The sequence below is a fragment of the Eschscholzia californica genome, unplaced genomic scaffold, assembly GCF_041429995.1.
Source record: "Eschscholzia californica isolate CP2 unplaced genomic scaffold, dmEscCali1.0.p SCAF_1, whole genome shotgun sequence".
Classification (NCBI taxonomy): domain Eukaryota; kingdom Viridiplantae; phylum Streptophyta; class Magnoliopsida; order Ranunculales; family Papaveraceae; genus Eschscholzia; species Eschscholzia californica.
The window spans coordinates 7057606-7127164 of NW_028238198.1; the positions used below are offsets into that span (position 1 = coordinate 7057606).

Consider the following 69559-nt stretch of genomic DNA (forward strand, 5'->3'; position numbering starts at 1 on the left):
ACGGTTGAGAAATAGACAGATTTAATACGGTGTTGTTGGACCTTGTCAGCTAAGAAAAGGAGTTGGGGAAGTAAAGAGAATATATGCTAGATGGACGGAAGATGTGGTTATATGGACGTAATTCTAAATTCCCAACGAGAACCGACTGCATCAACTTTTGGTTTGTAGTTGGCCTCTATTTTTAGGCCAAATATCACTCTGTTATTTTATATGATTTATTTTCTTTAATAATTAGGTAAAAGTCAATAAGTCAGCCTCCTTTAGTAGATTACTAGATTAGGTTTTTTTGTCAACTAAGACGTTTCACAAATATGTTATAATCTCTGTACAAGTTATGCTCGCTCCAAATTTGGTAAACGTGCAAAACTCGATAAATTTGTTGGAAATTAAAAATACTTGCACAAACAAAGAAGAATAAAGAAGATATTAACTTGAATTGAATACTTGACTTGATTTGATTTAAAATAAACTACAAAGACTGGTCTATTTATAGACCCAAATTCTACCCACTAACTAAGACCACTAGTAACATGATTCCACTAATTCATCCATTAACCCACTAACTTAATCAACAAAAGAAATTAACTTCCCACTAACTTAATTCTCTAATTACTTAATTAAATAAATACCTTTTGAGTTTATAATTTTAACACTCTCCCTTAAACTCAAACATTATAACACCCATCATGATCTTCGACTTGAAAAATCAATGGACCTTCAATGACTTAATAAAAAATATTAGTCATTTAATCATCAACTTAAAAACTTCATATCAATCTGGCTTTTCATCATACCCTTTAACAACTAATTTGTCTACTTCATCATCTGGTTTGTACTTGGTTTTGAATGACCATTTCAATCCAATTGACTTCTTTTCTGCAGGAAAAGAATTTAGCTCCCAAGTATCACTTTTCTCAATTGGATAAATTTCGTCGTCCATAGCAGAAATACACCCCACATTTTTTACTGCTTCTTTAACAGTGATAGGTTTGGTGTGATTACAATCTGCAAAAGATATAACACTTGAAAAATATTCGTTAGACCCATTATTATCATTGCTTACAACGTAGTCATCAAACCTTGACAAAACTTGAATGTAAGTTGAACTGGGACATAATTCTAAATTTGAATTATCATCAATATTCAGAGAAATAGGTGTAATCTCAATTACTTGAGATTCTGAAGCTACTGTCTCATCATCCGTATCAATTTTTATTTGATGATCTTCTTTAACCGGACAGTCCCAAACTCCATCTTCATCACTTTCTACCGAATAATCATCTAAATCTTCGTCTAAAATTTCATCAGAATCTTCATCCGAATCGTCATCCATTCTGCAAGCCAATAAAAGAATTTCTCCCTCTTCTACATCATCTTCAGCAAAGTTAGCATGCTCTGAATATTTCTTGGAAACTCTACATTCTGACTTATAATGACCTAATTTTTTGCAACGAAAACATCTAACTTTAGATTTGTCATACCTTCCAAATTTTTTTGGTCCTTTACCATGACTCTCTTCACCATTAAAACCACCTTTTTCAAGCAGAGTCACTTTGCTTTGAAAAGCTTGTTCAATAGACCCTGCAGCAGCTCTCTGGTTCATCCTATGTTCATGAGAACATAATGAACTCATCAAACCTTCAACTGACATAGTTGAGAGGTCTTTTCCTTCCTCAATTGCAGCGACAACATAGTCAAAACGACCTGTCAATGATCTCATGATTTTCTCAATAACACGTAGATCAGTTAACTTTTCACCATTAACCCGCAATTGATTAACAATAGACTGAACTCTAGAAAAATAATCAGAAATATTTTCAGAGTTAATCATATTAAGAGATTCGAATTCACCTCGTAAAGTCTGCAACCTTACATTTTTTACCTTCTCATCACCCTTGTAGGATCTTTGCAACAAATCCCACACTTCTTTAGCTGTTTCAGCTCTTGAGATTTTCTCGAAGACAATCTCATCAACAGCTTGATAGAGAAAGAACAATGCCTTCTTATCCTTCTTTCTGTTCTCTCTCAAACTATCCTTTTGGACCTGAGAGAGAGCTTCATGTGCTACCTGATCAACTGGTTCTACATACCCAAATTCGACAACCTCCCAAATTTCCTGGAAGCCAAACAATGCTTTCATTTGGATACACCATTGATCAAAATTTTTCCCACAAAATCGCGGAAGCTGAGGTTGGATTGATCCATTCATTTTGTAATTCGGTTAGTAATCACAAAATAATTCTAGCTCGGATACCAAATGTTGGAAATTAAAAATACTTGCACAAACAAAGAAGAATAAAGAAGATATTAACTTGAATTGAATACTTGACTTGATTTGATTTAAAATAAACTACAAAGACTGGTCTATTTATAGACCCAAATTCTACCCACTAACTAAGACCACTAGTAACATGATTCCACTAATTCATCCATTAACCCACTAACTTAATCAACAAAAGAAATTAACTTCCCACTAACTTAATTCTCTAATTACTTAATTAAATAAATACCTTTTGAGTTTATAATTTTAACAAAATTCACTCAGAGCTAATTAGGGAGCTACAGTCAAAAAAACTACACAAAAACACAACATGTGTGGAGTTTACAATTTTACTCTGTAATCTGATGAGAATGATTGTGCTTAGAGATCCTTTGAACTTTGATAGAGTTTGGCACGAGACCTTTGGACTAATTTCCCAAAATCAATCTTGTGTCCATATAGCGCTGGCCTTACTAACTACTATTCGGCAGCCCGTTCAATGTAGGCTACTTTTGTCAGAAAATACTGGCCGACTTTTTCATACTTAAAACTTTTTTTTTTTGTATAAAGATACTTCTCTTAACTTGGAGGAGAAGAAAAGAATTTGGGGGAAGGCTTCCAGACAATCTCTCAATCTTCAAAATTGGGGTATCAAGTTTGTGACATATCTAGTGGTTTAAAATGATCCCAATAATAGCATGGTCTAAAACATCTTGAACCTTGTTGGGTGCGGCTAAAGGCCCCCAGCCAAACTGATGTAGGCCTCCAGTTTAAGTACAAATTGTGAGAAGTCTCATGTGTAATCCGGGGGCCACAACACTTTGACCGGGGGCCTTTAGCCCCTCCCAACCTTAAATCTTTGAGGAACTAAATCTAGTGGTTTAAAATGAACCCAATAATACCATATAAGTTTTTGATCCCACATAAATCTTTGAGGAACTAAAAGAGAGAGTGCAACAAGGCTGATGGATAGTTTCCAAGTTTAAGTTATAGCAAATGAAGAAAATAAAATCTCCCCCCTAAAAAGAAGTCCAAGAAGAACAAACACAATAACTAGATTAACTTTTGATCTACAGTCATATATATAGTTATTCAGATAGTGACTGTGTCGCCTGTGGGCGTTGCAATTATGAAATAACCAGCTAAAAGCCTAAAATATCTCAAAGTTGCTAAACAAAATTTTGATTTTCCACCCAAAAAATGTATCTCACAAACAACAATTTTAATCTACAAAATACTCTACAGCAAGTTTCCGTCATACATTACCCGTGCCTACTGCTTGAGACGCATTCAAACTCTTCCTCATCTTTGTTTGCCTTTCCCAATGGTGACTTCGACAACAATACTTCGAATCTACTCGATATTCTACTTCATGGAGATGATAGTTTACTTTCTATATCTATTGCTTTATTTGTCTGCTGATGCTGATATTCTCTCTGCATTCACGAACAAAAAGCTAAACTTGGGTCGGTGGTTCATTTTTTTGTTTATTAAGATTTAAGACGGTTAGTATGAGATGTGCGAGAAATACATTATACGAGTCTTAGGAAAATAAGCATCTGTTTTCCTCAGTGAGAATGATCGGGGAAAAAAACTCAAAATCGAAGAGAAGTGTACCTGGATGCATCTGACAGTTAACAATGTCTTGATGTGGCTTTTGCTGAATGCGATCATTCCTTTGTCTCAAAAACTGGAAATAGTTAATCCTACCCATCAAAGCACAAATACAAGATATAGCGAAAACCACAGAAAATGTAACCAGAAGTGTTTGATCTGGTTTGGTATAGTAGTTGCATGAAGATGCTGATGCTTCTAGACCAACTGTGGCAAACCTCGTCCGAGACTGCTTTTTCCTGTGTATAGACAGAAATAATATGCATCGAACATATAAGAACCAACCATAGTTCATGCTTAAGGAGGATCGACAGAAATAAAAATGACCGACTATTTTGTAGAGTTCTGATTTCATGACACCAAAACATACCCCAAAAAGTTTCTGATTGAATGAAACACTGATGTCGCCTTTTTGGCCCCCTTGCTTGATGTATTGTTTGGTTCAAATTTCACATTCTCTTCGTTAATATCGGCTTTAAAAGTTCCTGAAAAAATGAATGTACATTATAACAATTTGAATATGCAATTTCAGCTCCATATGGACCTTCATAAATACTCCTTTTCAATCAATTGTTTTACATAGTGTAAGAACGAATACCATTAGAGGGACGAGAATGAGCCTTGCGGAGTGCCTTTAATGTGCATAACTCTTGAACAAGAACACGTTCTTCATCACTGTTGTTCCAATGAAAATCAATTAGACACTTCCTTTAATTCTTTTATATCACATTGGAATGCAATGGTCGAAAATTAATTAGTAAAAACATCAATGCTCAGTTTGAAGGAGATAATAAATAAGTTCAAACTCCAAAGCTTGTCAAAGGACTTAGAAAAACTTGAACCTGATGGCCTTGGGGATCTCGACATTTACAACAAAGTGATGGTCACCCCGCACAGAAGGTTTCTTGATGTTCGGAATGCCCATAGAAGTCAACTTTATCGTATCTCCGGGCTGAGTACCTGGAGGAATTTGAAGATCTCTCAAGCCCTCAACTGTTTCCACCTGATTATATCTTATATGTCAAATAAACTGAAGTATGGGGGTGCATCTACCACACTTTTGACATAAAAAACTGTAAATGAGGTATAAAAGTAAATATCATGGACATCTATGGAAAAGCGTGAACACAGAGAGATGGAAGGGGGGAGGCATCTGGGGTGTGGTCCTGGGGTTGCTTTGCCCCCAAGTGGTCTTGGGCCTATCTCACCCCAAAAGCTAGCTCAAGACGCTAGGCTTTCGCTCACAATTTTCAAGTGACCACCACTCCCTCTCACAATCAATACGGGACTAACTCCAACAATCTTTCTTAACATGGTAGTACTATCGATTTTCTACTAACAGTTTTTGCTAACTTACTCTAACAATTATTTAACCCTGAATTGTCGAATCACAAAAATTTGTTAAACTAAAACTTTTCCATGTCGTTATCTTCCAAAACACTAGCTTTGAGCTATATATTCTTTTTGTTTTGACTATTTAATTTGCAAACAACCAACAACAGCAAACTGTTGCACTTGCAACTGCCAAATGGTTCAAAGAAAAAAAAAAATAATGTTACATCCACATGAAATCAAGTACAGGTCAGTCACAATGGTGCATATGACAGTGTAAGAATACTTAATATAATATTATTTACACAGTGTAGATTATATTTCAGTAGTAACCTGATTACCTTGACAATAGTACCCAGTATTGCCTCACTGTAATCAATGCTAATCCTTGAGTAAAGGTTAAGACCATCCCTTCGAACTCCAACTTTCTCCTCAATGTGAACGAATAAATAGAGATTGCCTGATATTCCCCTATGGAGAATCAAAAGGTTAATAAACATGGAAAAATTGCAAATCTTATGTTCTTTTAGGATTCACACAAAGTATGTATTTTATGACTCCAAAAGAATACCTTCTCTTATCCAAGTTCCCTTCTCCTTGAATCTGCATATTGGCTCCTTCATTAACACCTGGTGGGATAACTATTGAGATATTTCTTTTCATCTGCACTTTACCTTGGCCTCTACACCTTAGGCAATTGTCAGAGATTATCTTTCCATCACCACCACATCTTGAACAAGTAGATACCTAGAACATAAAGAGTGGAGTGTTCTTTATCGAAGTAAGAAAGTGCAAGCAATACATGTTTACAGACTACAGCAAGATTAAGTTCCCATCTATGCTTAATTATGAAGATAATCAATAATATAAATAAAATGAAGATGTATCATCAAGCCATATAAACAGAGTGACGAAGAGGAAATGGGTTCGCATAGGTTTTGTTTAAAGTGTAAGTTTCATAACGGAAAAATGATAATAGGAGTATGTGCCAAGTGCACGAATATTCAATGGGTTTTGTTACTGATAGTTAGATAGAGTTATAGAGTGATCCAAACAGATCCAGGTAGTGAATGAGTATGGAATCAGGCACTTTATGGCCATGACGTCCTACTTCACTTAGCATCATGAGGTACCTGAGACATTACGCCAAATGGTGTTCTCTGAGTTTTCATCACTCCTCCTCTCCCTCCACATTCAGTACACGATTTTATACAATTTGCAGACTTAGCACCAGTCCCTTCGCAATCATCACATGTTTCAAAGCAGGTAACTTGAATATCCTTCTTGCCTCCAAAAATTGATTCGTCAAAGCTCAAATACAGGTCATACCTGGAATGCAAAACGTATCAATTTCAACCAAGACTTCTGGGGTAAAATGAAAACATAGCAAAGTCCACACACAACTATGTCATTTGTACTCGTTGGGAGCATTACCTAGTATACTCGTATCTTTGAGTTGTATTAGTCAGGAATTCAGAATTCTATTACGATGTGGTTTGATCAAGGCATCAAGCATTATTAAAAGGTAAAGTAGAAGCATGATAAAATTACCGAATATCGAGACTTTGATTTCGCTTGTTTCTCAAGTTGCTGCTTCCAAAGAACCCTTCTGGTTCTCCAAAAATCGAATCAAATACATCAAAGGGATCCACCTAGAGGAATAATTATAGGTAATTAGGTACATAAGTGTGCATAATCAACAGCCCCCCCAATGATACTGAATTTCCTTGAACACTTCATCCATAATGAGAATGAAGAATACTAGCTTTGGTTAAACTCTTACCCCTTCTGAACCAAAACCTGGTCTGTCAAATTCTCCTTGTAAACCTGCCTCACCAAAGCGGTCATATAACGATCTTTTCTCGTCATCTGATAGGACCTACATAAAAGCTAAATTACAAAATGGAAAATAGAATGACAAAACAGTTGCTTTTCTAATGTGAATCTGTCCGCACATCCTATGCTTATAGAAACGACTACAGGTCTAATTTTGATAAGTATGCATCCTCAGCACATCGATTTTTCTATATAAAAAAATTTCGAGTCGATTCTCATCGGCTTAGAAGTTTCACTGGGTAAACAAATCAACATAACCAGATACCAACATTTGATTGATCCGCGTAATACTCTTTTTTCCTAAAATGTTTTTGTAATACTAGTTCCTAAAGACTATGCAATCACTCATTATCTCAAAATGCCCAGACGATATTTTTGAATATGTAAAATTAATAAGTTACTAGTGTTCAACTATTCGACATCAACAAAGCATTGTGGATGAAACAAAATCCCAAATACCCATAATCCAAAAGCACATTTAAAACATGTATAGAATATAGAATATCAAAATCAACAACAAGCTATGGTATCAAATAGCACCTCATATGCAGCACTGATCTCTTTGAACTTATCTTCTGAGCCAGGAGTCTTGTTCATATCTGGATGATACTATTTTTTCACAATATGAAATACCAATTGTTAATAATCACATCATAAACTAAAGATGACTTTTTAAATTAACCAAAACCATTACCTGACGAGCAAGTTTTCTATAGGAGTTTTTGATTTCTTGCAAAGTAGCATTTCTGGTGAGATTCAACTTTGAGTAATAATCTGAATTGCTTGAAGCTTTAATTTTGCTGGTGGGACGACGAAATGAATGGAAATTAGGGTTTCGAATGGGTTGATTTTTGAGACCGAAGAAAGTACTTTTGAGTGTGGGCGTTGAAAGTGGATTAGAGAAATTTAATGTGTTAAGTAAAGGAAGGGTTGAATTGGAAACGAAATGGGGAGGAGGGAGGTTGGAAGTGTTTAGGGTTGAATTGTTATAGTAAGAAGTATGATGATAATGGAGAATTGGCATCTCTCAAGAGCTTCTTCAATCTTCTTGAAGAGATGAAGAGAGGGAAAGAAAGCTTAAACACCTCTCCTGAGGGTTCAAAAACCTTGTTGATATGTTTTTGAAGGAGAAAGGTCAGCAGGACTGCCGGACACAACCCATTGAGAAGCAACGTTAAACAACACGCACCCTATGGCTGCGCCATTGGGGTTCCATCAAGGGGTTTCCATCCCATTTTGGAAGGAGAGGAAAATTATAAGGCCCGAAATTCGGGTCAAAATAGCAAATGAAGCCCAACCCGGAATAATAATGCAAAAAAAAATCCAAAATTTGAAATTACAAAACATTTATGAATATTTCTGAACAAAACACAATTTGCTTTCAACAATTTTGTATTTGCTCTTAACAATTTGTAAATGTATGAACAAATTTGTTTTTGTTCACACATAATTATATATGTTGTCACAGTTTCAAAAGTGTTGTAATAGTTTCAAAAGTGTTGCCAACAGTTTAAAAATTGGGTTCTGTAGGGAGTCCAACCCGGGTTTGCTATAAGAGATTAAGAGGTGAGCTTGCGGATTTGGTTGGATTAGCATGACACTCAATCCAAATCAAATATTGGCACTAACTCGTGGCAAATAAATTTTGGCAATTCTGGAATGTAAATTCACACAAGGACTTAAAAAAATCTCATATCATTAGTTTTCGTATAATTCGATTTGGTCTGATTTTTTTTTTTTTTGTAGAAAAGATAACATAGTATATGTGTCTTGAATCTGAGACGTAGAGGGTGAAAACTAACTTGGTAACACCTCCTACAAAAGATTATTGGGAGGGTCTAGAGTTTCATAAGCCTCTAAATCCAAATGGTGAATTTGCAAAACCTAGGATGAGTTGTCACGACCCACCACGACATGACCCATTCAAAACCTAGGATGAGTTGTCATGACCCACCGGCCACCGCGATATGACCCATGCATGCTTCTACTATACGTACTTTTGGTGTGTACATATTTGTGGTGTGCTCTACGAAGGAGTTCTTGGAGGGTCTGCTTCGACCTCAGGTGGCAACCCGCTTTCGGGCTCCTCAAATTAGATTATGGTCCTTGGAGTTAAAGCTCTCGGGTATTGCCCATCACAAACCTCAAAGTGCCTATAGAATTTATCTTGTGCTGGTTTCAACATTTCCCAAGAAAGTTTTACAGGCGCTACCTTAATAAACAATATGCCCATGTAGCTTGACTTAAAACTCATGATAGCCAATGTCGAAAAACATAAGACTTACTCAATACAACAATGCTACTTAGCTCGATAAAAACGGGCTAAGTGGTTCGAGAAGACAAATTTTGCATATTACATCAACATAACTCATATTTGCCTTGTTCGTACTATTAGCCCGAATAGCATTTAAGTCATATTCTATCAAATGCTAAGAAACATTAAACAACGAGTTACATCTACAGAAAGACTCTTATAACTAAAATTAACCATATCTTTACACAATAATATAACAATATAATATATTATATTCTGGCCAACTTACAAAAGTCCATTTCAGTGCGATGGCCAACCAAATGTCATATCATATCCAACACTTTTAAAATAGTTCACCCATTCCATACCAAATAGGAACTAGAACAAATATTCTCTACTTCTCTTTCCCATGCCTATGCCTTTGAATGGCTAAAAGTGTTTAACTTTCATGTCCCACCAAATACCTACAAATTGGATGAATAATTCAAATATATAGTGTGGTAAAATGAGACAAGCATGTCCTAACTCCTAATCATGCACTTGGGAATTTGTTTAATATTCTTTGAATTGCGACTAAACAAATTAATGTCCTAAGCATGTCCTAATCATGCATTTGGAATCCCTGTGAGTGGGGCAAATAATGCATCACCCTAGATAATTTTGATTAAAGCCCAGAACTTTATAAGCTATAATACTAAACAAATAATCTACTTTCATCAAAAAAAATAATCTACTTTTAAGATATGTCACACAAGAGGAGATGAGATCACTTACTTTACCCTACAGATCCTTGAAGATAAGGATGAGAGAGCTAGTTAAAGAGTTTTATGTGGGTGTTTCTTAGTTTTCATTCTTTAGTATTGAAAAAACATATCAGAATGCGAGTAGAATTTATTCAAGTTAATCCGGTAAATTTTTAAAATTGTTGAAAAAACTCTGTCAGCAAAATAATTAGGAAAATGTTGTTATTTATGTCCGGCCACTCTCCTGGGTGAATCCTGACCGGGTGAGGTGGTCCGACATTGTATCAGGGTTATAATAATTGATAGATGATCTAAAGAGCAGAAACAAAATTTTGGTTCAATCAACTTCCTAGCAACTAAAAGTCAAAAGATAAGATCTAATAGTAAAGCCTAACAATAGGGATTTTCTTTGGCCTCTTTTACTTGCCTACATATGAGGTAAGTTGATTATGGGCAGAGGTTGTTGTTGTGGGGGTGATTTTGAGTGATTAACATATATTCGAAATTATTCTAACCTTTTATGTCTTTGTAGGAAATGAACCATAAGTAAATTAATCGAGTGTGCCAACATGATTCAACTCCGAAATCGGATCTTAATGTCAGGGGAGGCCCGTGACCAAAGCCACCAAAGCAGTCGCTTTGGGGCCCAAATAATCAAGGGCCTCATCTTTCATATTTCGTACGTAACTTTCGAGAAACTAATTATACTTAAAACCAATTTCAAACATAATTTAAGGCGTAGCTTAGTGGTAAAAAGTTTAGATCTTGGATAAAAGGTCAAGGGTTTGATTCGTACCCTTTGTATTGTTTAATTTTTTTTTCTAATATCCATCTTATGGATCCCAATTTTTAATTTCGCTTGGGGCCTTCGATATACTTGGACCGCCCTGCTTAATGTACAATTAAATAAGAGATATTCAGATTAAATACTTTATCGGGTTATTTGAGCTTACCCCCTCACAATTAATTGGTAATTGAGTTTACTCCCTTCAGTAATTGGTAATTGAGCTTACCCCTTTGAATTTAGATTTTTTGTCAAAACTACTAAGGATATGTTTGGTATGTGATAATAAAATCAGAAAGTAAATAATATATATAAACAAAATCAATCTTTACTAATCATATTCTTGACCAAATCAAACAGTAAAATGAGATAGAATTCCTAATATGAATCATATTGAAGCATAGTTGTTCTTAGTAGTAGCAATTATTTCATGTACGCCAAACATAGCCTTTTTTTTTTGGTCACTGATAGTAAGTCCAAGGGGAGTAAGCTCAATCATCCATTATTGAGGGGAGTAAGCTCAATCATCCATTATTGAGGGGGGTAAACTCAATTACCAATTAGTGAGGAGGGCTAAGCCCAAAAAAACACAATACTTTATATTACACTTTTATCATTTTGAAAGAAATCAAAGGATTGAAAGTCCTCGTAACCTAACTTTATAATAGACCATAATAGGTGGAAAAAGGAAAAATTTGAAATCTTATAATGATGAATAATCTTATACAACAATAGGAAGGCAAATTATGTCAACACCTTCACAAAAGAATTTGAGATTAATTTCTCTGCATTTATGATTAGACAACAATTTTGTTCAAGTGATGGTGTGTATTGGTGGAATCTTGGTTTTCCTTTTCCCATTTCTTTCTTTAGCTTTCTCTTTTACTTGTTTCAAGAAAACCTGTCTCCACTAACCTTTCAATCTCTCTTTAAGTCATCTTGAATGGAAATATAAGGGAATTATTAAAAAAGTAAAAAAAGATAAAGAGGATGAAAAGTTGAACCAAGATACAAAAGGGGAATCAAAAGTTGGCATCTAGAAAAGTAAGTTACCATGGGATGGAGGGAGTGGGAAATTTCAAATTTCCACAAGTAAGATCTTATTTACCTGCAATGAGATTTGTAAAAGAATGTTAAAGTAAATATGTTATTGATCATTTTAATTTAAAGAAAGTATTTTAGTATCTTAATTTTATAATAGCGCGGAAGAGTACCCTTTCTAGTAAAATTAGTCAATGAGAAAGAAAGATTTAATGGGAAGGTATCGTACCTTTTCCTCCAAATGCTTTTCTTAAGAAAGCAAGAAAAACAATAAGTACCGCTACTCCAGCAAGTAAACCAACTGTAATTGCGAGTGCCTTCTGAGCATCATCATCGGAAGAATGGCCTACATACAAGTTCAAAGGAGCAAAAACGAAGTCATAATAGTATTCTTAATGAATTGTTCAAAATGTTATTGATGAAAAACGTACAAATCGAGATGTCTGCCTACTTGTTTCTATAATTATTTTAGAGAAATTGTTTCCATAATTATTATACTCGTACAAATAATTAAAAAAAGATGTACCCTGTATGAATAAAATTTCAAACACTATTGCATAGCGGCATAGCCTACACGAATAACTAGAGAAGAGATGGGCAAGAAGAATATTAATGTGATATAATTAGACGAAGCATAATAAACCTCTTAATCATCACTAGGATAGTAGGATACTTGGAGATAATGAGACAGTGAGGGTCCCAATTTCTTTTTACCCCACATTTAAAAATGCTATGAATTAGTGACTTATTGATGTAAACCTTCTCATGTTCTTAATCATATTTTTAGTTTCTTAACCAACCATTAATTTTCAAATTGAGTAGAATATTCATAATATCTTATATGTATTCTCATTTATAAAGCCCACCTTAACTTATTAGTGTTGGGTGATGAGTATAATCTCTAGTCCCAATAATGGGACGGCTAAGGTGAAAGTGTATGAATAAATCAAACGAAAATGATTTTGCAAAAAAAAAGAGTAGATAAAATACAGACGTAGGAAAAAAAAAGGAGGGTATCTTTGTAAATTCCTACCCACACTTCAGATAGTTAAGTTAATTAATCACATATTACATGCCACTTAATTTGGTAATTTTAACATTTAAGCTCCATAGGATTTTCAATTCTCCCCCTAATTCAAAACACACACACACAAATAAGAGAAAACAAAAAAAATAATTTTGAAATTAACAAAATAATCTTGGATTTCCCAAATTACCCATGGTAAATTCAGAAATTATTCAAGAGAAATTTTGGTAAAATTATTAAAAATCACCATTAACCAACTTAAATTGAAAAAGAAGAAAACCAGAAACCACCAACGAGGGTAATGAAAACCGCTTACCACTAGATGCCTTAGAATCAAAACCACTAGCTGAATACCTCGCATAACATTTCCCTAAAAACATATCACCAGAAGTTGCTGTACCACACTCACTTCTCAACCGTTGGATTGATTCATTCAAACAATCTTGACACTCCGATCCACTTAAATCACCAACACACTGAGCCAAACCTTGAACTCGACCCGACCCGCCAACTCTATAAGGTCCACCACCAGACCCTAATCCAGCCAACAAAGCATCTCGACGGCCCATTAAATCTGTATCATAACCAATCGACGGTCCACATTTCTTTAAAACAACTGTTTTATCTTCAACACCCAAGAAACTAGTATTATCATATTTAACAAAACACCCTTCAAGTTGTAAAGCGCCACCAGCTGAGTCAACACAGAGAACACCGAGTTGACTCACTGCTTTAGCAACACAACTAGTACAATCTGGCATGGCTAAATCACCTCTACATTGGTAAAGACCATAAACAATGTTTTGTTGAGGAGTACCCATTATGGTGAAGTTATTGTAGGTTGATAAAGTGGCTGAGTTAACCAGGGAAGTTAAGAGTGAGTTGATGTTTGACTCGTAAGGTGAACCAGGTGTGTATTTTAGTTGAGAACAACCACCATAGATAAAGGTATCAGTGGGGGAGACCGATTCAGATCGGTTTAAGAGAGATGTCATGATGATTATGGAAATTAGATAGAGAAGAGAAGGCAATGGAGTCATGTTTTGGTGGGTTCTACTTCTCTACCTGGTATGGATTGTTTGAGAGAGAGAGAGATTCAAGAGAGAGAGTTGTGAGTAGTGGGGATGAATGAATATTTGTTATGGTGGAGAGAGGAGGAGGAGCTTTTGGTAGTAAGTGGGGACTAAATATAGAGGAAAAAGCAATTAGTATTCATTCTTTTCTTTGTCAAAAGCTTTCTCACTAGCTCTACACTCTAGTTACCTTTTCTCAATAGTTGATGAATAAACACCAATGGTGACTCACAATTTACCTAGGCCACACTTTGGGGCATGCACTTTGGTCTCACGGGCAGTTCTGTCAATTGAAGTTGAGGATCTCCAATGGGACACTCTAACAAAAACTCCAAAACTCCTAGTTGTCAAGTGTTGATGAAGATTCTCCTTTCTAAGAGGTTATAGAGACACTCTATATTTTCTTGTCTCCAATGAAAATCTTTAAAATACCTATACTTAATACACATGTCACTCTTAAATTCAACAGGAAAAATAAGAGTTTCTATTGAGATAATCCTCTTCTTGAAACGAAGAGAGGGAGAAAGAAAATTGGTAACAGTAGTCGGAGGCGGTTATGGTCAAAGTGGTGGGTGGTGATGGTGGTCAGAGGTGAAAGTGAAGATGAAGATTAAGGGTAAAAAACAAATTAATTTACGTTATCTTGGAAGTCAATTGAAATCAACTGAGATCAAATCTAATTGACTAAAGTCTGTATACTCCATAACCAAATGTGGATACCCAGAGCATTGGCCTCTAGCTATTGTCTTATTGTAGTATTGTTGAGAGAGTTCGGATTTTTTTTCTTCCCGAAAGGTCAAAAGTTAGTTCAAGAGATGCAATTTTAGTTCGTGCCGAGAAACTGACTACCTATCATTTCAATAATCACTGTGCTATTATTTCAAATAACTACAGTTGTTACTTTAATCCACCCTCTATTTATTCCTAAATCAAGTCATTAAAAGTAGATACAAATATTTTATCTTTGCATAATGTTTACTAGGGTAGAATTAGGAGGTACAAATCTTTAGTTCTTCACGAGTCATTTCCTATTCGACTAGAAACATCATACAAAATTTGGAATCTTTCTACTTTTCTATTTGATCTTTCATCTTTTACTCTTATTTTTTGTTACAACATGTTTTATCTTTACTCTTTTAAGGAATAAAAGACTTTGAAGTCTATCTTTAAAAGAGTCTCCTAATGAAAAAGAAGGGTGCCACTAGTCACGGCCACCCACTCTATTGGTGGGTCCAAACATAGATTGGTTGTTTTGTGTGAAAAAAAGTATATCTTGAAGCACAAGTGCACAACCATGAAAGTTTGATGACCCACACAGAATAGATTGCATCCATTAGGCTAAAAAGTAGGTTTAGTCACTTAATCAAACACTTGTGATAGACCTAAATTAAGTTTAGGTTTAGTAGTGGTACTAGACTACTAGTGTGATGGTAATATGCATTTTAATTGTATTATATCTCATAATATTTTTGAATTTTAATGCTCATTCTATATTGGATAACCATCAAGAACAATAGAGACCACAATTTCAAAGAGTGGAAGAAACGCAACTTTGGGACCAAAAGAGCTCCAAAACAATGGCAACAACATAATAAGCATTCAAGAAAGTCTGTATTTTTATGAGTTGTATGTGTGGTTATTATTATCTTTCTATATATATTAATTGTTATTGTCATATTGTCTAAGTTGTGAAAGAACAAACTAGATAGCTTCAATTAGTGTTACATGCAACATGCAAGCTATAAAGCAAAAGGAAGAAGAGAGATCTAAAAGAGGTGTCAATTGTCATATTTAATTCAATAATGTCCTTATGATTTTAAGTAAATTAATGGTGGATTTTGTCTTTGCTTGATTGTGTGCCCACAATCCCATAGCTACATTACTTTCCTCATATCAAAACTACCCGACCAATCCAATTTTCATTTTCTTTTTCTAGATCTAGAAGATAAGGTCTCTCTCTTTCACTCCTCTCATGGGATCAACATCTACATACTATATCAACCAACATTGACACTGATTCCTATATTTCCAATTTCCACTTTAATTTTTGAAGGAGCCACCCATGAGAAACCACCACCCCCATACAAATGTGTCCCTATGTCCTCTTCTAGATATGTCCCACTTCTTCATTATTCATATTTGAGAAGGAAAATGTCCCAGCCACCGAAAAAGTTGGCGTCAATTTCAGTCTGACGGTTTGGATTCTCTCTTGATGAAACAGGATGAGTGTGAGTCGTTGGATCGTGATTCACGCCTTCTCTTTCAGCTGCCATATATCATCACTGATTTGCGAATGGTAAGTTTCAAAGCGCTCCGTAATTGTTAGAGGGCCTGCCCCTAAACAACATTTAGGGGGAGCGTATGAAAAACAAAGGCACCTCTAACACTTCGGGGGCAATTTTAACACTTCCCTTCGAGAATTTCTAAGGTGCGATCGGAATTGCTACAGGCACCCCACTCCACAACTTTTGAGTGCAGGAATACGTATAATGATTGCGCGGGGCCCCTTTCAAATGTATAGAAAAATGAGAAATAGGTCTGGGGTGATTTTGTCGCTTGGGCTCTATCATACGACGTAGCGGATTCACCTTTAATTGAGTCGAAATGGCAAAGATCATGTGCCCAAAATACATCTAGTTTGAAGAAGTTTGTGTTCTTGAATAATAAAAAATCATTCAAGAATGATATAAACCATTTGCTATTTTCTTTACTCTCAAACCACATTACCCCTCAAAATAAAAGTAACCTAATATCAATATCAAGATTTTATTTTTCACTAGTATAAGATAAAATAATCAATTTTTACTCATCTTGACTGATAAAGAATACAAAATAACATTGTTCTTCAGCTTGTAATATCAACTAGTTATGCATTTTTCTTATTCTTCTGCTCTAACTGCTCGAAAACACTTCCATCATAAGCAGCTCGAATAGTTTCCTTTTGTAGTAACCCGTTTTCGTCCTTGCCAAATGTGTACAAAAATCTCCATTCTGAAGTGGACGCCAACCTGAAATCATATTTAACATTTTCACTATAATAGTAGAATTTTACGTGATACAGCAGAACGTATAGAGTTTCATTCTACAGTATTTTATGAAAATCTATGTTCATTTAGCTCAAATTCACTATGCTTTGAATTTGGCTTCATTAAATCATAGTTCTTATCTAAAGATAGAGGAAACAAACCATCCAAGGGGATCATTAGGAGCTCGGTTTCCCTTCAACATCTCATACAACTCGTCTGATGTTAAATACGTCGCATTAGTATGTGCATACTTTTGGAATATCTCTTCAAATTTTTCTGGCACAAACCTACAAACATTAAAATATTAGGTTAAGAAAAGGTGAAATGATCAAAGCTGAAGGTTTGATCTATAGATGAGATAACGGGGCTAGACAAACTAGTTCTGATTCGGTGGAACCAAAAGTAGCCAGCGATAGACCGTTGTTCAAACCTAACAATTTCTTCAACATTCTACCACTACATCACAATTTTTCTATATATTTTTATGTCGTCGAGTTTAAACATATGTCGCAAATATCGAAGATTCCTTGTATAGTTATTGCTAATTATTGAAGATTTCTGTATTCTTGTTACCTAAGTCCCATCTTAACTACAGAATGAAGTGTTAAAGGCGCCTCTCAGAAGTGTTAAAAGGGTGTCTATAAAGGCATCCCATCCTTTTGCACTTAGTCCATTCCTCTCTTGGCACTCCTCGTAGGCTTCGATCTGCCGCAATCTATGAGGCGCGAAGATAGGAGGCCCAAGGGAAAAAGTGTGTTCCTCCGATCAAATTTTAGGAGAACCGAGTTAAGAATGCACCGTTAACAAGAGTTGGAGCGCTTTTAAAACATCTCTACACAACCTATTCTCTATTATTTTACTTAGTATAGAACAAGTAGGAGATCTAGTTTAGATGAATTATACCTTCCTTGAGTATCATAAACACCAGAGTCACTTGTATGTTTAGCTAGGTTAATGTTTTCTATCTCAATTGGAAAAAGAGGAGAAGGAAGTTTTCCCTGCAATAGGAACAAAATCTATCATTATCCCTCAAGTGCAACAAATAATGTTGATTAATCTTCTTTTTTTAACACGTAAATATTCGAATATATTGAGTGATTGTAACGATTTGATTCTTCCTTATTAATAACTATAAAGAGTTTACATCCTAGGATTTGCGAAAACAACAATAGTGAAGAAAATCCAACAAATTATAGCCACAAATTAAATTAATGAAACCAAATCCATTTGTGAAGAAAGTAATAACATCTAACTTAATATAGATATTGAACAATATTAAGGAGAAGAACAACTTGCCGGTCGAGTTTTAGAACTTAGTCCCATGTTGATGAAAGCAGAAGCTGCAGTTGCTACAGCCACATTAGCTCCGATTGCTCGAAAACCTAATACATAAATATAAAAACACAAGCTAAAAGTCAAAACCTATTCCAGACTCAAACGAGATCGGCTGTCCTCATTTTCTAGTCAACTCTCTCTCTCTTGATGGACTCTGAGCTAGATTTACTTTTTTTTTTTGTTGATAAGCTAGATTTACTATTGTTCCATATTCTATCATTTTTCTCAAAACACGTTTATTTAGATATTGATAAACTATATTAATAAAATCAATAGCAATAATATAAAATATAACACTAATAGAATGAAATAAAATGAATAAAAAATTCAAACCTTCAAAAGTTTCCTTTGGGTATACGATACCATCCTTGTTTCTATCAAAAAAAGAGACATGCTTTTTAAGAACGTTTAGATCATCACCATCCACATTGATTTCTTTATCACCTTCACCAAAAATTCAATAAAATAAGAAACTACCCATGAAATTATTCAATAAAATAAGAAAACCCAAGTTGTGTTTTGATTAAATAAAAAAAAAAGTTTGTATACCTTTAATTTGATTGTTGGTAGAAAAAGAAGAACCAACAAGAAGAAGAAGAGTAAGAGAGATAAGGAAGAGAGAAATTGAGGGTTGTTTGGAGAAGATAAACATGGTTAATGGTTGTAGTTTATCTCCTTAATTCAGATCAAATGTCATAGAGAGATGATATAGTACTTATAGTGAGATTTATACAAGATTGTTGTACAAAATGAAATTTAGGGCAGAAAGGAATACACAAAGAAAAGGAAACAAATATTAGCTAAAATGGAAACTAGATAAGGAAGATATTAGTAAAGCTAAGCGTCGAAGGATTTTTTTTGTGTTTTATTACAATACCTTTTCTAACTAATTTTTTGTTATTCTACTTTCTTTTTGTGGACAGGACAACCCCATGTTTGGCACACGCAAAATCAATGTGATATTATGGACTATATTGGGTAGATATTTGTGGTTGGTCAATTAATATATCAGTGTTTAGTCAAACGAAAACATCCACGTAGACATTGGTGTTTGGCAAATGAATATATCAGTATTTAGTCAAATGAATACATCACGAATCACGTAGATATTGGTGTTTGGCCAATGAATATATCAGTGTTTAGTCAAACGAATACATTAGGAACCGCATTCCTAACTTCATAGATAGATTTGCTAATTCACTTTCTTTTATTGACATTTTTTTCTCTAAAACTATGACAACTATGTAGGGAGAGAGAATGATGCAGGCGCATAACATGTGGGCCCACGTCCACACGTGCCCACATCCTATTCGGCCATAATAGTAGTCCTAGTTAGTATAGGATTAGGAAGTTACTTTAATTTGATATTTCTTTATTTTGAAGTTTCTATGTTTTGAGTATTTTATTATTTTAGGAATCCTAGTTTGAGTCTATCTAGGAAAGTTTGTTATCCTATAAAAGGAGGTCTAGTCTATTTTATTATTCAGATTGAAGAGAAAACCAAATAAAAGTTTATAGTTTATTAAGTTTATTCAGTTATTTTACCGTTCTTCGTTTACTTTATTTACCGTTTTTATATTTCCGCTGCGTCTACATCAGAGAAGTTTAGTAACCCATCAATTGTTAATTGTAAATATTTTTCTAATGACAAGGAAGAGAAAGAATTCAGTCAAACATTAAGGAATTGATATTTTTTGACTGAAAAAGAAAAAGAGAGTTTAAAAAGAGAAAAATACATTCCACCTTAAACAGTAATACCATCATTATCATTTTTTAATCTATCAAACATGACTTCACATAGAAGATGATATGATTATCAATTTCAACATCGTATCTAAATAATATTTTTCAACTTTTCGCTATGAGAAGATAGACATGTGCCCTACTTCATAGTAACTTTACCTTTGGGTTGTACACGTCCGACAACGTTTAAATGACCTACTCAATTCTGACCTTGTCTTGTCTAACTACAGGGGCGTGCTTGAGGGGGTGCGACCGGTGCCGTCGCACCGGGCCCCCCTCAAACCACATAATTTTCTTATAGAGATAGGGGCCCCTAAATTCCGATTAGTTATATTAATTTAGCAGTACACAATGAAACAAGATGGTGATGTAGCTGAATTGGTAAACCTCTTGAGTGTTAACAAAGAGGTCTCAAGTTCAATCCACCCAACAGTCACTTTTTTGTTTATTTTATGAACTCGTTATTATCTCCAACTGTTTCTAACAACAACTATTTTCTTCACAAAAAAATAACAACTATTAGTTATGGTATTAAGTTATGGATAAAGTGATAAACTATTAGTTTAGTTTGTATGTTTATGAAGTCGAATACTTATTGTTCTATCTTTTCGTGGAAGGAGTGTTGTCAAATGTGTATGGTTTTTGCATAGAAGTATTTGGGATGAAAAAATACACAACTTAGAATAAGTATTCAACTTCACGGAAGGAGTTAAACTTTTTTTTTATCGAACTTAGTTTCTTAAGAGATAATTACTAAACGTATAATGTGTGAAAAGAGTTTACGTTTTGATATCAGTGGAGAAAGGGCCCCAAATATTTTTTTCGCACCGGGCCCCCAAATTCTCGGCCACGCCACTGCTAACTAGTTGTTGAATTACTGGGTTCGATAGTAACTTTGCAGTTGATACACTTGCATATTTAAACAATATTGTCACACAATTCATCATTCGTCACCCTGCAAGCATCAAGATCAAATGAATCTTCGTTCTCTTTTTTCTGAACAAGGATATACGTTTAGCCTTTCCCTAACTAATGATCATGTGACTAATGATCAAACTGTTTAGTTCGGAGTCTTGTGGTAAAAGTGGGAGGAGAGTCCTCGATTATTTTGGGCTCGCTCAACTCATATGCAATGGTCATTGTAGTTTTATATTCTGTCATTCTCCTCGAGAATTCAAATTCTGGTTTACTGGCAAATAGGCGACGAAATAGATTCATCATTTCATTCCACTCCAATCAAGATCGAGATAAAAAAGCATTCTCCCAATTCAATAACTAGTTCAGGAGCTAGGGCTTTCACGAGCATCCTATAAACCATCAGATAAACCCACTTGGCCAATTGTGAATGTAGCGCCCAAACTTTCGAGTCCGAGAATCGGATGAGTTGGAATGTCGAATGGAGCTAGGCGTTTGTTTTGAGATTTGACTTTGAATAGTTATTTGGTTGAGCTAGACCGTTCATTGGATAGAGATCGAGAAATCAAGAATTTTGACTAGTCACATGTAAAGATCGGACATTGTCGGTCTATCGTTCCGTATTAGGTAGTTTTGTTCGTGATCGAATTAATAAGGGCGATATATTTTCTTCTTGGTTAGTGGTGGGATGAAGAATAAACGAAAGGCTAAACAGGGGTCAAAAAGTAATTAATAGGGGCTGAACTAGTTGGATATGAATATGGCGGCACTTGCGTGTGAAGTATGTATAAATTGAGGACCTAAAACTAAATTAAATTCATGGCCACTTTGTTTAACGACATGTGGCGCCCCACTTTCCCTTACTTCCCAACGCCTAACCCCACTTCCTATTTACACGTAGAATCAATTGCCACCAAACACCACACCTTTATATTCTTATTTTTTTTTATTTCTTTGTCAAACTTATTTACAAACCATCAGAGAAGGTAGTAACGACTGGAAATTAGGGCTTCGAGGGATATAAGTTTTGTTTGTCGATTATTTCGCGTTCGAAGGTCCAAATTTGATGAGATTTGTTTCAGGTAATTCTATTCGACTCGTTCTACATATTTACCGGTTCAGAATTTTCAATTTCGTCCGTATTTGGTGGTTATTTGATGGTTATTTCGATAACTGTATAGTTGGGTCTAATATCTTTTGGGTTCGTAATTTAGAGCTATTTGGGATAGTTATAGTTATATTTCTTCGAATGGTTTGTGTTCAGAAACATGTTTAGAAGATTGTAGACTATTTTGGGGTGTTCATATATAGACGGGTTGCTGCCGAATTATTTTACGGCTCAAATTTGATATTTGGATCAGTTTATATAATGAATTGGAATAGAGATGGTTACCCAAACCTTGCCATTAACATAAATGGATAGGTTGAGTTATGGATTCGTAACATTAGGTTCATTTTATGATTTGGTAGTTCAAGATTCATAGTATTTGGTTCGTTATAAAATTTGTCAGCTTATGAGATATCGGAAATGTAAAATAGAGTTTGTGGGAAGTTGGTTGGTTGATTTGTTTGTATTTCAGTTATTCGATGGGACGTCTCAGTGATCTCTTTAGTGCCGATAGGACATTTCTAGTATAGCTTCATTCATTTTATGCATTCGTGCTCTGCAAGAGGACTCTTGACAATTATGTAACTGTCAAATGACTGTTTTGCCCTTTCATATTTCAGTAGGGCTAATGAACTACAATAGGGAGTTCGAGGAGAAGTGGAGCTTAGTCAGAAGCACCATTGGAAGCGCAAGAAGAGGTAGGATCCTATGAATCTTACTTGGAGCACGGGTATTCCCCGTTTCACCATTATATATATAGTCATTTTCTTCTTTTTATAGTTCTCTAGTTCAATTTATGATATGATATGGTATGATATGTATGTATGTGGTGTACTCTATGTTATGAATGTTTCTCTTTTCAAAATAAATTGGTTTTTCTGAAAAATAATCACATGGAGGCGGAATCGCTTGATCTGTGTGATCGTTTTGTGTGAATTGTAAACACGTGGTGGCGGAATCGCTTGAGCTGCGTATATAACATGGAGGCGGAATCGCTTGATCTGTGTGATCGTTTTGTGTGAATTGTAAACACGTGGTGGCGGAATCGCTTGAGCTGCGTATATAACATGGAGGCGGAATCGCTTGATCTGTGTTACGTGTAATGGTTGTTTTACCACGGGCATTGGTTGGTCCCCTTGTTTATTTTATGTTATGGATTAGCCATGAATTATGTCAAGGGTTACACTCGGTGCGTGGCCAGCCGTTTGGTAACGACCATTCTAGTTTACCCGGAATGGGGTCCGGAGAGGATGGGAGTTGGGGTATTCCGACCCTTGGAGTGATTAGGGGACTGACCCAATGCCATGATTGTTTATTTATTCTGCTAAACCACTGGTGTGTGTGGTTTGAATTCTGTTGTGATTGATACTTACAATGTTTTCACCGAAATAAGAGAGGGCGTTTACCCGAGTTTTCTTAATAAGAAAATACTAATTCCCTGAAAGTGGACACTTGTAAAAGCTTGGCTTTAAACAGGGTTTACCCTACCTTGAGACATGAGAACGCTCTTCTCCTTTGGGTTGATGGGACCTTTAGGAGGGCTCTGTTCTTGTAGCTTTGGGAGCCTATCAAATCATTTAATACTATTATAGGTTCATGCATATGTTTGGGTATTCTTCGAATGGTCAATGAGTTACCTTGCGAGGAAGCGTCAGATCTGGCCGGAGATAGGACGCGTCTCAAGATGAGATAATTGTATCGCCGTGGGTATATGGCTCTGCTACACGACGATGCTCTTATAGTCGTCTGGGTAAGTCATGACATATTCTAAGCGTATCATTGTTTGGGTGAGATTTACTATTTGATGCGTATCGAGATCACAAGCCAGCCCGATGGGCGATGATGACGAAGGGAGAGTTACGGAAGCTCTTACCGGGGTATTACGTGGATCCATGTGTACACTGCAGTAGTCAAACGTTCGATAAGGCGCCGCCTGCCTACGCACTAACAAAGGCCTACCGGTTCTTCCTAGCCGAATAGTAGGTGACCCCGACTGAGGGCGTATTCAGTCGTGATCTTGGTAAGCTAGAAGAATTATCTTGCTATATTGTTTTGCTTCGTGTGCATATTGATATCTCTGTATATATATCTGTATATATGTAACACTTATAACTATTAATATATTAAAATGTTGATGTGTGTGGTGCGGGTAGGATGTCTAGGTATCCTACTGAGCTGACCTTCGGGTTATCTCATTCCTATTTGTTGTTGTTCAGTTGCAGGTATTGGTGACCCGGAGTGACATAGTTTACTTCGACGGTTCACATTATGTAAGATTATAATTTCTATTATATTTTCAACATAATCACAACGTTAATATTATATGTGTATCATCTATAATAGTTAGGATCGTTCTCTCACTTGTTTGTGATTGTACACATGTAAATAGTATGCACATTATCACTTTTTATTTGATGCTATTGTTATTTAGAAGTTTGTGAGATATGTATGAATGTTTGACAGGTTTTTCAGGTTTGATATGTTCAATTTATAGAGGAGACTCTGTCCAAATTCAGTCTCTTCTGTGAACTTTTTATAAACATGAATTCAAGTTGTTTTTTCTCTTTATGAAAACTATTTTGGGTTACATATTTTCGAGCATATTTTCAAAAGGTTTAAACTATTTTGATTTTCCGCTGTGTTTGTTCTTGATTTGTAACCCGTGATGAGAGTTTTGGCTTGGGTTTATATTTGAAACTGGTTTTAGTGAGTCTTAGACCGAGTTTCTTTTATAAACTGCCGGGCAAACCGTGATTTGGAACACGGGGCGTCACAGTTGGTATCAGAGCATGAGTACGTGCATTGGGCCGACTGGCATCAGAATATATTCTGTGCAATAATGGGTGAGGTAACTAAAAACACCAAGGCTTGATAAATTCGTAAAAGCTTAAAGATAAAATATGAAAAGATAATAATATTGTTGATTTTATTTTGTTTTATTTGAGATTTTAAGATTTTGATTTTATCTTTGCTGACTTTTATGTGCTCAGCACATCTGAGTCAGGCCTACGTGAAGGTCCCACTCAGATATCATAATGTGAGTAAGGTTCCTTTAACGGTAGGTCACTTACATTGTGATTTTGTTTGCCGAGTACATTGCCTGCAGAAGATAGTGATGACAATCAACCGAGCATTATTGAGGTACGAATTGCATTCATATTAGGCTTAGGTTCATATCATTGGTTGGTTGAGGATGGACTTCTGTGACTTCGAGTTACTCGCAAAAAGGAATACTTAGTGGAGGGTTTACGTTGGTTGGTCCTTTCCTTGATTGTTATGAAGGTGGTATAAGAGGACAATCAAGAATTGATAAGAGGTAGAAAATGTTGGGCAAGGGCGACATATTGATGCTGTGAAAGTACCGAAGGAAAAAGTGTGTGAGGAGTTAAGTGTAGTCGGCTCTTGACAGTATACAAGTCTCCAAAGATCGACAACCGGAATGTTAAGGAATTTACAAGACGAACATTGATATATCGGTTGATTTAGAACAAGGATAGGGAAAAGAGTAACCTAATCTCCATAGAAAGACAATTTGGAAATTTGCAACGGAAATTTTTCTGAACCAGAAAATATCTCTCTCTCTCTCACCAAACCGTCTCTCTCTCTAAATTTTTCTCTGATCTGCGTTTTGTGGATCCGGCGAAGGGTCCTCCCTTCGCCGGATCGACCTTTTTCTTTCGTATGTAGTCAGTCTTCCTTCCTTTAATAGTTTCTAGGGTATTATTGCATCATTGGAGGATGTGAAACAATGGTTTCTTGCTACAGGAAAGAGATGAGAGATAGAGATTTTCTAGCCCTTTCCTTTGATTCATGGAGGATCTGATTTATTTCATTACAACCCGACTTTCTACCCATAAATCAGAACAATTATTCCTAGATACTCTTGTCATCTTCCTCTTTAAGCCAACATTTTCAAGTTGCATTGACGACGGTTCTCCTGTGGTGGTGGTTCTCCGGCGATGGGGGCGGTTCTCCGACGATGAAGACGGTTTTCCGGTGATGAAAACGGTTTTTCCGGTGACGACGACGACTTTCCGGTGTAGCCTACGGTGGTGATTTTAGTATTAGTATTTGTATTATTATTTCTTTTTGTCGACCTTTAGGGTCTTTTTATTCGCGACCTTCAGGGTCTTCTCATTCTCGACCTTTAGGGTCTTTTGTTTGAGTCAGTGTCTAGTCCAATTTCTTTCTCTTCATGAGGCACTTTGCATTTAAAGGTATGTAACTCTCATGAAGTTTTCAGAGGAGAGAAATAAGAATGATGTATCATCCATGTAAACAATGTGATTTTATCACTTATTAATGGAAATGGTTCCCTTGGTTTCAAAAAAAAAAAAAAAAAAAAAAAAAAAGAAATTTGCAACAACTCAGAGGAACCGAAGCAACAAATTGTGTTAACGACAAGGTGTACGGCGACAATAACTTTGGGCAGCAAAATTATGGATTAATATGTGTGGTCAGCGTGTTCGATACAGATGGACTTGTGGTACAATTTATTTATTTTTTGAGCCTAAGTCACTCGAGCAGGTGATTCTCATATGAAGACAATGCCAGGAGTAGTTAACCTAGGTGAATCGGTAATATGAAAAATGCCATCGAGTAATGAAGAAGTGTTCTGATTATAATGGTATGACCACAACACTACGAAGGATTCACTAGACGAGAAGATGAGTCAGACCTTGTATTGTGGATATCGGGGTAGTTGTACATATTCCTTCATCTATGAGCTTCGAGCAGTTCATTCACAGAGTTGAGGTTTACCTTGATCGATTTGTTTCGAGCATGTATTGTTTCAGTTTGACTACAGGTAATATATGGTCTGGTTAAGAGAGAGTTATAAGGTAGAGGCACGTATCTTTTATTGACTATAGTTGTTGGTGGTGAGATTCAGGGGCATTAGACACAAATCTTTGTCAGTAGAGTCTACTTCACGGAATGGCAGTTAGTCACATACAAATTATAGATGTGTTGGTCTTTAGATTTATAGATGTGGCACAGATGTCAGTTATGTCGGGATTTCTAGTCAGTTGTCAGGGGATTATCAGTGAGAAGGATAGTTGTCTAGGTTCAGTTGTTATCTGGTACATCTTTTTATTCAGATGCACTATACGAAGTGTGATTCTCAAGTTATGTGTTGACTGCACGATATTGAGTTCGATTTTTCTGAAGGATATATATTTTTCATATGGTCTAGGAGGTTAATGTATGGGATTATATTAGTTCAACGAGATACTTCGATATTAGAGGTTATATGGATTGAGATAGTGTTGGGTGTCAGGAGTATCGGGAGTTCTAAGTTATTGCAGAATTTTTTTCAGGGTTGGTTTATTTATGACTTGTATAGATATTATAGTGGTCTTCTATTTTAATTTTATCATCTTATCGACAACAACTATATTTTTCTTGAGATTATAGTGTCAACGCCAATGTTGACTTGAATTTATTATAGATGTCTTCATTCTTTATTTTCTTATTTTATCGAACCAACGGTATTTCTTATATTACTGAGAACGATATTTTCTGAGGATGTGTGATCAACGGCAACTTATACTTATAGATAGATTATGGAGGTCTTCATTCTTTATTTTATTATATTATGGACAACGGTATTTTCTTATATTATCGAGAATGGTATTTTCTTTGAGGATATGGGATCAACGAGAACTTATTCTTATATATAGATTATAGAGGTCTTCATTTTTCTTTATCTCTTCATATGAAGGATAGTTATTGTTATTGAATATCCTTAAGTTGTGTGGTTATGTAGAAGAATTTGGGATATGAAGGATTGGATCTAGTTTGTTTATAGAGTTTAGCCAGATTGGTTTTTGTTAGATGCAGTGAGTTTGTGACTTCAGAAATGATATAGTTTTTTCTCAAGATCAGAGTTGGTAGATAGAACTAAGGAGAAGAATAAATGAGGTTGGTTAGTTGACTTCTTAGCATATAGTCAGATTTATATCATCGCAGTCGCTGGTGAAAATGGGATCGACAGATTACTCATCAAGGGTTCATTGCATTATCTAGTGAATTGTTAGATTTCTCAGATTTTAGTGTGGACTACTTTGGATAAGAGTTCGATAGTTGTTTTGACTGATGGAGTTATTTACAGGGCTGCCAGATTGAATTTTATATCCATTTCTCGACAGGTGTTTTAAGAAAATAGGATATTCAGATATTAGAGTATATGTAATATGTCTTTTGTTCGAACCGACGGAGTATTGTGGCGCAAGTATTTTCATGTGTCAGTGTTTTCTCACAACAACACCAACACTCGGTTTATTCTCATTAGATTGATGTCATTTGAGTTTTTGTTTGGTAGCTTGTGTTTGTCATCATTTGCAAGTTTGAGTTGTAGATCTTTGTGGTTCAGATTGGTAGAAAGGATAAGAGAGTTTTGTTGATTATCAATAAAGATTCTTGAGTATTAGGGTCGACTCTCTTCTTATGTCAAAATGTCACAATAGAAAAGTTCTGGAGATTCTGACTTTGGTGAAATACCATTAGGAATAAGGGAATCTTAAGAAATTTACAGGTTACAGAAGTCTAGGTCTGCGTCGGAACAGGGTTGTGTCTTGGTTGACTCTTGTGACAGATTGTGTTGATATTGGCAGGTGTTGTTTCATTATATACATTCTTCGAATTTCGAGGACGAAATTCCAATTAAGGGGGGTAGTATTGTAGCGCCCAAACTTTCGAGTCCGAGAATCGGATGAGTTGGAATGTCGAATGGAGCTAGGCGTTTGTTTTGAGATTTGACTTTGAATAGTTATTTGGTTGAGCTAGACCGTTCATTGGATAGAGATCGAGAAATCAAGAATTTTGACTAGTCACATGTAAAGATCGGACATTGTCGGTCTATCGTTCCGTATTAGGTAGTTTTGTTCGTGATCGAATTAATAAGGGCGATATATTTTCTTCTTGGTTAGTGGTGGGATGAAGAATAAACGAAAGGCTAAACAGGGGTCAAAAAGTAATTAATAGGGGCTGAACTAGTTGGATATGAATATGGCGGCACTTGCGTGTGAAGTATGTATAAATTGAGGACCTAAAACTAAATTAAATTCATGGCCACTTTGTTTAACGACATGTGGCGCCCCACTTTCCCTTACTTCCCAACGCCTAACCCCACTTCCTGTTTACACGTAGAATCAATTGCCACCAAACACCACACCTTTATATTCTTATTTTTTTTTATTTCTTTGTCAAACTTATTTACAAACCATCAGAGAAGGTAGTAACGACTGGAAATTAGGGCTTCGAGGGATATAAGCTTTGTTTGTCGATTATTTCGCGTTCGAAGGTTCAAATTCGATGAGATTTGTTTCAGGTAATTCTATTCGACTCGTTCTACATATTTACCGGTTCAGAATTTTCAATTTCGTCCGTATTTGGTGGTTATTTGATGGTTATTTCGATAACTGTATAGTTGGGTCTAATATCTTTTGGGTTCGTAATTTAGAGCTATTTGGGATAGTTATAGTTATATTTCTTCGAATGGTTTGTGTTCAGAAACATGTTTAGAAGATTGTAGACTATTTTGGGGTGTTCATATATAGACGGGTTGCTGCCGAATTATTTTACGGCTCAAATTTGATATTTGGATCAGTTTATATAATGAATTGGAATAGAGATGGTTACCCAAACCTTGCCATTAACATAAATGGATAGGTTGAGTTATGGATTCGTAACATTAGGTTCATTTTATGATTTGGTAGTTCAAGATTCATAGTATTTGGTTCGTTATAAAATTTGTCAGCTTATGAGATATCGGAAATGTAAAATAGAGTTTGTGGGAAGTTGGTTGGTTGATTTGTTCGTATTTCAGTTATTCGATGGGACGTCTCAGTGATCTCTTTAGTGCCGATAGGACATTTCTAGTATAGCTTCATTCATTTTATGCATTCGTGCTCTGCAAGAGGACTCTTGACAGTTATGTAACTGTCAAATGACTGTTTTGCCCTTTCATATTTCAGTAGGGCTAATGAACTACAATAGGGAGTTCGAGGAGAAGTGGAGCTTAGTCAGAAGCACCATTGGAAGCGCAAGAAGAGGTAGGATCCTATGAATCTTACTTGAAGCACGGGTATTCCCCGTTTCACCATTATATATATAGTCATTTTCTTCTTTTTATAGTTCTCTAGTTCAATTTATGATATGATATGGTATGATATGTATGTATGTGGTGTACTCTATGTTATGGATGTTTCTCTTTTCAAAATAAATTGGTTTTTCTGAAAAATAATCACATGGAGGCGGAATCGCTTGATCTGTGTGATCGTTTTGTGTGAATTGTAAACACGTGGTGGCGGAATCGCTTGAGCTGCGTGTATAACATGGAGGCGGAATCGCTTGATCTGTGTTACGTGTAATGGTTGTTTTACCACGGGCATTGGTTGGTCCCCTTGTTTATTTTATGTTATGGATTAGCCATGAATTATGTCAAGGGTTACACTCGGTGCGTGGCCAGCCGTTTGGTAACGACCATTCTAGTTTACCCGGAATGGGGTCCGGAGAGGATGGGAGTTGGGGTATTCCGACCCTTGGAGTGATTAGGGGACTGACCCAATGCCATGCTTGTTTATTTATTCTGCTAAACCACTGGTGTGTGTGGTTTGAATTCTGTTGTGATTGATACTTACAATGTTTTCACCGAAATAAGAGAGGGTGTTTACCCGAGTTTTCTTAATAAGAAAATACTAATTCTCTGAAAGTGGACACTTGTAAAAGCTTGGCTTTAAACAGGGTTTACCCTACCTTGAGACATGAGAACGCTCTTCTCCTTTGGGTTGATGGGACCTTTAGGAGGGCTCTATTCTTGTAGCTTTGGGAGCCTATCAAATCATTTAATACTATTATAGGTTCATGCATATGTTTGGGTATTCTTCGAATGGTCAATGAGTTACCTTGCGAGGAAGCGTCAGATCTGGCCGGAGATAGGACGCGCCTCAAGATGAGATAATTGTATCGCCGTGGGTATATGGCTCTGCTACACGACGATGCTCTTATAGTCGTCTGGGTAAGTCATGACATATTCTAAGCGTATCATTGTTTGGGTGAGATTTACTATTTGATGCGTATCGAGATCACAAGCCAGCCCGATGGGCGATGATGACGAAGGGAGAGTTACGGAAGCTCTTACCGGGGTATTACGTGGATCCATGTGTACACTGCAGTAGTCAAACGTTCGATAAGGCGCCGCCTGCCTACGCACTAACAAAGGCCTACCGGTTCTTCCTAGCCGAATAGTAGGTGACCCCGACTGAGGGCGTATTCAGTCGTGATCTTGGTAAGCTAGAAGAATTATCTTGCTATATTGTTTTGCTTCGTGTGCATATTGATATCTCTGTATATATATCTGTATATATGTAACACTTATAACTATTAATATATTAAAATGTTGATGTGTGTGGTGCGGGTAGGATGTCTAGGTATCCTACTGAGCTGACCTTCGGGTTATCTCATTCCTATTTGTTGTTGTTCAGTTGCAGGTATTGGTGACCCGGAGTGACATAGTTTACTTCGACGGTTCACATTATGTAAGATTATAATTTCTATTATATTTTCAACATAATCACAACGTTAATATTATATGTGTATCATCTATAATAGTTAGGATCGTTCTCTCACTTGTTTGTGATTGTACACATGTAAATAGTATGCACATTATCACTTTTTATTTGATGCTATTGTTATTTAGAAGTTTGTGAGATATGTATGAATGTTTGACAGGTTTTTCAGGTTTGATATGTTCAATTTATAGAGGAGACTCTGTCCAAATTCAGTCTCTTCTGTGAACTTTTTATAAACATGAATTCAAGTTGTTTTTTCTCTTTATGAAAACTATTTTGGGTTACATATTTTCGAGCATATTTTCAAAAGGTTTAAACTATTTTGATTTTCTGCTGTGTTTGTTCTTGATTTGTAACCCGTGATGAGAGTTTTGGCTTGGGTTTATATTTGAAACTGGTTTTAGTGAGTCTTAGACCGAGTTTCTTTTATAAACTGCCGGGCAAACCGTGATTTGGAACACGGGGCGTCACAGTGAAGCTCATATTGGTTTACGTCTCTCCATTCACATGAGAGATCGTCGTCCAAGTCTCTCCACACCCAAAAGAGATCCCGTCCAAATCTTACTGTTTCCCAAAAATAACATCTCTTATAATAAAACAACTCAGTAGTTATTCAGGGTATAAGTCTGGCCGTCCATTTTATTTTAGAGATTTGGTTGGGAACACATCCGACGGATGATATAAAATTCTCTCCCTGTAATTTGAATCAAAACAAAAGGGTAATAATGTCAATAGATAAATACAAATTTGAATATAACTAATTCCTTTATTTTCTCTTGGTTAGTTTTCATTTTCTCCCATTACTCTCTCCCGGTTATGTTATTTCTAACCAGTTTTCTCCCATTAATATCTCACTATAATATTCTCCCACGTCTTCACACATTGAAATTAAACTGGTTAATTTCACAACTTTAATATTGAAATGTCTCTCGATTTTCTCCCATTAATATCTCATGTACAGTTATTTTTTCAAACTTATATATCCCACAGTTATTTTCTCCTGGCAACTCATTCATATATCCCACAGTTATTTTCTCCTGGCAACTCATTCATTTGTTTTCGATCTCTTTTTCTCTCTTCTTCTAAACACTCAAGATACAAATTTTTCTATTGGTAAGTTTATCTGTTTATTTTATAATTTTTATGTCATTTTTAGATAGAAATTATAGCCACTTTGCTCTTAACTTTATTGTGTAAATTTTAAATTGAATTGGATTCAAATCATCCCTCTCAATCTCTCGGTGTATTTCTTAGTTCTCATTTTAATTATTTCTCCATTGTTCGTCGATTTTAAGTTCTCATTTTAATTATCTCATTTCGTAGTGACTTCCCATATTAATTTTCGTTTTTCTTTTCACTTATTTTTTAATGTGCAGGACTTTGAAGTGACATAGAGATGAAGAAGTGGGTTTCCTTTAATACTTTTGCTCACTTTGGTACTCTTACTCCACTTTTGTTATTGTTTTCGTTATGTGCTTCTTTTTTCTTCTCTTAGATTTTTCTTCCCTTAGATTTCATTCTACTTTGTCATTGCAAGTGATTTCAAAAGTAATATAGATTTCATATGTTTCAGGCTCCAGCGAGAGAAGGCATTGTGCATTAATCTTTTTCACTCTTGATCTTATTCCAAATGTAACTGGGTTGATATATAATTGTCACAATGTAACTCTTTAGTTCTTTCTTTCTAATTCTTTCTCCTATCTGTAATTATTCTTCATCAATTTATTATTTCTCCATCTTTCCATCTCTTTAATGTAAATGGTTTAGTATAACGATAAAAGTTAAGGTCTTTGTAATTGTTGTTCAGTTCAAATAATAATTTTAACTATACATTGTAAATCTTTGTTTTCTTTTTTGTTTTGAGTGAGAGAGTTCTCTGGAAAGAACTATGTAATTTGCCGTATATTTTTAACATATTGTTGGTGTAAAAAATCTTCATGTAATTAATTAGATATATTACAACTATTTTCATAATAATTGTTGAATTTTGACAAAGATACGGTCAAATATGTTGACTCAGTAAGAACCTAATTATTTCACTCTATTAATAGCTTTAATTTTCTATCAGTTTTGTACTTACAAATTAATGAATTATAGAGGATTTAATTTTTAGTTATTAATTATTTTTAGAGGAGAATGATAGAATAGCGAATGTAGTCCAATGTTTTTATAATCTGATGAATTGCTTATCCCTTCTTTTAACAACTAGGTGTCCACCGCGTCCTACGGACGCGGTACATCCCTTTTGGCTAACGCCTTCGAGATAGAACGTCGAAGTCAATTCCTTCTGAGTGGTGCACGAATATCGAGGCGGTGCGTATACCGAGACGTTTATGCGTCTCAGAAGTCATTTCTAAACCATGTAAGATTAGGAGAGAGTTGTGATTCGCATAGTAAATGCGAATCACATGTCACTGTATGATGTTGGATTGGTGTAGAGATGAATTTTGCGACGCATAAACGTCTCGGTATACGCACCGCCTCGATATTCGTGCACCACTCAGAAGGAATTGACTTCGACGTTCTATCTCGAAGGCGTTAGCCAAAAGGGATGTACCGCGTCCGTAGGACGCGGTGGACACCTAGTATATCAAGAAAGAAACAAGAGAATCCGTAAGTAACATATATATAGTTTTTCTTTTGCAACTTTTAGGTGTTTAATTAATGTATATATTTGGTTGTTCTAGTACACCATGTTCACTAATTCATCACTTCTCTGAGATATTGAGGTTAAAACAACTTTCATCTATTTCGTGATAACCTTATATATACATTAACTACTTCAATTGTCCGAATTTATTCAAAGAATAGCACACTTTAGCACTAGTCCCTTTTGATCCACTCTTCCTTCTTCATTACCTGCAGACACAAATCACTATATGATAAACAAAACTCCAAATCTTCCTTCCTCGTTATTTAAGAATAGACCATCTTACAACATTACAAGAAATATGTCGGATTTTGCAAATCACACAATCAAAGACTGATTTACGGATTTCATGCAATCTAGATATCATAGTTACTTGGGCAAGACCTAGAATTGTATAATAGTTCATTCAAGAATTTCGAGAAAATCACAGTAGTATGTGTTTATTAGATAGAGTTGGAAATAAGATGTGAATTTACCTTCAGGAGGTTGAGATAACTTCCGATTCTGTGGAGACATCATTTCTTTCTTTAACTGGGTCAATATATCCTCCATTGTGCACTCCCTCTGCCAATTAGCAAGCATCGGGAATTGGCTGGGATCGACCTGGTAAATGTGTAAGTAACCTATTAGGGTTGGCTCAAGTTTTTGGGAGCAAGGAAGACTTAGAACTCATCTGGACGAAAATTACTTACCATTCCAGTTTCTTGGTTCACACAAGTCATGTTTATCCGTGTCTGAAACCCAACAGTTGGTGGGTTATCTGGGTAATCTTCGTCACAGAACAGTTTCAGTTGGTAGATTCGTCCGTCGTGAACAGTCTAGCGATCATAAGCAAACGAGTAATTCACGATATATCAGTATCAAGAAAAGATCCATCAACAGTGAAGAGAACGAAATCGGGATATTACATAAAGTGATGAGGAGACCGTGCTTACAAACATATATGCTGCTAATTAGAAAGTCTGACACTAAGTAATAACTAATGGTATTTAATGATGAAATCATGCTAATTAATCTTGGAGCTGCCTAGATGACACTAAGTAGCGGACTCCTGTTTAACTCGAAGTAAGCGAGTAGCCTGAGCTTGGTGAGCACAGCTCAAACTCACCCTTTTATTTTTATTAATTATTTCCCGCTAAGTTAAGGTTTGTATGGAGAGCAAAATAGGTGAGAGAAATGTACAAAATTTAAACACGCACACACCAAGTCCCCAACCACCATGCTAGACACGCATACATGGAGCTGAGACAGAGTCCCGAACTCAAAAGCTATTGATTTAACACTACAATAACATTTCCAATAAATTATATGATAGAAATGAATTCCATGATACAAATTGGAGCATACAAGTAGTTATTAAGAGCTGCTAGAGGAAATTGAGCCGTGAATAGCATCACTTGAGCCTATAGTTGAATAGGTAGCACCGTAGCATTTGAGCTGCCCTCTCAGATGAGAAGAACAATACCCCCGAATCATTCTTGTCATTCTTACACTTTAAATACATAAAAACTTAAATTGGTAAAACAAAAGCATGACAACTGGGTAGAAAAACATATGTGTACGAAATTCTAATGGCGAAAAGACTTATCCACCTGTTACTGCAATGTTTAGAGCAAAGAAATAGTAGCTTAACATTAGTAAGTAATGCACAAACTTACATCGGGAGGTCCAATGATGGTTCCGGTCCATGACCGCATGAGTATGTCATCAGCGTCATCCATGCCATAACTGACAGTTCCATCTCCAATTCCCTTTTCCCCTCTCTCGAGCTCCTCCAACAACCTAAAATTTCTAGGGACTGCAGAATGAAAAGGAGTAAGATTTATTTCTCAAAACTTTAGATCACTCAGAAATTATTGATTTTCTAAGTGCACGCTCCTAATGATTAACCGGACAGAGGCAATCGAGATGTTATTTGTGATTTTTTCATTAAGAAACAATAGATGATACTGGAACAAATAGTCCTCCTACTTCCCAAAAAAATAGTGAACATGAAAAAATAAATGCTAATAAGTAATTTCAAGATCAAAAATTTATCGTAATAATTTCAGGTATTGACTATGTTATCAAAATTTTTAGCTGACAAGCCCCAACACTAGCTCAGTTCACTAACCTACCCAGTAATGCAAAAATAGCACATCTTAACAACCCATGTCCGTAGTTAGTCTAATGAGATTCGTTTCTTTTATTTTCCAAGAAGACTTTTATGAATTCCCGTTTTACCAGTGGTTGAACCCAATTACTAAAACATAAATGGGAGTGAATGTTTCCTGTTAAACCACCAAATGTGACATCAAAAATCTCATTTTCTGATTAACCAAGGTGCTATTTGTTTTTTGGTTAAATCTGAACCTGAACTCCGAAATAAATAATGTGTACTTGTATAGTTTGAGTACTTGCATGTGTTTACTCTAATCAATTTAGACCTTAAAACAGGTCTTTGTTTCATATTCAAACTTGTTCTGAAAGCTGAAAGCATTCAAATTTCAAAACAAATAAAATTACATATATAATCATTTCAGATTTCAGATTCAGATCCGAAAAAAAATGGCACCTAAGATAGAGTCTTATAATATCTCTTTATTTCGATCCATCTAATATCACGTATCTTATCATTAGAAAATTCTTCCTTGAACTGAATCTCTCCCAACATTGTAGTCTAGACTTAATTTTCACAACTAGGTATGCAGACCAACTCCACATTTCAATTAGTTATGACCTTAGAGGAACTAAACTACAATCCACAATTCCATGAGATAAACTTCAGGATCTACCATAGAAATAGATCATCCAAAGAAGCAAACTCTAAATTACAAACAGAATGAAAACTCGAAATCGCAGATTTCATGAAACAACAATCAATGCAAAAGGGCAAAAGACTAGAAAATCAAATAAGCAAAACAAGAAATTAGGTTCAAACAGCACATATTATCAAGAGATGATTACCCAGAATTGAACTTAAATCTGAACTTAAAAGACCAAAACCCTAGATTTAATTACGCTATTGATGAAATATGTTCAGAAGAAGATGAAAATGTATTGACTAAAAAGAGGTAAAACTGTAAAATTTTTGCAGAAGAATATAAAGGAAAATCCCAAATTATCATTAAATTAGCATGTCAAAATCATGTAGGGTTTAGAGACCTACCAAGGACCTTGTCACCTTCGGTTCCCATCTACTACAAGAAAACACTCAAGAAAATTAGGGTTAAAGTTTCGTGATTGGAAGAAGAGTTAAAATGAAAAGTAAGAAGAAAGTTGGAAGCAGTTTGGGGAATGAGGATGAGTGGGGAAGGAAGTATCTGATTATGGCAGTTAAAGCGGTGAGGTATAATTTCGGGTTAATTTCATTTTAGCCCCACTAATGAACCAACTCACCCAAATAGGTCCCTAGAGATGACCAACTTCTACTACAACTTCTTCTTTTTTTTATATATATATTTCGGTCCGTCATTTATTTGTCAAATTTAACAGTTAATTTTCTCTTTACTCTCTTTATTCCCTCTTCTACATTCATTGGGTCGCCAGTGGAAAGTCGCTCGACAAGAAAGGGAGAGGAGGAGACAGGGCCGACCCTGACTTTATGGTGGCCCGAAGCGAAATTCCAAAATGGGGCCCTCTGCGTTATACACGAATTCAGAATTCCTCTTACGCTCTTCTGAACCTTACGTTGGACACTAAGCTCATCATGTGAAAATATGTTTGTTTTACATCTTCCAAACTTCATTCCAAAATGCATATATAATGTCATTCTCATATTAAGTTTGGATAAATTTATCCCAATAGTTTGCCAGCGAGACTTGGGTTCACTTTTTGTGATGCTAAAACAAGATCAGGGGATATGCGGTCCATTATGTATTTTGTTTTCCAAACCCCTTAGTTTAAGCACCATAACATTAGAACTTCATTTAACGACTTGAAGTAAAGAGGTAATTATAGTTCTCATACTGTAACATCATTGTGTATATAACATCAGTTTTACGCTTTTCTGTCGGAGAAAGGACCAATTCTTTTTTGCTACTAGCCACCCAAATTCTCAAACCTCATCTTCTGAGAAAATTTTGATTGTTCCTAAAGAGTTTTTCGTATTTGGAAGTGTTGAAAATACCTAATTTATTACAACTCTTATTTGACCGAACTTGAACGTAACTAAAGTAATTTGAACACAACAAACAATGATCTAACCATCTAAACATGAAACTAAGCTTATTTTACTTCGATAGCGCAATATAAATTGAATTCAAATTATAATTACCTCAAACAATAACAAATAATGAACATTAATGAAATAAATTTTAATTATAAAAGTAGAAAAAAGAATAAAGCTAGATGTATTTGAAAAAGTCATTTTATTTTATTATTCAAACATTGATAGTCAACTAATATTGTAATACAGTACATAATAAAATAAATACCTATGTATTAAACGGGGAGAGACATGGCTGGGGTGAAAGTCAGTGGCCTAGCAGTTGAATTTTTCATAGGAATTAGAGTCAGGTGATGGGTGAGTACTGAGTAAGTGAGTAGGGAGTAAAAGGAGACATATTCAGATCTAGGGTTTATTTGTTCATATGTACAAAGCTTTAGTGGGGCCCACTCTTTTAAGACAATGAAAAGGAATGAGAGGTACGCATTTGAATATGGGCCCTTACGTTAATTACTACTGGCCTTAAGTTAAAAAGCTCAAGTAGTAAAAATCCTATAGGCAGCCCACACAATATGTGGCCCCCAAAATTTGGTGGCCCAAAGCGAGGCTTTGCTCGCTTTGGGCCAGGGCCGGCCCTGGGAGGAGAAGAAGAAGAAGAAGAAAAAGAACTAATCATGAACATGTGCCAAATGAATTTTACATTACACGATGTAGTTTTCCTAACTAAAACATCTGACGCAGCGGAAAACTGATAAAAAGTCTTAGAACTCCGTCTAAAGACTATTGAACCGAAATTGATAACAAGAATACTAAAAATACTGAATTTTATTGATTGAATGAATGACTGAAACAACTTCTAAGCCCTCATTATATAGACTTAGGGTTTCCTAATCTTGGTCAAACTCCAATAGAAACTCCTAAAAAATAAAATACTAGAATAGTAGAAATCTTAAACTGAAAACAATTACCAAAAATAGAAAAAAAACTAGTAAAAGTCCGTTTTGAGGCCCTAAACGATGGAATTTGCCCCTCAAAGTGGGCCCGTTGAGGCGGACCAACAACGAATGACCGGAACGCTATTTCGCACCATCCCTCAAAATTTCGTCCAATTCCGACACCCGTAGCTTCGATTTTGGCCGTTTTAGTCTGTCACCCTTGTATTTGGCCGCTTCGATCTCATCCATGTATTTCTCGGCCAATTCCTCTACATCAACATCAATCACCTTCTTATCCAAACCATAAACCCTAGCAGCGAAATCTTCCATCACTCAACCATTCTGCTTCTACCGTCCAACAGCAATTAATTGCTTAAACTACCTCCTCCATTTCAACTCACCAACGACAAACCAAATTAGCACATCGAGTCACGCGCAGATCAATCGTCCAAGATCACAAACCCTAGTAATTGGGGGATTCGTTTTTCAAGGGAGAATAATCACATCTATTTAAGCTCAACAACGACAAAAATCAACACGTTGCATCCAATCCCAAGAACAAGAACGACGTCAACCAACACGTAAAGGTAAGCCCTAACGTTTCCTCTTCCTTTAGCGCGGTTTTCATTCATTCCGCCGGTTTTTTTGGTCTGTTGCTCTGGTTTTGAGGTCAATTTCTATTCTCCCCTAATTCATGTCATCAGCTACTATAACCCTAAGTGAGTAGACAGATTGGAAGTGCAGCTGATTCCCGAGGATTATGCATGCATAGCAATGATTCTAAAATGGCCGGATGTGTTTGTCCTCTCTCTCCTTCCTCTCCTCTATTTAACCTCGACTTGGAGTGCCTCTGATATCTATCATCTTGTTCTCACTTTACTTTCTATTCTCCTTTCAATGGCTGCCCAGTACTCTCTTGCTACTCATGGCAAACTCACTTTAAAATTCTCAAAACCTTCCTCCAAACAAGAACTTCAACCGATCAACCAGGGTTTCATAGGAAGGTGGGTTTGCCCTTATGATGTTGGGATGACTTTTATCAAGAAGATGCTTTTTCCCCAGTCCAGATTCTTTAGGGACTGTGATTACTATCCTTCAGAGGGTCCTGTTAATACGTTCATCATCAAGCCTAAAAGCCAATTCGTGATGGATGCATTGAACTTTGGTCGTCCATGGGTGCTGAGAGTTATGCTTTTGGTCCTCAAGGTTGTAGAATTTCCTCTTACTGAACCCACAGATGACCTCTTCTATGAACCCAAGCGTTGTACTCTTTACAAAGTGCCTCAGGCCATACAGAATCGAGAGGATTTCGACTTCATTTTTAGCTGTATGGGTAAGATCATCAGTATTAAGCCTCGTAACTTTGGTAGGGTTAATAACAATACCGTGCGAGTTCATTTCCTTTATGATATCCGTACCCCTCTTCTTGCTGTGATCAATCCCATTTTCTCTGATGGAGAGAAAGAGATAAAGATTAGCTATCAGAAATTCCCTGGGGCAATATGCCAACTTTGTCGTATCATTGAGCACCCTATTAGCAACTGTCCTATATTTTATAACTCCACAGAGGGTGAGAACAGCTCCAATGAGGATCATATGGATGATATCTTAGTGGATCTTAATGTAGAAGCTCATGAACCACCTTTGTTGTTGGCCCCTCCACCTTCTCCAGTTCAGCGTGTGATCCCACCTCACCTTCTCTTTCCTTCTTCGGGTAAGAGAATTCGAGATCATTCCAGACCTTCTTCAGAGGGCATCTCTATTGTATCTGATGATAATTCTTTCGAAGACACTCCTATGATAGAGAACTTGGAAGTGAGGAGGTTGCTTCAAGAGTCATTGCTATTAGATCAGAGCTTGAACATCATTACGCATGCAGGTGATAGGGATGAAGCTGCACTTTCCATCTCGTCTTCTCACTGACTTGGCTTCATTTGTGCTTGGGGAGTAGGGTTCAGTCGTGTCTAGTTTTTATGTTGTGGGTCTGTTGTTGTGTTCTGTTCTTTTCTTGTTATGTTATATGGTTGTAGTCGATGTTAGAGTCTGTTTTCATTCTTCATAGACTCGTGGTCTTAGTGGACTCTTTTTGGTGTTAATATAAAGGAGTCTAAGCTGGAGTGGTACTAGACACTCCAGTCTTCGTCCCTTTCCTCTTTGGTTGGGTCTGAGAATGAGGACAGACTTGGTGTCCTTTCTTTATGTTCTTATCTTATGTATTGCTATATAATCTTAGTTTCTGTTTTAGTATCTCTTCCTTGTCTTTCTTTCTTGTCTCTCTTAGTTCTTTATTTTTGGTGTTGTTTCTTCTATTAGTTTTAATTATCTTTTCTCTTTCTTGTCTCTCTTAGTTCTTTATATTGAGTGTTGTTTCGTCTGTTAGTTTCGGTTTGCATTTTCTTGTCATAGAGTTCTTCTTCTTTTAGTGCTCCTAGAGTAGAGTACTAGTTTTGTTTTGAACCTAGATCAGTGAGTGGTTTTTACTTAGAGGGTGAGATCGGAGTTTGAAGTGGCCTGGTTAGGAGTTGTTTAGTGCTTTGACTTTTGGTAGGTGCCTCTAGATCGACAGCTTAGTTCTGGGGTTTCAATTTGGTGGCTTCTATTGGCTTTTGTTTAGGCGCACTCCTTAGTTGTTCAGGTTCAGGGTGCCTCTAGAACTGGGCTGGTCTGTGCTAGTAGTTGGTTGTTCAGGGTGTCGCTAGATCGATAGCTTAGTTCTGGGGTTTCCTTATGGCGTCTTCTATTGGCATTTTAGTTTAGGTGCACTCCTTAGAAGTTGTTTGGTACTAGGTTGGTTAGATCTCTTGTCTGTGGTATCTATAGATAGAAGTGATAGTTGTAGGCCACACTAGTTTGCCTCTAGTACTTGTACCGGATTAGTTTAGAGACTCTTCCGCGGTGCCTTTAAGTGGTGTTGGTTTGTCTCTTCGGTTTTGGTGGGGTGTGATATTTTAACCGTCTTCTTTGATATTGATTTTATCCCATTTCCTCTGGCCTTAATGGATCTTAAGCTTCTAGCCTGGTATGTGAGAGGATGCAATAACTTTGCTAATCGTAAGCATCTTCTCAGACTGATTAAAGATCATACCATGACATAATCTTTTTGTCAGAAACTAAATGCATGAATGTGAACATAGACCAAATGCTAAATACTCATAATATTTACAACAAGCATATTATAGAACCAGTTAATAAAGCAGGAGGGCTAGGCCTTTTCTGGAATACCAACTATGACATGGAAATTATATATGCGGATCAGAACATGATTCACGTTCAAAGCACTCAGGCAGTCTCGGGTAATAAAAGTTATCTCACAGGTTTCTATGAGTGTCCTTATAAAAATAATAAGATGAAACCTTGGGATAAATTGGCTCACTTGGCTCCTAAAGATGACACTCCTTGGATTGTCATTGGAGATCTTAACTGTATTCTCGATTCTTCTGAGAAGTCTGGAGGTCAACCGGCTCATCTTCCCACTATCAAACAACATAAGAACATTATCAATAATCTAGGCCTTCATGACCTAGGTTTTATTGGTTATCCGTTTACCTGGACTAATAGATAATTTGCTGGTAATCTGATTGAAGAAAGGCTGGATAGAGCAGTGGCTAGCTATAATTGGCTCATCAATTACCCTCATTCTCGGATTAATCATCTGGACACTCTCGGTTCTGATCACAATCCTATTCTGCTATCCACCGATAATCAATCTAATAAGGGCCGAAAACCCTTCAAATTCATTCGTACTTGGATGTCTCATCCCAATTGTGCTAGCTTCATCAAATCTAATTGGCTTTCTATCCCTAACCCTATTCATTCCAAGCTTAACTTTCTGGCCATTAAGCTCTCTAAATGGAACAAAGAAGTTTTTGGCAATCTTGACAATAACATCAAACAGCTTACCCACAACCTTCAGAGGATTAAAAATGCTGAAGAATTCAGAACCACCTACTCTCAAATTGAAAATCTTCTTCTTCAGCAAGAGAGTTTATGGAAGGAGAAATCCAGAATAGCTAACATCAACTTAGGTGATAGAAACACCCAATTTTTTCATGCCAAAGCCACCACTAGACTGCGTAAAAATAAGATTCTGGCCATTAAGAGGCACGATAATACCTGGGCTAATGATGAAACTGAAATAGCGTCGATTTTCGCTAACCATATTCAGCAGATTTCCACCACGGCAGGTTCTTCGATGTCTACTAAGCTTAAGGACTTCTTCTTCCCTCAAATCTCTGATGTTCAGTCAAGAACTCATTCATTCTTTCAAAAAAGTTAAGGGCGCCAAAAGCTACTTCGGTCTTAAGTTAGACATGTCTAAAGCTTTTGACAAAATTGAATGAAGTTATCTGAATAAGGTTATGAACTTGATGGGGTTCTCTAGCTCTTGGATCAATCTCATCCAGACCTGCATCACCTCTAGTTCTATGGCGGTTCTTATCAATGGACGCCCGCGCAGCACTTTCAATGTGAGCAGGAGAATTAGGCAGGGCGATCCTCTTTCTCCTTTTCTTTTTGCCATTGCGATGGAAGGTCTTAGTCTTCTTTTAGAGAAGAACCACAACGAGTCTTCTTTCATTGGCTTTCCCATTCCTCACTCTAGCCTCGCTATCAAGCATCTTCTCTTTGCTGACGACTGTATCATTTTCGGGCAAAACTCTCTGGAGAATATTTACAATCTAAAACAGATCCTTAAGGAATTCAGCGAGGCTTCGGGGCAGATGATTAATTATGCTAAATCGAACATCTTTTTTCCTAAAAACTCGCACCCGAAATTCGAACGGATGATTATCCGAGAACTTAAAGTTCATCAGTCGTCTTCTGGGGATAAATACTTGGGTACCAAGCTTTTTATTGATCGTAACAAGAAACAAGCTTTCAATTCCCTCATAACTCAAATTAAGAATAAACTTGCCAAATGGCAAACTCATCTTCTTTCGCAAGCTGGCCGCTCGGTAGTCATCTCAACTATCGCAGCAGCTGTTCCCCGATACCAAATGCAGTGCTTTGCTCTCCCTAAAGGCATTAGTGACAACATTGAGTCCATTCAAAGGACTTATTGGTGGGGAAAATCCAAAACCTTTCATACTATCAACTGGAATTCAATTTGCAAACCTCGTAATCAGGGTGGACTAGGTCTGCGTCTTCCTCAGCTCGATAATCAAGCTTTTCTGCACAAGCTTAATTGGCGCATAGTCAAGAATCTGGAAGCTATATGGGTTCAAGTACTTAAAGGTAAATACTTTCATAACTCTCTTAAACCAACGCAGCCGAAGAATCATCATTCTTGGACTTGGAAATCTATTTCCAAATACCATCATAATCTTGACAGCCTTATTTTTTGGAGTATTAATAAAGGTGAGCATATCAATATTTGGACTGACTATTGGATACCTAATCATCCACCTCCAATCACTAACGATAGAGGATGCTCTTTCGAGATGGTTTCTCAACTTATTATGAATGGTACTTGGAACATTAATTTAATAAATATGTGTTTTAACAATGATATTGGCAGATCTATTCTTAGCATTAACCTTAATCCTAACGAAGAGGATAACACCATATGGACATTGACTAAATCAGGTAATTTCTCTCTTAAATCCATGTATAATTTTCTTCGAAACCAGACTATTTATAATAATCAAAATCAGATGGACTGGTTCTTTATATGGAACATGAATACCATTCCTCGGATTAAACTATTTCTTTGGAAATGCTGCACCAATAGCCTACCAGTTAGAGCAAAGATTGGAAAATTCATTGGCAATAATTACTCTTGTGTTAATTGTAACGAAGAGGAGACTCTCGATAATGTTATGCTGCACTGCTCCTTCGCTAAAGCAATATGGTTCAATTTTAATATTAGAACGGATACGATCAATACTACTACTCAGTGGATTAAGCAATGGAAACCGCTAGAAGAAGATAATATTAACCTTTATGCTAAAATATTATGGTTCCTGTGGAAAGCCAGACGCGAGAACTGCTTTACTACGAATAAACAAAATCCTTTACAAATTATAGAAAGGATCATGAACACCTCGACGACACCACTTAGAACTGAATCTAGTACCATCAAGAAATGTAAGGAAAAAACCATTACCCAAACATGGAGACCTCCATCGACACCATGTATGAAGATTAATGTGGCTGCTTCTTTTGTAAGTATTAATGAACAGGCGGGAATTGGTTACATCATACGAGATGCAGAGGCTAACAACATAATAGCGGTGGCAGACATAGTTCGAGGACAACATGCGGAAGAATGCGAAAGCTTAGCAATATTATCGAGTCTCAAATATGCATTGCAACTCCAAATTCAGTATGTGCACGTAGAGAGTGATAATCAAGCTATAATCTTAGCGTTCAACGACAAGGGAGGAAATCTTCACTGGCAAACTCAAAGTATTATTCATCAGATTAAAGACATCAAGGACAAATTTACAGGCACTATATTCACGCATATATCTCGTAATTGTAACACTTATGCTGATGCATTAGCTAAATGGGGTCGTACCCATGGTCATAAGAAAATATGACAGGATGTTCTCTCTTTATTTTCGGATTTCTAGTCGGTTTGTAATAGACTCTTGTTTAATAATAGTTTATTTCATAAAAAAAAAATCACCTTTTTTTTTTGTGAAGTAAAACATCAATCACCTTGTTTGCATTTTGATTTACATACACAAGAAAAACTAGCAAAAAAAACATTGTAAAAGTCTTATAAAGTTCAAAACATGGTTGGCTGTCCCATAAGTCGTCCATCGTCTCATTAAGCTTGTCCAAAACCTACTTAGCATCACCTCCAATCTCTACTCTTTGTTAGTTGTTTGTCATGTTTCAACATACGGCTTTAAGTGTCGTCATGACCTCACTTTCATCTAATGTTTTGATATGTAATGAGATGGTCTTGCCTGCAAGTTATTTTCAATTCACCACACTAATTTGTCTAGATTCCAATATGTACATGTTTAGTTAAAACTAAAATAACATTGTAATTTGATCTTCTTATCTAAAGACACTTTCTAATGTTTATTTTAACTTTTAACATGTAATTCACAACTTTTCGTACCAACTAGACATATTTTCGCTTTGAGCTCTTTCCTCTTACCAATTTTATTGATTGAGATATCTTGTAACACACATCCCAAAGTCTTCGCCTAAGAGGGGGGTAGTTAATGATGACTTTGGATGACATTTCAAAGTCCGCGGATGTATGCGGCACTCAATAACAGACATTTCAAAGTCTATGATTGTCAGCGGCATTCAATCACAAACATTTTAGAGCCCGTGATTGTCAGTGACATTCAATCACGAAAGTTTCAAAGTCTGCTAATGTCAGCGGGCATTCGCAAATCCATGGACTTAGATAGACTTGGACTTCCATTGACATTTTGGTGGGTTCTAGTGTAAAAGAGAGTCAAATTTGTCAACAAAAAAAATGAGAGACTTTCATTGACATTTTGGTAGCTTCTACTTTAATTTATAATTAATACCAAAAGGGAGATTTTGTAGACAATTTCCAAAATTGTTAAAGGCAATCTCGCTAAAGGCAAGCTCACAAATGGTTAGGGGCAATGTGGTCTTGAAGTCAATGTCCATTTTCTTCTCCAACATTTAAGTCGTCGGCCGGCAACATTCAAACTTTTTTTTTTCTAAATTTTGTTTTCTTTATCGTCTTCTTCTAAACCCCCTCTTCAAACTCCCATCTTGTTTATCTCTTTCTTTCTTACAAAATTTCTCTTTAACAACAACCCTTATCACCTTCTCTCTTTCAAGCTCATATCAAAGTGTTAATCTCTCTCTCTCCCCCCTCTCTCTCTCTCTCTCCCTCTTTCTCTTTCTCTCTCTCTCTCTCCTGCTTTTGCCGCTCGCCTTCTCCAACTATTGTCTCGCAACAGGGAGCCGATTATAGGAACAATGAATTGAACTCTTTTTTGCTCTCATGGAAGGAAAAAGAGGAAATTTTAAGGTTTCCGTTTGGAATTTAGGGCATCAATGTAAGTTCTTGTTTTGTTCTTCTAAGATTATATTATTTAGGTTTATGGTATTGTGAAGATGATGATTTTGTTAATAATGTATTAGTTAGTTATATTTATTGCTTGAATCAAAAAGCAACTTTTGGTTGGTTTTGAAGGCCGAATCCTATTAGGTAAGTGTTAGCCTACACAATTGATGCTGGGTTAATATTGTTTGAGTGATCCATTAGCTCCCGAACCCTATTAGGCTAGTGTTACGACAAACAATTGATGCTGGATTAGTGCTGTTTGGGTGATCCATTAACTCTCTATAAGAAGAAGAAGGAAGAAGAGAAATAATTTTTTTCTTTTTCGAGTTAAAGTCGCCGATTGGTGGTTGTCGGCGACGACTTTTTGTCGGTGAAGAAGGAAGGAGAAGAATAAGAAGAAGGAGGTAGCATTGCGTGTTGGAGATTGCCGGTCAACGAATTTTCGCCTGGTTAATGAACTAACCCTCAAAAATAACATTGTCTTTAACTAAATCGTGTCATAATCAATTAACCAAGTCATTGTTTCAAAATATATTGCCTTTAACATAAAGGCATTGCTTATAAAATTTCTCATACTAAAATCTATGGGTTAATTCCGTTTTGGCCCCCATATTGTGACCAACTCACCGTTTTGGCCCCCAATTGTGTCCGGCAGTTCGTTTTGGCCCCAATTTCCTATTTGGCCCCACCATATTTTTGTAAGCTTCTCCATTATACCCTTATGGCAAATTCGTAATTTAAATGTGTTTTCTTTCTCTTTGTCCACCTCACCAAGCAATTTTCACGTCACATTTGTCCACATAAGATCGCCGGAATATGTCGCCGGAAAATGTCGCCGGCGACATCATTTCCGGCGACCACCATTTTTTTTTTTTTTTTTTTTTTTAACTTCTTCTTCTCCAACCATCTCCTTCTTCTTCTCCAACCATCTCCTTCCTTCTTCTTCTCTCTCTTTCTCCTTCTTCTTCTCTCTCTCCTTCTTCTTCTCTCTCTCTTCCCCTCTTCTCTCTCTCTCCCCCTCTTCTCTCTCTGTTAGGTTTCCGGCGAAGGGAAACCCTTCGCCGGAAACCGTCTGGATCTGGGGAAAACCCCAGATCCAGACACCTCTTCGTCTGGAAATTTCCAGACGAAGAGGAACCCCTCTTCGTCTGGAATTTCCAGACGAAGAGGAACCCCTCTTCGTCTGGAATTTCCAGACGAAGAGGAACCCCTCTTCGTCTGGATTTTCCAGACGAAGAGGAACCCTCTTCGTCTGGATTTTCCAGACGAAGAGGAACCCCTCTTCGTCTGGAAAATCCAGACGAAGAGGTGTCTGGATCTGGGGTTTTCCCCAGATCCAGACGGTTTCCGGCGAAGGGTTTCCCTTCGCCGGAAACCTAACAGAGAGAGAAGAGGGGGAGAGAGAGAGAAGAGGGGAAGAGAGAGAGAAGAAGAAGGAGAGAGAGAAGAAGAAGGAGAAAGAGAGAGAAGAAGAAGGAAGGAGATGGTTGGAGAAGAAGAAGGAGATGGTTGGAGAAGAAGAAGTTAAAAAAAAAAAAAAAAAAAAAAATGGTGGTCGCCGGAAATGATGTCGCCGGCGACATTTTCCGGCGACATATTCCGGCGATCTTATGTGGACAAATGTGACGTGGAAATTGCTTGGTGAGGTGGACAAAGAGAAAGAAAACACATTTAAATTACGAATTTGCCATAAGGGTATAATGGAGAAGCTTACAAAAATATGGTGGGGCCAAATAGGAAATTGGGGCCAAAACGAACTGCCGGACACAATTGGGGGCCAAAACGGTGAGTTGGTCACAATATGGGGGCCAAAACGGAATTAACCCATTTCACTTTAAATTTTAATATGCTACGCCCTATTTGGTTTCCCGCATAAGTTTCCTTAAGAATTAAGGAAGAAGTTAACATGAGGTGTAACTCAATGGTGATATTTGGCTGAATAATGGACATAAATAACATGAGGTGCCCAAAGCAAAAGTCCTTACCTTCTAAATGCGCTCCACCTCCACTACCAACCTGGTAGCTCCCCTGTGATTGAGATTTTTACTATAAATACTTTCATTGTTTCCTTACTTAGGGTATGAAGAAGTTAATCTATTATATCTATTATATAAAACGCAAAATTTTTTGTTGACTGGGACAAGTCGAAAAACAAATCCGGTCGTTTGTTATTTTTTAGTTAGACGCAAAATTTTTTGCTGACTGGGACAAGTCGAAAAACAAATCCGGTCGTTCGTTATTTTTTTTGTTAGGCCACTAGATCTATTACCCACCCTAAAAATAAGAAATTTAATGACCCACAAAGTAAACAAGAGGACATCTCTTGAATCTCGACCGTTAACTGAGAAATGAAATGAAATCTTAGACGTTGGATTTTCTTTTTGACTGGTTGTCATTAATTGGTATTTATTTTCGTTAGAAAATCCGGTCTAATTTTTGTTGTGGATGGGTTTCAACGGTGCAGATTGAATGTACAACCTTCTCCCCCTATTTGACTGGAAAAGTCATTCAGTTTCCATTTCTTCAATTCCCTTTCTTCCTCTCCTTAAATTCTCTTTCTTCCCCCTCCTTAGTTCCTCCATTACCATTACCATTACTCTTATCATTACTCTTATCATGAATGAGAGAAGGTCAGTTACTGTCGCCCTCTATAAATCCCATGCTTTGCCTTTTCTCCAACTAAACCTTATCACTCTCTCACTTCCATTCTTCAATTGTCTCTGTGAAAATAATGTATTTCGAGTTTAAAATGGGTTAATTTATTACTAGGGTTTCTATTTGATGTAATGAGGGTTTCGGTTGTCTTTTGATGCAGTAAATTGAGAAAAGTATGATCTAATGAGGGTTAATTGTGCAGGTTCATGCCCATTAGAAATTGAGAATTAAATATAATTGTTTTGGTTTTTGGTTTTTTGACTCTTGCATCACGTTTTTTGGTTTTCTAAATTTGTGGACTTGCATCAGGTATTCCTTCTTACTATCTTTTACCCAATATCGGCTTATAGCTAGATTGATTACTTTATGATTTGATTAGATCCCATTTGCTTGCTCATTGATGGTATTAGGGTTTTTTTTTTATGTTTTTGTTAATGGCTCTGATTTGTCAATTTGTATTTTCACTATAATGATTTATTTCAAGTATCACATATGTGAGGTTCAATCAACTATCTTCTTTGCAGGATTTTACATGTTTTTGTATGTGATGAGCATCTTCAAAGTAACGGTTCTCATTTTGTCACAGTAGATGGATACCTGAGATGAAGAAAGACTACGAAAATGCAAATACAGATTCTGAGTGAAATATTTTATTAAGGTAAACCATTCTCAGCACTATAGTTTCAAGCTTGCCACTGTTCTTCTTCTTTTACATTTCTGTTTAGTCTGCCCTTTAATGGTTGCTGATATCATCGTTCGGCTTATTTATGTCTTACCTGTTATGTCACCAGTTTCACTGTCAAATAGTAAACAACTTTAATCTTTGTTTAGGAAGTACATCTTCTTGGTTTTTTCTTGCTTAGAAGTGTTCGATTAAATGTCAAGGTGAAATTGAAATGCTTTCGTCTTGCTTAGAAAGTGTTATGTGGTTCAGTTTCATATTTTCCTTCTTTTGGGTGTGAGTTATCGATTTAGAGATCCGAAGTGCAGTCTTACTACTTTGTGTTTTATGAAATGTTGAGATAACTGCAATTTGTTTAATGGTAAGAAGCAACAAGAGTACATAGCACATGTGCCGGGGAGAGATATTTTTTTTACATCTCCCATTGAAAATCCTTCTTTATTGTAATACATATACATGTATGATAAGATGAATATGAAGTTAAGGAACACTTGGGTTTTACGCGGAATCTCTAATAACATGATATATACAACGATCCGTAGATAAGATTTTTCTTTCCTTAAAACAGAAAAAGACACCCCCTTCAGATAAGTAGTACATTGAACTAGAAAAATAAACTTATGGATTTTCAATGGGATGAAATAAGAGTATTATGGAATAATTCAACCGTGTGATCGATATTACTACTCATTGTGACATTGTTAGTATGATTTTCAAATGGCAATTGCAATAATAATTTATCTTTTTTAGTGTATCTACTCAGATATTTTGTGTTTACTCTTTGTGTTTACTCATGATCTTTGGAAGTTAAATTTTCATATTTTTGAAACCGTAAATGGTTGTTGTTAAGATTATAATAGGGGCTTTGGAAAATTATAGCTTAAAGCAAAATATGTTGCTTGAAGAGAAATCAGAAAATTACACGGTTCAATCATCTGAAACCTTTGTGGACACTTCACAAAAAGTGTATTTTCTTTCTTGCTTCATCTTATAAAATATACGTTGTAGTAACCAACTATCTACTCTATCAATTATGTTTATGCCTTTATATCATTTTTATCTTAGGCTTTGTGAATTATTTATTTTATGGTTGGGTGTTTCTTTCCATCATCCCTTGTAGTGGACAAAACTCCCGAATAGAAGATGTCAAGTTGATAAGGACCAAATGTTTCTCTACATATCTCAAATCGAGAAGTAACTACGTATTTCAATATGGTTTGAAATGGCTTGACTGAACTTTTCAATTCATTCACATAGTTGATTGGATTCAAATAATTTTACTATGGTTTTGCTTAACTGTTGAAAATATATTGAGTATTCTATATATTTTAAATAGTTCCTTAATAGTTTTATTTCCAATAGCTTCACTAATCCACATGTTTTAATGATGCCCACCATACTCGTTAGATATTTTAGCCTTTCATAATTTAATACTTCTAAATTTAAATAGGATGTATGTCTAGAGTATGTCTGGATTTTCTTGTTCTATATCATTCTCATCCTTTTTATTACAAGTTTATCGCTCATATAGGGAGCCTAAAACCTGCATTTGCTTGAAATTTTTATTGAAAAGTTATTATTTTGTGAATTTTAGTGTTTTAGTCACTTCTCATATATAAAGTCTTAACTGTGTATCATTTGTAGGTCAGGTGAGGCAAATTGGCAAAGGATATCGGAAAAACAAAGCGCTTCAGAAAAGTGCAGTATTAGATTAAAGCGTAATGATTAATAGAGTGCAATGTTAACTGTTAATTGTGTTTGACATCATTTGAAATAAACTGAGTTTTATTTCACTGCATTATAATCTTACATTGTTAAAGTTCTACGTTGTGATGTATGCAGATTATTATATCTTTTAAAGTGTAGTTCGTATAATAACTTGTAATGCTTATATAGTTTTCACAATACACTTGGAATCTAATGCTAAAATTGAATAAGCCATCGATTTCTAATTTGGTTGAAAGTGATTGATTTGTACTTCATTCAACTTACTGAATTTTCTTATTATTAGTTCTTCTAGGTGCTAATCCTTTTGCTAAAAGAGATAATACCTGCGTGTGACACTCATTTTAAAGAAGTGAAGTAGACTTGACTAAAATCAAACTACTAAACTCACTTCCGGATACTTCGCATTTGCCTTGATCGTGATTGCCTCTTTTCTTGTCGTCGAAGTAGTTTCCTCCAATAAGTCCAACAGTTTCAGCCTCCGTTGACAGAAACCCATCGAATGACCTAAAAATCCACAGAACATACAAAACCTACCTAGCTTCTCGAACCTTAATGATACTTTCTTAGTGGCACCACCAACAATTTGTAAGTATACCGATTGAGGTAGGGGTTGTGTAATAGATACCTCGATTTTTGCCCGACCATATGATTTCCATTTGGATGCTTCAGCTAGTGTTGCTTGTACATAATTCCCTAATCCTTGTGCTAGCAAGTTAATTGTTTTTGCATTCAACAAGTGGTAGGGCAAGTCGTGAAATTGAACCGTAAACCATGCCTTCGCAAAATCATGTTCTAGTGGGGACTTCTCCAGACAGCATCGTTCCACCAAGAAAATGTCATCTTTGATAATCCATGGTGCTTTTGATGTTACATACTCAACCTCTCCAGTAGTGCCAAATTTAACAAGAAAAGTGTTGGCAGTTATATCACTAAACTCATATGGGAAGGGTAGATTCCAAATACCTTTGAGTCTTTTGTATAGTAGATCCAGTGATATTGTCTTGTAAGTTAGAACCTTGATGACACAGTGACGTTTATAGTCAAACGTCTCTACTTCTTCTCGAGTACCCTGGATTACTTGGATTTCTGGCTCTTCTGTTGATAATGAAGCTAATTGAGCCAAGAATTCTTCATCATTTGGTTCCATTATAGCCTTGCAATGAAACTAGTTGTCAACTTACGGTAATTCGGAGCAACCTATATGTCCTAAAGACCAACGAAAATCAAGATCCTATAGACCAACCAATATAGAAGATACACTTCCAACTATGAAGGAAAACGTTTCATCTCCCCAAATTTGAGGAATTGTTAATATTATAATCAAATTATATAATTAAACAAACACAAAGTATCAAAACTAATTAATTTATCGATTAGAATAATATATTAGTATGAGAAACATTCAATTAATCTACACGTGATAGTTGACTATATTTTCTTTTTGTTAAACAAAAAATATTGTGGATTCGCAGAACAACATATACAAATAAAATACTAGTTTTTTTTTTATGAAGCAAATAAAATACTAGTGATCCCTTTAATAGTCTTGTAAGGCATATAGAGAGATAGAGTGAGAGATATTGAGAGAGAGATGACTATGGGTGCCGGCGAGAACTACGATCGGACAACCGCCGAGAACTGCGATCGAACAACCGCCGAGAACTGCGATCGAACAACCGCCGAGAACTACGATCGGACAAAGGAAGTCAAAGAATTCGACGACTCAAAAATCGGAGTCAAAGGTCTAATCGACTCTGGTATCACATCTATTCCTCGTTTCTTTGTTCACCCACCCGAATCTCTCCCTTCTTCAACCCGAAATCCCTCGGATCTCAAAATCCCAATCATCGATATCTCCTTCATCGATTCCGACCGTCGATCTATCGTGATTAATCAGATCAAAGAAGCTTCTCGTACATGGGGATTTTTTCAAATAATCAACCACGAAATTCCATTAGAAGTTCTCAACCGTACGATCTCATCCATCAAAGCTTTTCACGAACAACCGACGGAGATCAAGTCACAGCACTATAGTAGAGATGTTATTAGAGGTGTAAGTTACTCATCAAACTTTGATCTCTTCCAATCAAAAGCTGCCAGCTGGAGGGACACAATTGAATTAAGGTTAAATCCCACATTCAAGAATTTCGATCTGATACCAGAGATTTATAGGAGAGAATTATTGGAGTGGGATCAAAATGTTCAAAAACTAGGCGAGACATTGATGGGTTTATTGTGTGAAGGGTTGGGTTTGAAGAGAGAGAAATTGAAAGAGATGAGTTGTTTGGAAGGAAGAATAATTGTGGGACATTATTATCCATATTGTCCAGAACCAGATCTGACGGTGGGAATTAAAGGTCATACTGATCCTGGGGTTTTAACAGTGTTGTTGCAAGATCAGATCGGAGGGTTGCAAGTGAAGCATGGTGAGGATTGGGTAGATGTTAAACCATTGGATGGTGCTCTTGTTATCAATATTGGGGACCTTCTTCAGGTAATTTAGTAAAGGGTCAACCGGTGAGTTTGACCCCATATGACTTGTAAGTGTTTAAGGGTTTGAGACACGCTGAACAATTCAAAATGAACGGCGAAAGACTTCAAATTTTTTTTGAAAGATTTAGAATTCATTGTGGACACCTGATTCTATTAGAGTCCAAGGACACACGAAACTCAAAAGGCGAGTCTAACCCGACCAATCCAATGAAAAAAAACGAGTCAAACTTGTGTTTGGGTGCTTTCCCACATTCCGCTCAAGCATGACCCATTAGTATTTGCTCGACATAATCCTCTTATTAATGTCTACTCACTCAAAATCTCTTAAGCTCAAGCGCCCAACTGGGGCTCAGCATTGATGATGGTTCATGTAGTCAAGACATCCTTCTCTTGAAAAGCACGTAAAAGGACCCTATTTTTAGATAGGATAAACAAAAGCTCCTAACGTCCGATACTCGATAAACCTGAAAAATTTGATGGCTTAGGATGAATTTTGAACACTTGGATTCTAGAAATTACTGCCCGAGTCTGGCTCGTAACCCTAATGGACATAAAATTTTAGAGTCCATCCAGACCAAGGCCCCGATCTGATGAGGCAGTAAACCCATAGTCCCCGACTCGGCATGATTCTCCCCTACTAATGAGTCCAAAGTAACCAATTGTTCACAAAATAGAAACCAAAAAGGAATGAAAATTAGATCCTAGAACAAATTTCAGCTGCTATTTGATAAGTCAGCTGAAAACCCCAAGGGAGCAGAGAAACAACCAACTTCAACTGTCTGAAAATTGCATCGCTTAATTCCAAACAATTAACATCTAAAATGTTGACAATTTAGGAAGCATCTAACCTTGTTTTATTACCAAACTGATATTTTTATTTGGGTTTCTACAGATGATATCGAACGATGAATACAAAAGTGCTAAGCATCGAGTTGTAGCAAATCCTCACCGTGAACCACGAATCTCAACTGCTGTTTTCCTCATCCCAGGGAAAATAGAAGATGCCTATGGACCAGCGCCAGAGCTAATATCGTCGGAGAAACCAGCTCTTTACGAGCAGTTCACATTAACAGAACTCATAAAGACATTTATGTCCAAAGAGCTGGATGGGAAATCCATGATAGATTACTTCAAGTTGTGAAGAATAATACATTTCATCTAAGAAATAAATGTACCAGTATATGAATTAAACAGCATGATATATCATGTATAACTGATAAATGGGTACTGTTATGTGTTGATTATATTGGCAAAACATGATTTGAGATTGAACTTATGTCATTATTAAATATTTCATTATTATGAGAGCTCTGTAGAAACCCTAATTTGATAAAACAAACAATGCATTTTAAAACTGGTAAATTACCATTTTGAAGGCTTTAAGCTCTGAGATGATGTTTCTTCTGCAGGACTATCGTTTGTTTGTCGTTTGATGATCAATCAATTGGCTGAACTTGGTCTTCATTATACTCTAGCATCCTCGCCAGACACTACCAATAAATTGATTTTTTTTTAAGGAGACTTGTGCCCTCCAAGCTTCCCTTGGCCGAGGCATCCATTATTCATAAAGTAGACATCTTGCAAGAATTCATAAATTAAATCATTCTTGAATTTGGTCTAGCATCAACTCTCTGTTCTTAGGTTCTCTTCCCTTGTCCAAACCAATCGGCCATTTCATCATCATCATCGTCGTCATCTAATTTTAAATATTCTAATTTCTTGGGAATTTCAGGAATATGCTGTCTTTCCCATGAAACAGTTCTTCTGATCTTTGACATCTCTTCCTTCCATTTTTCCCTTGCTTGTGGGTCCTGAGAAATGGTACTTTTACCCCCTAAAATGGGGAAATCGTCGAACTCTGAAAACCTGTTAGATGGGATTAGACGATCCTCTTCTCTGTCATTCTCCAAATTGCTCCACATTTCAGCACCTGTTTTTCGACTTTGTCTTTCTTGTCTCACAGAAAACCCACTATCGTCAACTTCATCTCTAACAAAGTTCATTGGGTAAGTTCGATGTAAACCTTTATCTTCATTTTGGGATTGAGAAGTGTCTGAGTAATGTGATGCTTTAGGTCGTTTCCAATCACATTTCAAGCATACCATGTTTCTTTTGAAATTCACATAGTTGCACCTAAAAAATGTTTGGGAGTTCATTAAGAAACATTAAATGTTAACAATATATTCCTGGGACCAATTATGATCAACAAATTGGTTTAGAAAACTTACGATTCACATTCCCACTCCCCTGGATTGAGTACACGCTTCGAGGGTTTTTCTTCACATTGCAAGCATCTGGTATTCTTGGCAAAGTTGAGGAAATTGCACCTGTTGGAAGTTAAAAAATATGTTAATTAGTGACATTTCATTTCAAGGAAATTGCTTAGTTTGCAACAAGGCTGTCAGCAGCGAAAAACAAGGCAGGGTTATATGGGCCATGGGATACAACTCTAGAATACAGTTATTTGATACCCTAAAAGTTTGTCAACTTGATCAATAAATAAACAATGAAATAATTGACGTACAGGAAGGTGCTAAATTAGAAAGGCGCTGAACTAGAAAAGTATTAATGAAGGTTGGACGAACTTACGTGCCACATATCCAGTCTCCCTTTTTCAACGGAAGATGTTCTTGATCCTCGCCGAATTTCCGCAATCTTTCTTGGAAAAATCCATCACATCGCAAACATTTGATATTTTTGGCAAAATTTATGAAGCTGCATCTGTAGGGTTTAAAGGCAAAAGGGGATTAAGATAATCAACAATTATAGATATAAATTCAAGACTTATTAGTTTTTGAGGCAATAGAGTACTTGGGGCAAATCCAGTCGCCTTGCTTCATTGCAACTTCAATGTGTCCTGTTTGTGGCCAAACTGTGTGCTCAGAAGAAGGAATGCGTTTTGAAGGGATAGATCTGGGAGGAGCAGCTCCAAGTTCCTTAATGTTAAATTCGACCATCTCAGTAAGCAGCTTTCTAACCGAATCTTTAACCCTTTTGTTAAGAGCAACCTTGTTTTCCACCGAACCAGTAACAGGATCGAGCCCATACGTTAGCAGGATCCTCATGACATCCAAGGTCCGCCCACCCTCATCCGGACGGGCTTTCACGTATGCCCTTTCGCAGCTGCCCCTCAAGCTACATGAGCTGCAAACCTACTAAGATGTTTAGTACTGTCAGATGTCAATATTTTCTATGGACTACCGGAGTTAAACATCGAATTACACAGAGTCGGGGTCTCAGGAACTACTCGCAGTTATTGGGTGTTTGTGTTTCTACTCACTGACCTCCTAATTCCTATGTTTAAACCTCTACCTACTGAGACCTCCTAGTTCCTTATGCTTGATTCCTTAGATGTCAATAACATTGATGGTTTGGTTTGATCTCTCGGCGATTGGGGGTACCCTCTGCCCACGTAGACCCCCAATTATTTATGTCTAAACCTATATCAAGAAAATACTTCTCAGCAGAGCATAAAATTGTTGAAAAGTAAATACATACATTTCCTTCGTGAATTCCAACATGTGCTCTTAGACGCTTCCCAGAGTTCACAACTTTCCTGTCTGTGCTTGGGCATCCACATTCCAGAACCACTCGAATGTCCTTTCTAGAGAAATACCTGCCAACCAAAGACATTTGACGATCCGTATAATGACTTTATAAATGTTATAAGAAACATTCAAGGCGTACGTCTCGAGGCAAGTCAGTAACCTGAATATTTCAATATTTCATCCTATGTTAGTAAATGAAAAGGAATTCGTGTCAACCTAGCATCATCCCTCCAACTAGCCTTTCTTCCTCTTTGTTATACGTCACAAGCTAGACAAAAACAAACATTTTGTAGTCTGACTCGAGCCGATCCAAACTTCAGAGTCAGATTTCAAACTTAGAAAAAATATACCAATACCAATAAAATTCATCTTTTCAACCCTAATTGCACCACAAAGTTTGTCAATTTGGTACTTTCACATATTCAAGTTCCCATTCTTCCTACTAAAATTCCAAGTTCAGACTAATAACTATTCAAATTAAACCAAGAAATCTAAGTTATTCTAATAATTAAAAATATATGAAATAACTTGAGCGAGACAAATATTCAAACACCTTGACGACATAAAAATGGTTCATCAATTTTATTACCTTATGAGATCAAACCTATCACGACCATATTTGAGACAAGCAGTTCTGATTAGATTGGAACCTTTATTACCCATTTCATTTAGATCAAAAGGGTACCCACTAATTCCAAAATAACCCTTCTTTAAGAGTAGTTCCATTAAATCAACCCATTCTGGCCATGGATGTGAAATATCAATCTTGTTTTCAATTGAAGATGGTTCTGATAAACCATTTCCATTTTCAATTTCTTCTCCTTTTATTTCCCTATCTATGTTTACTAAGGGTTTCATTGATTGGAGTTCTTCAACTTCTCTCATGACAAAATCCAGCTTTGAATCATTAGAAGTTAAGCTTTTAGTGGTCGATAGGAAATGCGAAGAGGAAGAGAGAAGATTAGAGAATTTGAAGAACCCAAATGGAAATCCATGAGGCTTTTGAAAGATTTTATTATACATTGATGAGTTTTACAAATTTCGTTAATGGCGCCAAAAAGGGTTGGTTCTTGGACAAGTGAACTGGTGAACGAGAGAAAGTTCGGTGGGGGACACGGGTTACTATAATGGTCTGGGCTGGGTGTGCCTTAGGACACAAACAGTTGTATCAGGTGGCCAATACGCGGACAACCGTTTCGTTTTTCTTATATGGACAACTATCTTATGTAGACAACGCAAAAAAAATTAAATTTTTATATGGACATCAGTTTCTAAGGAGACAACTCTCTATTATTTTCACTCAAGTCCTCTTAGAATCAGATGTATTATTTGATGACCTCTCTCTTTCTCCATAAACCCTAGGTTAGTTTAGTCTTCATCTCTTCTATTACTTGTTCTTCATCATCACCCAAATTTCTAGAGAGAGAAACTCCTTGGAGAAGCATTGGTGGTTATGGCATCAAACAAAGGCAAGGGGGTTGTTGTAGAATCTCCCCAAAGACAAAGGTTAGAACCCTAAAACTCTAAAACCAACCATTAAGAAGAAGATGGTACTGATGGCAGAGAAAATTAGAGAAGATGTGGAAGACGAAGATGGATCTGTTGGTTTCGACTCTGAAAACGATGGTGAAGAGGAAGATGAATCTGGTAATTCGGGTTGTGCAAAAATATGGCATAACAGAACATCACTTGCGACGAAAATCTGGCATAATCAGAAAACTTGCCAGATTTTCGTCGCAACTTAGCTTCTGTTATGCAATATTTTTGTCGGTTTTCTCCGAAAATACGGCATAACAGAAGCTAAGTTGCTACGAAAATCTAGAAAATTGTCCGATTTTGCCTGATTTTCGTCGCAAGTTATGTTCTGTTTTACCCCATCAATGTCATTAATGCCTATTATAGAAACGTCCGGAAAAATTTCTTCAGGTGCAGATTGAGGGATTTTGTCTTCTTCATCCATCTAGGGTTTGATAAAAAAATGGTAGAAACTACAGTTTACTTTTAGTAGAAGGGAATAAAGAAGAATAAGACTAAGAAGAGATTTTGTCTTCTTCATCCATCTAGGGTTTGATAAAAAAAAATGGTAGAAACTACAGTTTACTTTTAGTAGAAGTGAAGAAAGAAGAATAAGACTAAGAAGAAGGAAGAAGATGAAGAAGAAGAAGACAATTTAGGTTTTCAATCTTTAACTATAATTTTTGTCCACAAGTTACTAATTATTAGTATTTAAGACTTTATGGAGTTGTCCCCTTATTAAATCAAAGTCAACTAAGTCAAGCATAGTTGACTCGCATCGGACCCGAAAATAGTTTCCATATAAGAAAAACGGTTGTCCGCGTATTGGCCACCAATCAAATTTGACGAAATTTAACCCAATGTTATTGCTCTAGGCTCTCTCCCAAACATGTCACCCGACTGTCCACATTTATTATTGACATATTTTGGATACCCTAACTTTACGGTATTCTACTTATTGTTTATTTTCTTTTGTTTTTTTCGTAAAGGGGCATCTAAAAGCGCCTTCCAAAATTGCTATAGGAGCCTCCTTTGAGTGTTTGACCTTGGTAAACACCCGACATCTGTAGTCGCCTCCTTTCGGGATGGGCCAGTCTAAGGCCCAAAGCATTGGCTCGGACTGGGTAAGTCCGAAAGGAGTCGGACTGACCAAACCGACTTCTTTCAGACTGGGCCAGTCTGAGGCTATGCTTTGGGCTTCGAACTGGCCCAGCCCGACACCACTTTATCCCCCTCGTTCTCTGACACTCTCTAACGGAGTGCTCCTTTCTCTCACTCTCACGAGTGCTCCCGCCTCTCTCCAACCATTGGTTCCATCCAGGGGCGGACCCACATTGGGGCCAATGGGGTCACGTGCCCCCCACGATCCTAATGTGGTTCCCTTTAATAATAGTAATAGGGTTCTATTTTAATTATAGACAAATTACTAGGAGAAGAAAGAAAATGCAAATGCTTGCATTAGATTGGTATTGGCCTGCTGGAAAGATAGTTTACTGTCCACCCACCCGCTTAACCAGAGTTCGACCACCCCTGTCTCCAACTAATTTCTGCCCTTTCTTTTTATTTGTTTTTTATAAGTAAACTCTTTTTTACCCCCTATACTTTAACCAATTATACCATTGACTATATATTACTCTTTTGAGATCCCTAATTCCAAATCAGATTTTTTTTTACAAAATTGATTTCCACCCTGTTTTATTATTATGATCACAAAACCAAATTTTGTTTCAACTATTTATTCAACATATAGTTTTTGTGCTTTCATTTTTCTTTTATTTCATATGTATATATACTAGGCATGATCCCCGCCCTACAGGCGGGAAATACCCTTTACGTCACATGGAAAAGTAGACGTGTTATTAGATTATTTAGTTTTTTCTTTTACGTTTGGTACTTTCTTATTATAGTCTTAATTTTTCAGATTGATACTCTCTAAAGATAAGTGTGGTATTTTAGAGGTATAAGATCTTTTATATACTGATCTGGTTTGCATGTCCCTTATCTATACCACGATATTAATTTAGTACCAAATATAAAAAATGTTTATGTTAATGTGAAACTTACCTCGTGGAAGGTCATATGGCTTGGCTTATCCTCCACCTGCAAAATCAGGTCACAAGATAAATAGTGGTAACTAAGTTATATGAAATAGTTGCAACTTAAGTTAGTTCAACAAAAAAATAAAAGTTACAACTTAAGTGGATAGTAGATGGTTCTACTTCAAGAATGACATTCCTTGAGCAAACCCGAGACTCAAACAATGTGAATGTGGTTAAGTAGTAAGCCAAGTGCCATAACTTTCAAAACGCCTATCACTATATCAGCCAAAACTAACCATTTGTATCTTTGATATGCGAATTTAGTTCATCAAACCAGTGATTTTTGTTCTTTTGCTTCTTACCGTCTAAGAGGTCAATCTTCTGTCGCCCTCCGACAACTCCATGAAATCCAATCAGTATGTTTTTTTTTTCGTACTGCTGAAAAGTGCCTTGAGTAAGTCTCAATATCAAACTGAAGTGTACCTGCTAGTACTGTGTTACACCATTTAGTGCACTTAAAGTATAAACTGATGATCACATTAGAAGTTTAAGGAGATGGTAACGGAATAGCAGGTAGACATGTCTCAATCATGGTGGCCAAGCATAAGAAATTATATGAGAATGAACATCTTTGTTTATTTTGCAAGACTGAAAATTAATAATAGATTGCCAAAAAAACAATTAACATACCATTAACCCCGAAAACAGATAAAGAATGAAATAGTATGAACTATTTTTTTTGTAAGTGATGAAACTTGAACAACCGTATAAAAAACAATCACAAATTCATTATACTTGAATTTCAGATTGTGCTGAAAAATAAGAATTCTTCTTGTTCATTCAGAGGTGGGTTGACATCATGACATGTCTGGTGAAATACACAGAGCACTGGTTCCCAATGTATGAGATTTGCCATATAATTCGTTGGCATGTTGAACCACTCACCAACTGTTCCCGATCCATCTTCCTCAATTTCTTGGTAAATCTCTCCCAGCTTCTCTCTATAACAGTAATGGTGAGCCCTAACTCCTGAAAACTGAGAAGTGAGAAGGAAAGTGAAAAGAGGGTGACAGAAACCCAGAGAAGACCATCAATTGTGTCTTGCTGAAACATGACAATGAGAAGAGATCAAGAGAGTTATCTCACTTGATTGGATGAATTAAACTTATCAATACCTCATGGTTTAATGTTGCTAAATAAAAACAAACTGTTGGAAGCTCCACTACATAGACGAAATTACAACATTGATCTTCAATCAGGAAGAAACTGCATATGTCTCTCGTCTTCAATCGGACTTTTGTGCACTTAGTATCCCTTCTCGATCTTTAGAAAATGCCAAATGGATCTCCTAGTGCAAAGACTTCAATATGTTCTCAATTTCTTCTAGCTCGTTTTATTCGTCAAGAACAATAAGTTTACCACCCGGTCTAACGATCCTATCTACCTCAACAATCACAAGCACAAGTTTGCATCTGAAATGTCTGAAACCCATACTTTGTGTACGACTTTCTGAAATAGAAAAGTGAAAATGATAAAATAGTGTTGAAGTTAAAACTGTACATTTTCTTCAACCTCGAGAAGAGATGATCAGCATGCAGTAGATCATATGTTCGAGGATACGTACTGAAGGATTCACACCAATCGTGATACACTACGAGAAGGCCTCGCTCGTATATAATAGGAAGTGTATCAAGTGAGTCTACATTTTGCTACATCCATAACCCACACGTTAAGATCCTTCAGAGCTGCAGCAAACCTGTGAACAGAACATATATATATATATATATATATATATATATATATATCACTCCAGACTTTTCGTGCATATGATCATCTTATCTGTGTGGTCATGCAGGAGAAGAAGGCCGAAACAGATTGACTTACCCTCCATGTCATATAAGACTTGGTTACTACTCTGTTCCAGTGCTCATGACCTGCTGCAAAATCATCAGGTGTTGGTTTGTCCATAGATTCCTTTTCGAGAGTTGTTCAACCAATACGCAGGCTTATGAATTCTAATAGGCCATTCTTCTGGCCACCGAGAACCTCTTTCAACTTCGTTAGGTCTGAGGGATGCAACTTTAAAATAGAAATTTAAATAGTAACTAAAGAAAGGAACACAGGCGATTCATCTGGATTTTTATCTTCATCGCAATGAAGTATCGGCAGAAACTCAAACTTGTCGAAACTGCATATATGGAAGTGTGTGTAGAACTAAGAGTGGAACAAAGCAATAAAGAGCAAAAAATTAACAAAGCTGAGAAGTTAAAGAAGAACTGAGATGCCTACATAAGGTGGTCAATATTAAGACTGACAAAACGCATTTCAATAGGAAATCTGAACCGGAAGAGATTTTGCTTCGTCTGCATAATTAAGGAGAATCACACTATAAAAGCGTCTTATATTTTACATAGAACTTTCCTAACAAACGTATGTTTTAGTAATAAATTTTCCCTCGGAAACTACATAATAGAAGATCATAGCTATAGTTGCGTGTTTTACCTTTAGCAAATAAGAGTTTCTCAAGCTACAACACCTAATTTGCACCGTCAGTACCCATGAATGGAGACTTATATAGCCTATTCTCCTGTGTAACAGCAGAGAAAATGAAATGAATTACTTTAAAAATAAAGACATAAAAATAATCTCTAGATCACTTAGAGCAAGAACCATGTTTAGGTTATCACATAAAACATAATAGAGACTTATATAGCTTATACTCCTGTTGTAACTGCAGAGAAAATGAAATGAATTACTTTAAAAATGAAGACATAAAACATAACCTCCACGAGTTTATGTTCAAATGCAATAGCAAGGAGGTCTTCGTGAGAGTGGATCGTGACAAAGGTGAAGACTAAACTTATAATAAAAGGTGAAGACGGAGCGAGGAAACGGTGATGATTTTCAAGAAAGCGGATACGAAAAGCTATCACAAACTTACAATCCATTGATCAAAACTAATGCATTAATGACAGGAAGAATGTAGTAAAAGTAATTCTCAAACCACAAGTGAAGAAATAATTAAATTGATTCATTATTTGAAGGAAATACATACAGTAGAAACATATAAAGCCTGGTAAGAATATTTTTCAATCCACCGACGCTTATTCGACCTAGTGAACCGGGAACAGGAATCATCAACAAAACAAACCGGAACGGAAGTATGTACCATGAAAAAATAAACCCAATTGATCTGATTTACAAAAAATTATATTTAAATTAGATCCATCGGTTATTTAATGGGCCTTATCCTTTAAACATAAAGTAGAGTCATGTTAGGTCAAAGTTTGTCACATCTCTCAAACCAAAGGACTTCAATACTATGTTTCTGGCCTTGAGTAAGGTGGAACAAAAACATCACACGCAGTGCCATTTACCAGTTTCGTAACTGTGGGAGGTGGTTAAAGAGACTAAGATCTAGTTCTTGATATTTCTAATGTATTGACGAAATTGGAAAAGATTAGCTAACTTAAGCTTCAAAGTAATTTCAAAAAAAAAAAAAAAACTTAAGCTTCAAAGTAAAAGCACAATGCAGGAGAAAATAGGTGGAATGTTTAAGGTCCGTATCACTCCGTAAGAGTTAAGAAACCAACGGTCTAAATAATCTGCTCTTACGACCCTAATGCACGTTATACAAAAAAAATTACAATTACTTTTTCTGATGTTCGACTAAGATATTTCACTTATGTTTTCACGATAATGATGATGATGATCAGGTACCTGTAAATGATGAATAATCACCATATATTATTCCAATATGCTGATTCATAAACATATAAAACGGAAATATTTCCTACTGTTCCAGGAAATTTGTGCCATACCCCTAACAATAATAAATTTCCCTTTGGTTCATTCGATTACGATACCATGCTTCATAGTTTGACAACAATTGTCAGACTACCTAGTCCTAATATGACATTGACCACCAAAATATCATTCAAACTTGTATAACAAATGAATGAGGCCTAGATTGAAGAGATTGATAATTTACATTTGGGGTGTAAATAAGCTGCAAACCTACCATGTGGTTATAGCTTGCCAATGAACGCAGTAATAGCACTTACCCTTCACCAGATTCTGAGTGCTTTCGGTACTGGTACTGACAATGGGCTCCGTTTGGGGTGCCGAGAATGGAGTAGTATTAGAGAATCGCACAACTACTTCCCGCGCATATTGGAAACAAAAACGAACACATTCACCAATATAACAAAAATCCCTAAAACAAATCAAATCAAATCAAAAAGACATTCGACACAAGTAACTCAATATAGAAAACCACTTGAAGTATATTATTCAAATCGAATAAGGATAAAGTAGGATAAACATATTGCATCACATGATGATGGCAACGGGGGCAATCCGGACATCTATAAACAGGGAGTGCTGGCGTGGTTCTGGCGTGGATATTTGTAACAGATGCATGACATGATGATGGCGAAGATGGACGGATGACAGACTGCCAAGATGATGTTAACGAAGAAGGAGACGGTGGACTATTAACGGTTAGAGATAACAGATGAGTGATGGATGCCGATAAAGCACATGGACACATGGTGATGCCTGCTGACAACTGCATAACAGAAAGTAGATAACCTAACCAATAGAAGAGACTTAAAAAAAATCGGAAAATAGTATAAAGTGTGAGTCTAACAGAAAATCGAAATTGTAATCCAAAAACCAAAAAATCTCCAGAAGACATCACTACTCCATGATTCTACATTTCGATTTGGAATGAATTTCTTCTACCATGATTCACCATTTCGATTTGGGGAAGAAAGAAGATTTGGGGATGCAGAACTAAGAAACTGAAACTGAATTTCTTCTGCCATGATTCATCAAATCGAACTACCAACCAAAGAAACCATTAAAAACAAATCAAAATGAAAGGAACAAAACCCTAAATCCCTGAACCTAAAAAGAGTAGTAAAATGACAATAAGAAATGAAGAAATGAAAGAAGAGCTAGTGGAAGTACCAAGAGGCTGAAATTCTTCACAAAAGACATCAAGATAACTCCACAAGACATTAAGATAACTCCACAAAAGACATTATAAAACTGAAGATTGTAAGGAAGCAAAATATTACAAAGTTAAACTACAATTGGGTGATGAATTTCATCAAAGAGGATGTGTGAGAGATAAGAATATACCTGGATAAGTACAATAACAATAGCAGAGAAGAAGATTTGGTATCCAAAATATGTGCAACACTAAGCTATTTTGATGTAGAAACGCAGCGGAATTAAAAGAGATGAATAATTAAGTAAGAACGTTGAAAATAAAGATCAAATAACTCTAAATAATAAACTTAATTAAAACTTCAATGGGGTTTTTCTCTCAATCTGAGAATAATAGACAAACTAGATATCCTTTTATAGGATTCTGGACTTTCCTAGATAGACTTGAATTAGACTTCCTAAATAATTAAATACTGCAACTGCCTAAATAACTTGGACTTAAATCTGGACCTTTCCAATTATTGGAAATATTAAAATAGTATAATTCCTAAACCTAAATTAAATAATAATCATACTAAAATTAGGACTTCCTAAATCTACTCTCTCTGGCCGGTTGGTCCATGACCAGGTCCGGTCATGGAAATAGTCTCCACGCCGGGTGCCCCTGCATCAGCATCCCCTTCCCTCAAGAGGTTCGTCCCGAACCGTTTGTGAAGAGAATGTAGTTCTTCCGAACCATCTTCAATTGGCAATAACGTCACAATCTTCTTCTTCCATGGAAATTCATAAACATTCAAACGACCACGGTAAGTGGCATCAACATCAGATTGCCATGGTCGTCCTAATATGATGTGGCATAAATCCATATCGGTGACATCACAATTAATTGTAGACACATAAGAAGAACCAATAGAAAGATTAATAGTACACATGTGATCAACCCGTGTAGTAGTACCCGACTGAATCCAAGCGGTTTTATACGGGTTTGATTTAATCATTGTAGTAATACCCAAGAAATTGACCAGTTTTGTAGAAATTAAATTCTCTACACAACCATTGTCAATCACAATCGTACACACTTTATTCAGTACTGTTCCCCGTGTAACGAACAAATTCTTTCGTTGAGATAAATTCCTCTTGAAAGGTGTGAAAAGAACTCGCCGAGTGAGTAACATAACCCGATCACCGTTGTCGGGAATAGTGTTAATTCGTTCCAATTGATCTTCATCTGTATCTGAATCTGATTTCTTTTCTATCATATTTGCTTTACCGCGAGAGGGACAAGCATTAAAATAGTGGCCTGTTTCAAAACAACGATAACACTTAACTGGTGGAGGTTTTTTATAAGGATTTTCTGTTAGTGATTTAGTACCGTCTTCCGCCTGTTTTGATTGATCTAATTCATCCCGTAGAGTTCGAACTGCTTGACTTCTCGTACTGTATCCTCGGAAAATAGAACGTGAATCTGATTCAAAAGACCGAGCTACACTAATACATTCAGAAACCGAATTAAAAGCTCTCAAATTAACCAAATCTTTAATATCATTACGGAGTCCGTCCTTGAATTTTTCTACCTTCATTGACTCTGAATCTGGCAGATTAAGTCTTGTAATTAGTCTTTGGAATTCCGAAGCATATTCCTCAACAGAACGTCTTCCTTGGCGGCAACGTAAATAATCAACACATAGTTGGTTCTCATAATCCGGAGGGAGGAAACGGGAGAACATTAATGGTTTCAATTCTAACCAAGAAGAAATAGGAGGAAGGTGTAATAAACGACGATTTTCAGATTCCTGTTTCCACCAAGTAAGAGCAGTTTTAGACAAATAACCAGTCACACAACGTACCTGTTCAGGACCTTCAACTTGCATAACATCAAAAAAAATCTCAAGTCTAGAGACGTAATCCAAGAAATCTTCAATATTTATCGAACCATCGTACGAAGGTACTTCCATTCGAATACGGTATGATGAACTAGGGTTCGGACATTCGGTATCGGTGGGTGGAGTGTAATGTTCACGTTCAGTTTGAGTGCATTGGACCACCAAGGGGTGTCGTTGTGGTATGTTGTTTGGACGGGTGAAAGGAGTGGTAGGTTCACGGGTTTGGGAATGGGTGAAGATGTGGTCTCGGCTTCGGTTTAATGGTTGGGTGTGGTCTCGGTGACGTGGGTTTGTGGTGTTGTCGGGTTGGAGGGGGAAGTTGATGGTAGTCTCGGTTTCATGTGGACGGCGGTGTTGTAGAGGTGTTGGAACCGGATCAATAGCCGTGGGGGTGGATCGTGTTTCGGTATGGGGGTTGTGGTTGTTGTGATGTTGTTGGTATGGTGGGTGGGTTTCGGTTTGGTTGGTAGTGAATGACGGATATCGGGTATACGGGTAAAGGAGACGTGGATCTTGATAAGTTGTGATGGTTCCTAAAGGTGTGATTGGTTGGGTTTGGTTGATGATGTTTCGGTTGTTGGTTTGGGGGTTGGTGAGGAGGTTGTGGTCGACCGAGAAGTGGCTTTCGTGTGGTGGTCGGTGTGGTGTTGTAGTCGG

At 36.4% G+C, this 69559-nt stretch overlaps 9 protein-coding genes and 3 long non-coding RNA genes across 15 annotated transcripts in view; 5 read left to right on the forward strand and 7 right to left on the reverse strand.

Annotated features, from left to right (window-relative positions):
• The window catches only part of LOC147563676 (uncharacterized), a 747-nt gene extending 706 nt beyond the window's left edge, over positions 1 to 41 (reverse strand). Inside the window, exon 1 of the mRNA XM_086639632.1 lies at positions 1 to 41. This exon is cut by the window's left edge and continues 706 nt beyond it. The gene's annotated coding sequence lies outside the window, so the exon portion shown is untranslated.
• Positions 42 to 3295: 3254 nt separating this feature from the next.
• Positions 3296 to 8285, reverse strand: LOC147563677 (uncharacterized). Its single transcript, XM_086639642.1, has 12 exons — positions 7737 to 8285; positions 7583 to 7651; positions 6990 to 7085; positions 6758 to 6858; positions 6340 to 6535; positions 5778 to 5953; positions 5548 to 5677; positions 4717 to 4877; positions 4473 to 4549; positions 4245 to 4359; positions 3878 to 4113; positions 3296 to 3696 (listed from the first exon to the last, which is right to left on the reverse strand). The coding sequence occupies exons 1-12, from the start codon at positions 8064 to 8066 to the stop codon at positions 3668 to 3670; spliced, it is 1716 nt and encodes a 571-aa protein (XP_086495768.1). The 5' UTR covers positions 8067 to 8285; the 3' UTR covers positions 3296 to 3667.
• A 1231-nt stretch (positions 8286 to 9516) lies between these two features.
• PDLP7 (plasmodesmata-located protein 7) lies at positions 9517 to 14165 on the reverse strand. 3 transcript variants are annotated; one of them, XM_086639670.1, is made up of 4 exons: positions 13208 to 14054; positions 12094 to 12210; positions 11877 to 11931; positions 9517 to 9760 (listed from the first exon to the last, which is right to left on the reverse strand). In XM_086639670.1, exons 1-3 carry the CDS (start codon positions 13929 to 13931, stop codon positions 11924 to 11926), a joined length of 849 nt encoding a protein of 282 aa, XP_086495796.1. In that variant the 5' UTR covers positions 13932 to 14054; the 3' UTR covers positions 9517 to 9760; positions 11877 to 11923. The 3 variants fall into 3 exon arrangements, with proteins under 3 accessions (XP_086495796.1, XP_086495788.1, XP_086495777.1); XM_086639662.1 differs by lacking the exon at positions 9517 to 9760 and adding an exon at positions 11501 to 11761 and having other exon boundaries at positions 13208 to 14094; XM_086639651.1 differs by lacking the exon at positions 9517 to 9760 and having other exon boundaries at positions 11501 to 11931; positions 13208 to 14165.
• Positions 14166 to 16711: 2546 nt separating this feature from the next.
• Positions 16712 to 19213, reverse strand: LOC147563679 (putative peroxygenase 5). The gene is made up of 6 exons (XM_086639710.1): positions 18875 to 19213; positions 18659 to 18769; positions 18287 to 18372; positions 17894 to 17988; positions 17152 to 17277; positions 16712 to 16972 (listed from the first exon to the last, which is right to left on the reverse strand). The coding sequence occupies exons 1-6, from the start codon at positions 18975 to 18977 to the stop codon at positions 16831 to 16833; spliced, it is 663 nt and encodes a 220-aa protein (XP_086495836.1). The 5' UTR covers positions 18978 to 19213; the 3' UTR covers positions 16712 to 16830.
• A 2767-nt stretch (positions 19214 to 21980) lies between these two features.
• LOC147563680 (uncharacterized) lies at positions 21981 to 24427 on the forward strand. The gene is made up of 3 exons (XR_015225032.1): positions 21981 to 22065; positions 22712 to 22789; positions 24308 to 24427. It is a non-coding gene; the product is annotated as an uncharacterized LOC147563680 (long non-coding RNA).
• Positions 24428 to 29314: 4887 nt separating this feature from the next.
• On the forward strand, positions 29315 to 33502 carry LOC147563681 (uncharacterized). Its single transcript, XR_015225031.1, has 5 exons — positions 29315 to 29421; positions 30068 to 30145; positions 31577 to 31630; positions 33040 to 33099; positions 33237 to 33502. It is a non-coding gene; the product is annotated as an uncharacterized LOC147563681 (long non-coding RNA).
• Positions 33503 to 34266: 764 nt separating this feature from the next.
• Positions 34267 to 37617, reverse strand: MMZ2 (MMS ZWEI homolog 2). Its single transcript, XM_086639724.1, has 5 exons — positions 37462 to 37617; positions 35972 to 36111; positions 35006 to 35131; positions 34790 to 34916; positions 34267 to 34522 (listed from the first exon to the last, which is right to left on the reverse strand). Exons 1-5 carry the CDS (start codon positions 37487 to 37489, stop codon positions 34464 to 34466), a joined length of 480 nt encoding a protein of 159 aa, XP_086495850.1. The 5' UTR covers positions 37490 to 37617; the 3' UTR covers positions 34267 to 34463.
• Positions 37618 to 42513: 4896 nt separating this feature from the next.
• Positions 42514 to 43671, forward strand: LOC147563683 (uncharacterized). Its single transcript, XM_086657435.1, has 2 exons — positions 42514 to 42847; positions 42980 to 43671. Exons 1-2 carry the CDS (start codon positions 42514 to 42516, stop codon positions 43669 to 43671), a joined length of 1026 nt encoding a protein of 341 aa, XP_086513561.1.
• Positions 43672 to 49900: 6229 nt separating this feature from the next.
• Positions 49901 to 52692, forward strand: LOC147563684 (uncharacterized). The gene is made up of 3 exons (XR_015225030.1): positions 49901 to 50033; positions 50583 to 50716; positions 52385 to 52692. It is a non-coding gene; the product is annotated as an uncharacterized LOC147563684 (long non-coding RNA).
• Positions 52693 to 52838: 146 nt separating this feature from the next.
• LOC147563685 (uncharacterized) lies at positions 52839 to 53615 on the reverse strand. The gene has a single exon (XM_086657445.1). The coding sequence runs from the start codon at positions 53613 to 53615 to the stop codon at positions 52839 to 52841; it is 777 nt and encodes a 258-aa protein (XP_086513571.1).
• A 313-nt stretch (positions 53616 to 53928) lies between these two features.
• LOC147563686 (1-aminocyclopropane-1-carboxylate oxidase homolog 4-like) lies at positions 53929 to 56233 on the forward strand. Its single transcript, XM_086639700.1, has 2 exons — positions 53929 to 54962; positions 55854 to 56233. The coding sequence occupies exons 1-2, from the start codon at positions 54060 to 54062 to the stop codon at positions 56100 to 56102; spliced, it is 1152 nt and encodes a 383-aa protein (XP_086495826.1). The 5' UTR covers positions 53929 to 54059; the 3' UTR covers positions 56103 to 56233.
• Positions 56144 to 59659, reverse strand: LOC147563687 (uncharacterized). Of its 2 annotated transcripts, XR_015225019.1 has the most exons (7): positions 59099 to 59642; positions 58460 to 58577; positions 57773 to 58113; positions 57551 to 57682; positions 57190 to 57288; positions 56490 to 57094; positions 56144 to 56420 (listed from the first exon to the last, which is right to left on the reverse strand). XR_015225019.1 is itself a non-coding variant. In XM_086639688.1 (6 exons), exons 1-6 carry the CDS (start codon positions 59530 to 59532, stop codon positions 56599 to 56601), a joined length of 1620 nt encoding a protein of 539 aa, XP_086495814.1. In that variant the 5' UTR covers positions 59533 to 59659; the 3' UTR covers positions 56144 to 56598. The 2 variants fall into 2 exon arrangements, 1 of the variants encoding a protein (XP_086495814.1); XM_086639688.1 differs by having other exon boundaries at positions 56144 to 57094; positions 59099 to 59659.
• Positions 59660 to 69559: the final 9900 nt, after the last annotated feature.

Coding starts and splice junctions, on each gene's coding strand:
- LOC147563685 (XM_086657445.1), bottom strand. CDS start 53,615: ATGGAACCAAATGATGAAGAATTCTTGGCTCAATTAGCTTCATTATCA.
- PDLP7 (XM_086639670.1), bottom strand. CDS start 13,931: ATGACTCCATTGCCTTCTCTTCTCTATCTAATTTCCATAATCATCATG. Junction 12,211..13,207: donor TGATTCTAAGGCATCTAGTG/GTAAGCGGTTTT, acceptor ACTTGTATGTAG/GCCATTCTTCCGATGATGAT.
- LOC147563686 (XM_086639700.1), top strand. CDS start 54,060: ATGACTATGGGTGCCGGCGAGAACTACGATCGGACAACCGCCGAGAAC. Junction 54,963..55,853: donor ATATTGGGGACCTTCTTCAG/GTAATTTAGTAA, acceptor GGGTTTCTACAG/ATGATATCGAACGATGAATA.
- MMZ2 (XM_086639724.1), bottom strand. CDS start 37,489: ATGGGAACCGAAGGTGACAAGGTCCTTG. Junction 35,132..35,971: donor CCATCATTGGACCTCCCGAT/GTAAGTTTGTGC, acceptor TATGATCGCTAG/ACTGTTCACGACGGACGAAT. Junction 34,917..35,005: donor TGAACCAAGAAACTGGAATG/GTAAGTAATTTT, acceptor CACATTTACCAG/GTCGATCCCAGCCAATTCCC.
- LOC147563679 (XM_086639710.1), bottom strand. CDS start 18,977: ATGTTTATCTTCTCCAAACAACCCTCAATTTCTCTCTTCCTTATCTCT. Junction 18,373..18,658: donor CCCAAAGGAAACTTTTGAAG/GTTTGAATTTTT, acceptor TTTATGTATTAG/GTTTTCGAGCAATCGGAGCT. Junction 17,278..17,893: donor GTTTATGATACTCAAGGAAG/GTATAATTCATC, acceptor TAATGTTTGTAG/GTTTGTGCCAGAAAAATTTG.
- LOC147563687 (XM_086639688.1), bottom strand. CDS start 59,532: ATGTATAATAAAATCTTTCAAAAGCCTCATGGATTTCCATTTGGGTTC. Junction 58,114..58,459: donor TTGGAATTCACGAAGGAAAT/GTATGTATTTAC, acceptor ACATCTTAGTAG/GTTTGCAGCTCATGTAGCTT. Junction 57,095..57,189: donor GGGGAGTGGGAATGTGAATC/GTAAGTTTTCTA, acceptor AACATTTTTTAG/GTGCAACTATGTGAATTTCA.
- LOC147563683 (XM_086657435.1), top strand. CDS start 42,514: ATGAATGTGAACATAGACCAAATGCTAAATACTCATAATATTTACAAC. Junction 42,848..42,979: donor TTCTTCTGAGAAGTCTGGAG/GTCAACCGGCTC, acceptor ATCTGATTGAAG/AAAGGCTGGATAGAGCAGTG.
- LOC147563677 (XM_086639642.1), bottom strand. CDS start 8,066: ATGCCAATTCTCCATTATCATCATACTTCTTACTATAACAATTCAACC. Junction 6,859..6,989: donor CAGGTTTTGGTTCAGAAGGG/GTAAGAGTTTAA, acceptor TTATTCCTCTAG/GTGGATCCCTTTGATGTATT. Junction 4,550..4,716: donor GAGATCCCCAAGGCCATCAG/GTTCAAGTTTTT, acceptor TTGGAACAACAG/TGATGAAGAACGTGTTCTTG.